Here is a 72089-nt window from a genome sequence, read left to right as displayed (position 1 = left end):
CGAGACGTTCCCAAAGGGACAATAGAGGACGACCCCCGGCCAGGTATGGAGACTGGGTCGCTGACCCCCGTTCTAGGGACTAGAACGGATTGGCGGGGGAGGATGTCACAGGGTGACGATCAAGTGGATCTGCCCCGCCCCATACTTGTTTCCAGGGGGAGCAAGTTCAATGTAACACCGGAACGGTTCCGGGTCTCCCAGTGTAAACAGTCTGACGGAGCTTGCTGATTATGAAAACGAGTGACAGCTGGGCGTTGAGCAGAGATTGAGCCACGAGGGGGATTATAAAAGGATCCAGCTGATGGGCAACAAGCGCGGCAGTTCTTGGAAAAGTTCTTTTGTGCAGTTTGGCAGCGGAGTCCAAGCGCTGGAGCTTTTGGGGGAAAAAGTCTTCTGGGCGGATGCAGACTGAAGGAAACCTGTTCACCCGTCTGCACAGCTTGAATGTACAGTTTGCCTGTAGAGCGGAGAGAGACCACGATAAGAGACCCTATTCACTGTGAGTTGATGTGAGTTGCAGTGCCTACTGTGAAGTGAACACGTGTGATCATTTGAAGTGATTGAATTATGCACTGGTGTGAAAACTGAAGTTTATGTCTGCCTGCTCTCAGTCGTCTGCTTGTGGGTTCTGAAGTTTAAACTGAAACTAACTAACTGTTGTGGCTCTGTGAACTTGAAGGAACTGCTCACTGCCAACGAATACCGCCATTGCTACACTGTGGTAAGAAGATTCAGTTGCTGAATATTAAGTTCTCATTGACCACGATTTTTCCGCGAACATAGAGAAACTGCCCTCTGCTATTGAATGCTGTTGCTGCTGTCCTATGGAGAGAAGGCTCAGCTGTGGATGAATGAAACCTGTCTTCAACGCTGTGGCTCTGTGAACCTAAAGTAACTGCTCATTGCCACCGAGTACTGCCATCGTTGTTCTGCGGTAAGAAGAGTCTGTTGTTGTAAGACAAGTCTTCCATTTGCTATGATTGTTCTGTGAACATAGGGAAATTGTCCCCCGCTATTGAAAACTGCCAGCGCTGCGTTGAGTACTGTCCTGCTGGGAGAAGTGGCCAACTCTGTTCCGTGGAGGGGACGAGAGCTCTTCGGCGGCCATCGGCGATGAAGTGCTGGAGCACGGCGGACGAATTCCTTGCCCGACCCTCCCCGCTATCCCAAAACGAGGTGACACACGAACAGTTGATGTTGTCCATGGAATGAGTAATCCCCTCCTTTGCTGTCTATTTCCTATCAGTACGTGCTCCAGTACTTATCTCTAGCCTAAAGAGGAGTTGCTGCGCAAATCCCCGCCAGTGCCCGCAGCCATTACTTACCTCCAGCCGAAGAGGAGCTACTGCACAAATCCCTGCCAGTGCCCGTACCACTACTTACCTCCAGCCGAAGAGGAGCTACTGCACAAATCCCCGCCAGTGTCCGTACCATTACTTACCTCCAGCTGAAAGAGAGTTACTGCACAAATCCTCGCCAGTGTCCGTACCATTACTTACCTCCAGCCGAAGAGGAGCTACTGCACAAATCCCCGCCAGTGTCCGCACCACTACTTACCTCCAGCCGAAGAGGAGTTGCTGAGCGCACCCCCCACCAGTATCCGCCCTTTGACTACGTCCGGCTGAGGGGGAAAACCACTGTGCAAAACTTTACCATAACTTGCCCCTTTGTTTACCCCCGGTCAAGAGGAGCCGTGGGTGAACCACCCACGCAGTCTGTTGGGCTAAGGAAGATTAGACTTGTTCCTTCTTTTAATTCAATAAAATATACGTTTTGAATAATATCTTGTCTGTCGTCTCTGGGTAACTCCTCGAGGTGGTACGTTGAAAAAGGGGAGGGGAAGTCCACCCCGACCTGTGACAACAGCCCTACTGGTTTAAGCTATATTATCTAAGCTTATCTTTTAAAATGTTTGGTCACTTGATGCTTGGCCCTAACAGAAAGCCATTTTCAAGAAAAAGACAGAAAAAAAAACCTACCGGCAGTTCAACAGGCACTTCTGATGGAAATCTAGCTTCTCGCCCATACATTAAAAGAAATAGTGAGAATTTTGTTGAGGTGTGTATTTTGGATCTCAGCGAAAAAAAAATTGCATCTAGATACTGGTCCCAGTCATCCAGCTGATCATTAACAAGCTTTTTAAGTGCCCTAGACATTTTTTTTTAATTATTTCTAAATGAATGTATTTCAAGACAGAAACTACCAACTTTCAATACAGTCTGGTAATAATGATCAGAAGAGCTACCAATCAAACAAAACCCTGAAAAGAAAACGGAAGAATAATGAATGCTTACCGTTTGATGTTATCATTGGTATTCTCATCAAGCCCATTTGTTTGGGGATGGTAAGCAGCCATAACACTCTTCTCAATAGAGAGCAGCTCACAAAGTGTGCTGTTGATCTAAAATGTAGAGATAAAAAAATTCAGAACGTTATTTTTATTTGGTTTTTAGTACTTCTGTCAAATATTTAAATCAAAAAATCTTTATTTGTTGAGCACCAAATCACAAATGACATCATCAGAACAAAATGCATAAAGTGAAGCTTACTTGATTGACAAACTCCCGTCCTTGGTCTGACAGTATGCGCTTAGGGCAGCCATGTCTATCAATGACTGTACAAAGGATTTTGGCTACTTCCAGTTCAGACTTTGTCTTTAGAGGAAAGGCCTCCACCCACTTGGAAAAATAGTCAGTGACTGTCAATATATACTGATACCCAGTAGATGTTTTTTGGAGTGGACCAGTAAGATTAATGCCAATGAGCTCCCAAACAGCAGATACCTATTAGTGATTTGAATGCATAATAGATTAAATAAAATTGCTAATGCTTAGCATTGTTAAAATCTAGTCGATTACAAAAGATGGTGACTCTTCTGTGACTGCCAAAGAGTAGTTCTCCATCTTTAAGGAATATCGACATTACCAATAATAAATAATACAAAATATGAACATGTGCATATTTCTGTCAGTATTGGTAAATACTGACCGTGAATCCTGAATTTCGAGGAGTATTTCCTTAGGCTTTGCTTCTGCCCTTTATTTAGCTCTGCAGGGTATGAACCCCTTAAAAGGTAATTGAAAATGTCCTCCCACTTATTTTCCATGGGTAAACTACAGTTAGCAGAAAAATAAGTAATAATCATTTGAACGCAATGTGTTTAATCTCGGTCAGATGGCGCCAAATGCAAGAACCTCGAGTTAACACAGGATTTAACGTTTTAACACGACATTACACAACTCCACTTGCTTAAAATAATATATTGAAAACATCTGTCAACATTTCTTGTGATTGTACAAGGCATGCAATTAGGTAATGTGTATATATTATCCTATATAATACACCAACACTTACCTCTTGTAATCTTAGGTATGCTGAAATGATGTTTAAATTTAACGCATGTGCAATTCCATTAATTTCACTGCTGCGCATGTGCATTAACCGAAGGTATCCCATTCTGATGGGTATGATGTTCCGTCAGAACACCGGTTATGTTCACTAAAAACTGCAGACCTTTTCCCGCCTGTGACACATTTACAGAGATATATTATTAATTAATAGTTATGTGGATGTAACATGTCCCTGGGGCATAATATTAATTATTCTGTTTACAGTACTTTTTAAATGCACATACACACTTCTTCATACACACTCTTTCACACATTCACAATCTCTGTCATTCACACACACACACACACACACACACAAACACACACACACACACACAGTATCAATTTCAATCTAAAGGGTTATTTCACTCAAAAATGAAAATTGTCATTCATTACTCACCCTTGTGTCATTCCATCTTCAAGACACAATAGTTTTTTTTAAATGAAAGTCTGTAATGTTCTGTCCCTCCATTGACATCCAACGCAACTAAACTTTTAAGGATGATAGGAAAGACTTTGTTACAGTACTCTGTAATACAGTACTCCAGTGGTTTAACCTCAATTTTATGAAGCAAAACGATTGCTATGTTTGTGCAAAAAAACATAATTTACAAGTGCATTTTTGAAAATGTTTGCAACACCTGTGCCTCGCATGCATGTTGTTCAGATTCGCACGTGAACACAACTCACATAGCACCACAGAACTTGAGTTAATGATTTCAGATGTAATTGCGCGAACATGCGTTGGAGATTATATTTTGTAAACAAAGCACTTGCGTAGCTTCATAAAATTGAGGCTAAACAACTGGAGTCACATGGATTACTTTAATGATGTCTTTCATACCTTTTTGGACCTTGAAAGTGGTAATTGCATTGGATCTCTAGTATGGAGGGACTGAAACCTCATGGGTTTCATAAAAAATATTTTCATTTATGTTCCGAAGATGAATGTAGGTCTTACAGATGTGCAACGACACAAGGGTGAGTAATTAATGACAGAATTTTAAATTTTGGGTGAACTAACCCTTTAGATTGAGATTGATACAGTGTTTGTGAGAGTGTGAATTAAAATTCTGTCAGTAATTACTCACACTCATGTTGTTTCAAACCAGGAATACTTTCGTTCATCTTCGGAACACAAATTAAGATATATTTGATGAAATCTAAGAGCTGTCTCACTCCTACATAGGCTTCTCTGTAATTTAAATTTGCCTGCCCAGAAAGTTAGTAAAAACATTGTTAAAATAGTCCAATTGACTACAGTGGCTCAACCTGAAGTTTATCAAGCAACGAGAATACTTTTCTGTGCGGAAAAAAAAAACAGAAATAACATCTTTATTCAACTATTAATTTTCCTCTTTGTTTCTCTGAGTGAGCTCACGTAATGTAAAAGCGCAGCGCTTTTCACTTTTCCCAAAAGTGAAAATTCTGCACTTCTGTGTTGTACGTCAGAACATAGGCTCACTATTGGCGGACACTGGTCATGTGTGTGATGCTGGTGTCACAGGTCGGAGCGGACCACAGATGTCGTGAGTCACGCCCCTCCCTAGTTTCCACCTCGAGGAGGTCCCAAGAACACCCCAATGACCAGACACACGAGAGACGGTAAGTAAGTATTAAAACAGCATTATTAAATTACTAAAAAAAAGGTATAGGGAAGGGAGGGGGAGGGAGGCTAAAATCCAACTCTCCAATTCGGGGAATATCAGTCTCGAGTCTCTTAGACTCCGTCACGGGAGATCTCCGGTAAGTCCTTCACTCCTCTTTCCTTCTGGCTATGTGACGACAATCAGCTTATTCACAAGTGCCCCTTTGTTCTAGCTTGCAAGACAGCTGCCCAGGGCCCTCTCCTTTTCCTGGACGTATCAGATACAAGTGGTAAGTATTTAGAGTTTGAATGCACGATGGGTACCTGCTGCTTCTTGTGACGAACTCCGAGGCGGCCCAGCGGGTTGGACTCCCGGTCGTCCAGATGCTGGTGGAGCTGCACAATGGCTGTCGGGACCCGACTCAAACCGTACTGGTAAGTGTACGGGAGGTGTTCGCGGTTTCTGTATCCTGAGTAACGGGTCGACGTGCAGGTAGACGCTTCAAAGGGACCCGCTAAATCTGCACAAGAACATACAAGTAAGTATGACAGGACTTGACACGGACGGTGGACAGAGAGGCCGCTGGCTCTTCCCCCGGGGCAAAGGTAAGTCTGTAGAAAAGACAACTGAGGCTTCACTTGGGCATACAGGCGAACGTACAACACAATATGCTGGCTTTAGCTTTGGGCATAAGGTAGGTACATCAAAGGTAGCTGGGACTTCACTCTGGGCATACAGGCGAATGTACAACACAATATGCTGGCTTTAGCTTTGGGCAGAAGGTAAGTACATCAAATGTAACTAGGACTTCACTGGGGCATACAGGCGAGTGTACAACACAATATGCTGGCTTTAGCTTTGGGCATAAGGTAAGTACATCAAAGATAACTGGGACTTCACTCTGGGCATACAGGCGAATGTACAACACAATATGCTGGCTTTAGCTTTGGGCATAAGGTAAGTACATCAAAGGTAACTGAGACTTCACTCTGGGCATACAGGCAAATGTACAACACAATATGCTGGCTTTAGCTTTGGGCAATAGCTTACGGTGAATATACAGGGAAACAGGAAGGGATGTTACTCACACCTTTTGGGGAAATAGACGTCAGGCGTTCCTTTTCTGAGGTTTACCAACTGCTGATAGAGATGCGGGTCGAAAGTTGTTTCACCCAGGGTGTGCTACACTGGGTGGGTCGGACGCTTCCCTCTCCTTTCTGCCGACCAACAGGGTGAGTCTTCTAGAAAGGGGCGAACCTTTGAAGAACTCCACAGCAGGTAATAATACACGCACAGCTGATTTCCTCCTCCAGCAGCCAACTCCTCACCATTAATACTTCCCACTATATCCACACTGTTCTTACTTGAATTTGTTTCCCACCTCTGTTACGTGGGGTAGAAGGGTCAGGATGTCATCGACGGCATCTAATTAGAGATGTTGTTTTCTTCGCCCGCCTCAGTACTCACTTCCTCCACAGGATTTCGTCGGGCATGAAAGGTGGTTTTTGACGACACAAATACAGCACAACACTGCAATTTCCAAGTGTATACACTCACAGCAAAGGACAAAGGCTCACCCACTGCACTCCACACACTCTTGGTGAATTTAGGGTCAAACCCCCCGTCTGACCAAAGACTCGTCCTGGAAATCGTGAGAACACTGATGCAAAGAATATTCAGATTTAAACGTCGCCGTCACGACACCCCAACGTCTTCTCTCACTCACTGGTCCCGGCTCACCCACAATCCTCCTCCACGGTGGGGCCGCTCACTTACTATGCCAAAAACTCACAAAAAGGCTCACAGATAGTTCACTCCAGATAATTATGCTGCTGTACGATGGTTTAGGGTACTCACACTGTTACTAACACGAGGTCCCTTTTCCCTCTTCTTTCCAGCCCCTGGATACTTCTCCTGCTGCCACGTGACCTGTCCAAAAAGGGCCTCCTTCAGCAATATTTCCGGTGAGTCTTCCTGTTCTTAACCACTCGGAATTTGTTACACATGTCCATAGAGCATTTCACAGTTAGATAGACATCCCAATATACTCAGCCCGGTTTCTGTTTCTGCCAAACCCTTGTCTCCGTCTTCGCCCAGCCTACAATATTCCTCCGCCTGCTTTCCGCTGCCCTCACCCAAACACTCCAACTCACACGCCATATCGGCTAGAATAAACAACTTCTTCCTCTGCAGTTTCTGAGGCCCTCTTTATACTCCTCCTTCTCTTCACACTGCCCAATCCACGATCGCCCCGTTCATCTATCCACCTGTGAGCAATGAAACCCTGATTTCCTTCCCCGGAGTTCCCGGAAGTAACCGGTGTTTGAGGATTATGGTCCGGGCGGAACCAATCTCCATCCCTTTAGTTCCGCCCTTACAAAGTCACTCCGTGACATCCTCCCCCGCCAATCCGTTCTAGTCCCTAGAACGTCTCTCTGCCCACTCACCGTAACGTGCAAGGGGGCGTCCTCGGTTCTCTCGGTGGGACCGCCGAGGTGGCGAAGCATGGTCAACTCTGGCAGGAACATCCACAGGGCCCCTTGGGGCCACTCGGGCGGGCACATTCACAGGGCCCCTTGGGACCACAGCCCACCGTCGGGAGTCGGGACAGGGCGTCGGCGTTGGTGTGCTCTCGCCCAGGCCGATACTGGAGCTGGTAATCATAATTCGCTAGCTGGGCCACCCACCGCTGCTCCACAGCCCCCAGCTTCGCTGTCTGTAGGTGCACAAGCGGGTTGTTATCGGTGACCACTGTTACCTGAGCGCCCCAGAGGTAGTCTTTGAATTTTTCGCTGAGTGCCCACTTCAATGCCAACAACTCCAGTTTGAAGGAACTATAATTGGTATCGTTCCTCTCCGCGGGATGAAGACTCCGACTAGCATACGCGATGACCCGTTCCACTCCCTCCTGCCGTTGGGCTAGTACTTGCAGCAGAGTCCGAACCTCGGTATATAAGGTAGGTGGTATCGGCTTCTCCCGTGGGGATCCGATGTTTCACTATGTTCGTACATCCATAATCTTCATCATGGGCAGAGAAGACATGCTGCCACTTCCTTAGAAGTTCCTGTAGCTTACGTGTCTGAGTCTGCTCCAATTCCTCTCCTCGTAGGGATTCGCCCAATAGATGGCCAGGCACTTCTTCCCCAGCCGTCCTGGCGGGCGAGTCTACTTGAGTCAGGCCCACTCCGACCACTGTAGGGCATACCTGGCGGAAACTCACGTCCCTTTCTTCTCGCACTTGATGGGGCTCCACCATCGTTACTCTTGCCAAACGTTGGTGTTTGTGTAGATGTATGGCACAGGGCTTCTCATTTCGTACCTTTACCGGGACTCGTCCTCGGCGGACCACCGCCAGTCCTCGGGCCACTTCCACCTCCTGACAATCCAAATGGGGCTCTACCAGTACCCAGCCTTCTGGCCCGTGTTCTTGTTGGGGGACCCTTACCCATACTATGGCCTCACTTCGGGCCGGTACGTACAGTGCATAGCGGCAAGCTACTCGACCAGTCTCTTCCCGGCCCCTCCGGACCCTGGTCATCTGGACCCGGCGACAATCAGCCACAACACGTTCCCATTCTTGTCGTTCTGCAGGCGGTATTTTCTGAGCAGGCTTAGCCCGAAATAATTCCTCCCAACACTCCGAGAGGACGTTCATACCTAGGAGGGCTCTATGAGTTCCCAAGCAGTGGTCTTGGACGATGATCACTCCTTTCTGGGGCACGACAACTCCGTGAATTTCCAAGTCTGCTAGTCTGTAGCCAATATAGGGGATGTCTAACCCATTTGCTCCCTTCAGGGTGAGCCAGGGGGCCTCTGTTCCTTGCACGTTCTGTTTCCCAAACAGCTCTTGTGACAGGCTCTCAGAAAATAGGGTGACTTGTGATCCAGTGTAAACGAGACAACGTACCTTGATGCCACACACTTGGACCTCCACCACAGGCCTATGCCCAATCATCTTGTCCTTCGAGCCAGCTTCTATAGATGGGTCATCCGAGGGGGTCCCGACCACACGACCCACTGTGGCTGGTCGACCTAAAAACCCCCCTCCGAGCCTTTTCGGGGACCACACTGTCGACTGTAGTGGCCAGGTTCTCCGCAACGGTTACAAATCGGTCGCCCTTGTTCATCCCACTCAAATCGAGGGCGGGTAGGCCGGCTAGGTCGCCTTCCTGGGTCTCGGCCACCATCTGAATACACACGGTCTCGGGGGGCAGGCCTTACCTCTTGCCTCGAAGTGCCGAGTCGCAATTCCTCCAAAAGGGCCTTAGATAACTCCGTCATTTGTTCACGGACATCTTTGAGGAGTTCCAACTTCAGGGCCTGTTTCCAATCTGCTGCTTCTGGAACAGCCGTTGCAGTGCCACTTACGGCCGCACACACAGGGGGGTCTTTTACTTCGGCCTGATCGATCTTCAGAGCCACGGCCTCCTTCTTCAGGTCCTCGAATGTAAGCTCAGGATCTCTTCGGAACTGCACTCGCAGACTCTGTCGTACTGGGCCTTCCCTCAATCCCAGCAGAAATTGGTCTCTCAACAAGGTCTCTCCGTCCCCGAGACCATGATCTTGACGTCCTTGTAGCCTCGTAAACTGCTCTCGCAGTCGCAGTGCAAAAGTTCTGATAGGTTGTCGGGGGCCTTCTTTACAGTTAAAGAACTGTGCTCTAAGGACAGCTACTGGGGTGGTATCGCCATATTGTTCCGTCAAGAACTGTAAGACGGTTTGAGCGTTGGCTCGGACGGTTTCTGGGGCGGCCTGGACTTCCCGCCATGCTTCCCCCTCTAGAGAATTAAGAACAAATTGCAGCTGCTGTGCCGCACTCAACCCTTGAATCCCGGCCAAATATTCGATTTGAGCTTTCCATTCGGCTAATCGTACTTCAGACTCAGTTGCGCCGTACTTCTGGATCCAGGGGTTCCCCATAAACACTGGCATGACTCGGGGTAGGGCCTCTGGTAACTCGTTGTCAGCCATTGGGGAACCTTGGTCACTCAACCCGAGGTGAAATCCTGCCGACTACGCCAAAATCTGTCACAGGTCGGAGCGGACCACAGATGTCGTGAGTCACGCCCCTCCCTAGTTTCCACCTCGAGGAGGTCCTGGCAAATAGTGAGCCTACGTTCTGACGTACAACCCAGAAGTGCAGAATTTTCACTTTTGGGTGAACTAACCCTTTAAGTTGCACCTTTTTAAATGTAAATGAGATAATTTGTTAATGTTTATTCAGTAGATGTCCGATGATCACAGCTCAATTCTTGATATGCCAGTGGGGATTGTGATAGTTGAAGATGGGACGACTCTGAAGCCCCTCAACTCATTAGTCTCCATCTTTGATTGGAATAGTAATCGAAGGAAAATTAGTGATGGACAATCTACATGAACTTCCTGAAGCAATGTGGTGCCTTTGTGAGTTACACAAAGTCACTGAGATACACGTTTGACTTCATTAAGCGCATTCTAGTTTTCTTGGGGCAAAAAGACCTGCAGCCTAAAACACAGTGGTTGGCAAACCTGTTTGGTTAAAATGGAGAAATTGCTTGGCGCACTTTTAATAGCAACACATTTACATTACACATGGTCTTTTGAAATGAGACCGTTAAAAATGAGTTTAGAAATGAGCTTACTGTTTTGTATAAATGTGAGCTTAGTGTTATAAATATGAGCTTACGTTTTTTTTATATATATGAATTTATTGTTTTGTAAAAATGTAAGCTTACTGTTGATTATCTTAATTTTTAATGTGACTTAAAAGCAGCTTACTGTTAACAATATGAGCTTACTGTTTTTTAAATGTGACTGTTAAAAATGCAGCTTCCTGTTAAAAATGAGCTTACTGTTTTTTAAAAATGTGTGATTACTGTTAAAACATGAGCTTAAAGTGCTGTTCAAGTGTCTTAATGTGACATAAAAATGTTTCTTAAATTAATGTTAATGTATAAACCAAATAAAGCACTTTATGGAAAAAACAATATTTGTATTAAATCATTTATAAATCATTAAAACAAGTAAATGACCATATAAAACTTAAACTTTAGTTAAGACAATTAATTAAGTTAATTCAACGAAGAGACCATCATTAGGTCAACTCAATTGAATTGAGTTGTCAATTTTGCCATTACTCAGTTTTACTTACGCAACCACTTTCCTCAAATCATTTGAGTAGTCTCAATTTATTAGGGATTACAGTGTTGGATATGCTGAGGAATTGAGATAAATCAGGAAGATTGCTTATAAAGCAGTAATTTTGTGGTAGAAGTGATGGTTCAACCATACTTGTAATAACGAGTAGAATTTACAGTTTTAGCTATATGGAGTTTACACAAAACTAGATAATGATTTGAGATGTCATCACTTTGCTACAGAATTTCAAAACCGTTAACATGAATGAATGAATGAATGAATGAATGAATGAATGAATGAATGAATGAATGACCACCAGTGTGCAGCATCCACCTGGATGATGCGACGGCAGCCACAGGACAACAGCACCAGTGTGCTCAACACATACCAGCTTCAGGTGGAGGGGAGAGAGAATCACAGAGCCAATCAAGTGGATGTGGATTATTAGGAGGCCATGATTGACAAGGGCCAGTGGTGGCAATTCAGCCAGGACATGGCGGGGTTACACCCCTACTCTTTTACGAGAAGTGTCATGGGATTTTTAATGACCACAGAGAGTCAGGACCTCAGCTTAATGTAACAAAATACATAAATTCCATGTGACTGTATTAAATCTAGAGTATGATTTTGACAATGAGTAAGTAGAACCTGGCACGTGTTGTGTAACCACAGCAGATCTCAGAATGTCTTGAAATTAAAATCACCATCAATTATTTTATTTTATTTTTTATTTTTCTGCATCTGGCACTAACTCAGATAGAAAATCTGCAAATTCTTTAATAAAGTATGCATGGTGCCTTGGTGGCCTGTATACAGTAGCCATTACAAATATCACAGGGGATTTATCATTAACACTTGATTCTCTGGATAATGTTATATGAAGCACCATTACTTCAAACGGGTTATACTTAAAGCCTGCCCCCTGAGATAACCTGAAAACATTGTTATAAATTTAAGCAACAGCTCGCCCTTTTACCTTTTGGATGCAGCTCATGTTTACAACAGCAATCTTGGGGGGTAGACTCAATATATAATATACAATAATATAATCATCTGATTTTAGCAAGGTTTTTTTTTTTTTTTTTTTTTTTTTGTTAGTTCGGGGAACAGACACAGTCACTATAGTGTGATATCTAGGTGAAAGAGTCCACAGACTGCCCCCTGGAGACACAGACATGCATGTCAACAGAGTACTGCCCCAAATACTCGCTCTCTGAATAGAGTAACTCACTCATCTCTCCCACACCCTCACACAGTTGCATGTCACCTCTGCTGTTTCTTATTTTGGTTCTGAATATGTATTCTTGTGCTCTTCTCTGACCTGGGTATGGTCTGTGTGCCATACTGTGTGTCATCTGCTATGCTTCCATTTATTCCAATTGTTACTATCAGTCCTGATGTTGGTCACGGTCTCAAATCTGCATGCTTTAGTAGAGAGCTACTAACCTGTCTGTCTTTGCTTGTGTATAACATTGTGTCAGAGCTCTTGCTCTTCACATTTTTACCTCTATGGGGTCAGTTAAAAGCCATTTAAAACCAGTAATTCAATTTTGGTTCAATGAAGTTTATCAAGTAAAAATTCTTAATATTTAAATGTCAAAAACACACAATCATGCCAAACTAATATCTACTATAAAAAACTTCAATAATTCAAGACACTTTATATATTTTCCAGTGCACCAAGATGAATGTAGAAGTCTGTCTCCTTGATACACATTTTTCTGGCTTCAATTCATTTAGTAACATTTTACAGTATTCAGTTAACGGTAATAAATCGTCCCCTTGGAATTATAAGGTTCTATCCAGTGCTTTAAGTGGCCCAAAAGAGGTGCCGGTACTCTATTATAGCCTCTCTCTCTCTCTCTCTCTCTCTCTCTCTATATATATATATATATAGTGGGGTGTCTGTGGTCTTGGGTGACGGGATGGGGGGCTTATGATATTAGACTAAAATAAAAGATAATGAATTTCAAACCTTAACTAAACACATTTTTATTCAAGGATCAACCGTCTGTCATTACTCTTTAGTCTGCCACAAGAAACAACAACATTAAAATCATGTCATTGTAAAAAAAAAAACAAAAAAAAAAAACAATGACTGTTGTAACAGTGCGTAAATCAGACCCTTCTGTAAAGCTAACGCTAATGAGCTTAAACTTATTTTTTGTCAATCACTCCTGTACGCGTGCATCACTGTCCTCCTCGCAGCTGCAGCAACTTGCGCTCTCTTCATCAAGATTTAAAACAAAAAGGGGACAAAAAGGTTGTATTGTCTTTGTGCATACACTCTCAAAAAGGATGTGTTAATTAATAACACATTTTTTGTGTTATGGCTATTTTAACACATTTTGTGTAATTTTAAGTTGATCATGTGTAAAAAAAAAAGCGAAAGAGAGAGAGAAACAACACAGTGTGTCCAACACAATATGTGTTAACTATCATCCAATCACATTGCTGCAACGTCACTCCGCACCTCAAAAAGCAAGTTCGCGCCTCTTTTTCCATCGATGGTGGATGACTTGGATGCACACATCAGGTATGTTATTTTTTATTAGAAATTGTAAAATATACATTTTTAAAGTATTTTATTATAATTTTTTTAGACGGTCAAATGTGCATTTAGTTAGCGACCTCTACTCTCTGCGGGTATTTTCCGTTGACGGGAGGGGCAGTGTTGAACAAGGCAGCAACCGCGTCTGATATTAACGTTAGTAACGTTAAGTTACTTCAAAAATGATTTTTAATTCTCCTCATACACTTCGGTAAGTTTGTCCCTCATTCTCTGGAGAGAACTTGTTTTAAACGAGTTTTGTTTTTCTTTGTTTGTTTTGTTGCAAATGACATGATGTCTGATAAAACGCTGCAGCTCCTTAACAGGTTTGACACAGTGGAAACGTTACCACTTTCATTGGTATCTGTCGCATCTCTTTCATTAAAAAACATAATGTATGGATGTTTAGTTAAATGCCCTTAAACAATAACATGATTTATCAAGCTAACGTTAACGGTAAAAATTTGATTGACTTCGACATTCGAGTACGTCTCCATTTCAAAAAGGATGTGTTCATTTGAATAATTTAACACAGTTTGTGTAATTTCGTGTACGTAATTGACACAGATTGTGTAATGATAACTCATTGGTGTGTAGAAAATGAGAAGGAATAACAAACTGTTGAGTTAAAAGTAAGACAATACGTGATGTCCTCAACACAGGTTGTGTTGTTTTCAACATCCTTTTAAGAGAAGCGCAGATCCTGGAGTGCTCAGGGTCTTGCGCTCCCCTGGAATTTTGGCACTTCTCTTAAAAGAAAAAAAAAATTCGAGAGTCCATTGTAATACGGAATTCGGATTCGGAATTTGGAACCGCGTACTACCACACTACTTGTAATATGTTTTACAATAATATATGGCAGAAATAGTTAAAGCAATATGAAGTACCATTTTCATTGAAAATGAACATATTTTAACTGCCTTTTTTTTCTCGAAGGTTGCACCAAAGAACACATATGAAGCTGGTCCAAGTAGTCATCAGAAGGTTTGTATATATAACTGAGTGCTGAAACAACAGCACTCTTTTCAATATTTTTATCACTCTGTTTGAATTTGTTTGCACATTCCACAGAAACTAAAAGTCTGTACCCTTGTTTTCAATAAATTAATTCAATAAATATCAGCAAATATATTTCAATAAAATGTAATGTTTAGGGCGCAGAACCTTTTTTTAACACCTTTAAAAAAAGGTGTGAGTGAGTCTTTATGAGTGTGTGAATCATTCATCAGTTCTTTTCAAAACTGGTGATTCATTCTGGAGCAATATAAGTGAGTGACTTTGAGTAACTGAATCACTAACTCATCTAATAAGAACTACTTTGTGCTTTTTATATTTCCAGCATCAACGTAATATAATTGATGTGGACACAATGTGAGCACTAATTGAAAGCAATGGTTCGAGTATATATAAGGATTATGAAGCTTCAGGAATGCTTTCAGAGACATCAAGAAAGCTCCTTGACAAGATAGGAGTCCCTATCACAAAGTCACAAACATGTTATTTTTAGTTAACAAGTGCACAGAAAATATTGTAATTCTTTTTATAATGAGGTGACTTCCTGAAAATTACACTTTATCGCTTTGCTTTGAATGCACATTCGGACATCCTGAATCACTTCAAAATATATCCGTCTTATTGTCCAGTCGGTGGCCTTAATTTTAATGAAAAATGGATGAATACAATTCTGATTATGAACACTTAAAAAAGTACTGAAGCATGTTACAAAGCTTTTACTCATTAATATTAGCCTACTAATTGCATTAGCTGTCAAAAATAGCTGTCATGATTAACAGTATTTTACATCAGTTATTTATTTTGGTTAATGTTAATAAATTATTTCCCTATGAAGGTAAATTAGTGTTTTAAAAATAGAATGTGTAGAGTAAGATTTGTAAAAACCTACTGTAAATGAACTTACCAGCCTGATAGAAAAATCCACAAATAGAAATACATATTTGTGAAGGCGCGAATCAATGTGCACAGAATCTTATGTGTAGATATCTGAGGAAAATATGTCGGACTATGTGCATACGTGTAGTTAATGATATTTTGTGTATTTTATATGACAGACCTACATCTGTAGGCTGCAGTTCTGGTGGATGAAGGGCCCCTCATGAGGTAAAGCCCAGAGGCCCCTTACAGTCTTAATGCAGCCCTGCCTGCTGGTGTCACTGTTGGACAATGTTTCTTTAGAAAAAAAAAAAAGTTATAAGGTGTACTCACACTAGGCGTTTTGAACTGCGCCTGAGCATGTTTGACCCCCAAAGCCCAGTTCGTTTGACTGTGAGCACTCGGCTGCGGTTCGTTTAGCCGGCCCTGACCCGTTTGGAAGAGGTAGGCCAGGGCACGGTTCAGTTGGGCTTGGACACGGTACACATGCAGTGTGAGTGTTAGATACTATTTTGCAATACTGTCATCATTACGACTGCAAACATATTCTATTACTACAACTACACTACACTTTTCAATAAATTTAATTAAATTAAGTACATTTAGGTTTATAACGGTTTGGTACTTGCTTTATTGATGAACAGGAAATGTAGTTTGCAAATAAAGCTCTCGTAAAGTTGCAAATTATTTAATCAACCTCAGCTGTCTCCATAATAATTTTAATAATCGTGCTCGGTTCTAGTGCGAGTATACCCTTATACACTTTTTATTGTTCTATTTTGTAATTTTGGCTTTGTTTTATTTTTGTATTAAAAATGTTTTTTTTTTTCTCATCTATTATTTTGAGGAGACATTCCCTCCCTTGCCTCACATCAAAGAACGGGATTTTTCACCAACTGTGTGTTGTGAAATATTGAACTGTCAGCAGGTGAATAAAAATGGTTAGAGCAATTACAGACAACAAAGAAGGGGGTGGTGGCATGGCATGTAGCCTATTTCTATTCGGGCAAGACCAAGGCCACCATGTTTTTCATGGAGCCCAGAGTGCATAAAAAGTGCATGTGAAAGAACAACAGCAGGGTTTGAGTCAGTGTGTGTGTGGTGGTGAGAGAGAAAACATCTTAGTGTGTGTGACAAAGAGAGTTTCTATGTTTTTTGAGTTTGACAGTAAAAGACCACTTCCACCTAGATTTAGACACATAACTGTGTTAACGGCTGGAAACCGGCAGATCTTTATTGTAATTTGCACTTAATAAAACAGCATTCCTCTTAATACTAGCGTACTGAGGGCAGACCTCATCCCACACACACACACAAAAAAAAAAATAATAATAATAATAATTCCTTCTAAAAAAGAAAAAAGAAAAGAAAAAAAAACTGACCTAGACAGAATGAAAAGAAAGAATGTGCTGGTGGTTCTCTGGGATAGCAATGCAATGGACTGAATAGAAAAGTTATATTTGTCTGTTCAGTGTTCAAAGAGAATACTGTATATAAAATGTAAATACATTGCATCCAAAAGCCATGAAAATCACTGCATTATATTACAAAATATCAGTACAAGTGGAATGAATTTTAAATGTATAAATCCTCCACAAACACACTTGTCAAACATAATTTTTTACAAAAATTATAAGAATTTAAATGACAAGATACAATAATAGATAAACTGAGCACAATGAAAACATGTATTCAACACATTCTGGTTGTCAGATATTGTATTGCACATCTGTATTGTATTGAATTGTGAGAGGAGAGATAACCTGCCTGGGGACTTTTTGACCGGATATTCAGGGGAGTCCAAACCTGTTCATGGAGGGCCACTGTCCAGCAGAGTTAAGCTCCATCCCTGATTAATCACACACCTGAACCAGCTAAATCAATGTGTGCATCTCATGAATCAGTCCATGAGATATATCATGTACACAAATTCAGGCACTGGTAAGAACAGTGGCTCACTACAGATTGGGAGAGTGATCAATCAATTTCATACATACAATGTCACTAGCCACTTTTCCAATGTCAGGCCAGTGCGAGCCAGTTTGTAGGCTACAACATGGTAGAACATCACCGCGATTAGAAAAAAAAAAAAATTAATAAATCAAGCAGCGCAATTGTTATTGGCATTGATAAGAACAAGAAATGTATGCAGCAAATTAGAATATTGGAACAATTTCTGAAGGATCATGTGACAGTGAAGTAATGACCGCTGAAAAATCAGCTTTGTCGTCACAGGAATAAATTACATTGTAAAACATTCAAACAGAAAACAGAATACTTTACTGAATAAAATGTATGAATAAAATATAAGAGATAAAAGTGTTTTTATTAAAGATACATTATCTGCAGACGGATACATTAAAGACTAAACATTTTATCCGCAAATTAAAACCAATTTTGCCATGTACAGGCAGTAGATATCGCTAACAAACAAACCTTCCAAGATTGCTCTCTCTTCTTGTTTTTCATCGGTTTTAAACTGTGATTATGGTTTGACTTATCAAAACCTATTTCTTGTTGTCAAGATCTAAACAAAAGCCTTTGAAAAGCTTTTCTCCTATTAGCCAAGACAGCGGTGATATGAGGAACGATGGTGACTAGACACACAGACAGCTTGTCAGAAGTTCCATTTGTACTGCACATTCCTCTGTGGCTCAAACATTCCTCCCATGAGATATAAACTGTGACTTCATAGACAGACTACTTCCATCATAATTATAGGTGAAGACTGAGATGCACAAAAAAACCACACAGCTCAGGAGAAACATCAGTGTAAACAGACTGATTGAATCAGATCGCCACATACAATACCAGCATTATTACATCCACCTGTCCTGACCTAACCTCTCTTGTTTAAACAGTGTGTTTTGAATACAATATTTAGAATATTTCTGACTTTAAAGCATTATAGGCTATAATTGCCTTAGATACACCCTAGAATGTGATAATAGAGTTGATTGTAATTCCCCTGAGAGAGAGGAGGTCACACAGAAAGGAAAATAGTGTGAGCAAAAGATTCCAGGCGTATTCTTTTTTTTTCACCAAAAGAGAGAGGGAATGTTTCATCTTTCTGGTCTAGAGGTTTAGTTGCCTTGAGGTGGCATACTATTAAGATTAGATAGGTTGAGGACAGACAGACACGCAGCTCTCTGACAGAAGTTGTGCGATGGGTCTCAAGAGAGTTGCCCTATAATGGAGATGTCTGGAGGAAGTGGCTCTCAGAAACACAAGTGTTAAATAGGCCCAGTCTGTCCACACTTCACTGCACTTGTGTAATCAAATCAATGGGAAAATATCAGAGTGGCAGATAGAAAGCAAATGCTCTGAAAATGGAAGAAGTTGGAGGGGAGGGGAAAAAAAACACAGATATAAGTTTTGTGTAACTAGGATTTTCAACAAAGCTTTGAGGTTGAGGTCACTGATACTAAATGTGTAACCGCTTGCAGGCATGAGACTGAATGGGAACAAAATTAAGTGACAGGATAAAAAAAAAAAACACTTACATGGTTTAAAAAAAATAAAAAATTCATATCATATAATTTCACATCACAATTATATATATATATATATATATATATATATATATATATATATATATATATATATATATATATATATATATATATATAAAATAACAGGTTGAAAAGATTCAGTTTTGTTATAAGTAATACATTTAATATTTTTCTTCATGTAACCAAAAATAAAAATAAACAAATGGTAGGATATTCCGGACTATATTCTAAACTTCTGAAAAAAAATTGCAAATTGTGTTTCAATTGCGTTGCCCATGTAGACGCATAAATTGTGACAAAACCTGATTGCAAATGCAAATCTTGCATTATGTGAATGCACAGTACCTGCCAAATTTCAAATTGAAAAGCAAAGTTAATTTGCAACTGTATTTCCCATTTATTAGGAGTTATGTCATATTTAAATAGCAATATTAATTTCAACGTCTGCTTTTGCACTCTCTGTGTCGTGCATGTAATCTGCCAAAACTCAAATGAATCACAATTTCTTTAGTATTTGAAGTTCTGATGCCTTACATCAGCTTGAGTAAACAAGCTACAGGTAGTCCAAAATGCAGCAGCTAGAGTCCTTACGAGGTCAAGAAAATATGATCATATTACCCCAATTTTACAGTCTCTGCACTGGCTACCTATTAAGTTCCGTATCAGTTACAAATTATCATTACTTACCTATAAGGCCCTAAATGGTTTAGCTCCTGCGTACCTAACTAGCCTTCTACCACGCTACAACCCATCACGCACCCTAAGGTCACAAAACGCTGGACTTTTGGTAGTTCCTAGGATAGCAAAGTCCACTAAAGGAGGTAGAGCTTTTTCACATTTGGCTCCCAAACTCTGGAATAGCCTTCCTGATAATGTTCGGGGTTCAGACACACTCTCTCTGTTTAAATCTAGATTAAAAACGCATCTCTTTCGCCAAGCATTCGAATAATGTATCTCTTAAATTGTGTGTAGAGTTGCATCTGCATTTTTATTCTTTAGCTTGCGTTAAACTAATTTTATTTTGTTGGATCAGCAGCTATGCTAATGATGTCTCTATTTTGTTTCTATGTTTTGCCACGGTATTTACATCCCGTGGTAACTAGGATTTACACAAGCTCCAGTCTGGATCCAGAACACCTGAGAAGAGATGATGCTGACCCTCAGAGGACCCCAGATGATCCTAACCTTGAATCAACAAACAGAACTAACAATTATTGAAACATTTGTGACTGCATCATATAATAACTATTAATTAATAATATTGATAGTTCATCGTCTAGCTGACTACGTCTTGTATTATTATTATTTTTTATTTTTTATAAAATCCTGTCAAACGTGCACAAACTACTAGCTACTACTAAATATTGTAGAAACATAATTTTCTGTAAAGTTGCTTTGTAACGATTTGTATTGTAAAAAGCGCTATACAAATAAACTTGAATTGAATTACACAGAAACCTGTCAATCAGTTTCAAGGGTGGTATCATCAAAAAGTTGATTTCAATAATTCCATTCAAAAGGTGAAACTTGTATATAAAAGGTGAATAACTTGTATTCATTCATTACACACTGATAATTGTGATAATGACTGATAATGTGACTGATAATTCAAATGTTTATTTCTTTTAATTTTGATGATTATAACTGACAACTAAGGAAAATCCAAACCCAAATTCAGTATCTCAGAAAATTAGAATATAACTTAAGACCAATACAAAGAAAGGATTTTAGAAATCTTACTAAAAAGTGTTCATAGTATAAATTAAATATATGGGTTAATTTTTGTTAAAGCTGTGTAAAAGTACTTTTAATAAAAATTAAAAGTATGAGCATGTACAGCACTCAATACTTAGTTGAGGCTCCTTTTGACTGAATTACTCCAGCAATGTTGTGTGGCATGGAGTTGATCAGTCTGTGGCACTGCTCAGTTGTTATGAGAGCCCAGGTTTCTCTGACAGTGGCCTTCAGCTCTTCTTCTTCACAATACCACATAGAAGGTCAGGCGAGTTTGCTGGCCAATTAACAACAGGGATACCATGGTCCTTAAACCAGGTACTGGAAGCTTTGGCACTGTGTGCAGGGGCCAAGTCCTGTTGGAAAATGAAATCTACATCTTCATAAAGTTGGTCAGCAGCAGGAAGCATGAAGTGCTCTAAAACTTCCTGGTATATGGCCATATTGACCTTTAGACCTCAGAAAACACAGTGGACCAACACTAACAGATGACATGACACCCCAAACCATCACTGACTTTGGAAACTTTACACTGGACCCCAAGCAACGTGGACTGTGTGCCTTTCCTATCTTCCTCCAGACTCTGGGACCCTGATATCCAAAGGAAATGCAAAATTTACTTTCATCAGAGAACATAACTGTGGACCACTCAGCAGCACTTCAGTCCTTTTAGAAGCAAGATGCTTCTGACGCTGTCTGTTGTTCAAGAGTGGCTTGACACAAGTAATGCGACAGCTGAAACCCACGTCTTTGTGAGTCTCCCCCACATTTTTGAATGGGTTTTGTTTCACAATCCTCTCCAGGGTGCGGTTATCCCTATTGCTTGTACACTTTTTTTCTACCACATCTTTTCCTTCCCTTCGCCTCTCTATTAATGTGCTTGGACACAGAGCTCTGTGAACAGTCGGAATCTTTTGCAATGACCTTTTGTGTCTTGCCCTCCTTGTGCAGGTGTCCATGGTCATATTTTAGACAACTGTCAAGTCAGCAGTCTTCCCCATGATTGTGTAGCCTACAGAACTAGACTGAGAGACCTTTTAAAGGCTTTGCAGGTGTTTTGAGTTAGTTAGCTAATTAGAGTGTGGCACCAGGTGTCTTCAATATTGAACCTTTTCACAATATTCTAATTTTCTGAGATACTGAATTTGGGATTTTCCTTAGTTGTCAGTTATAAACATCAAAGAAATAAGCATTTTAAATAAATCAGTCTGTGTGTAATGAATGAATATAATATACAAATTTCACTTTTTGAATGGAATTAGTGAAATAAATCAACTTTTTGATGATATTCTAATTATATGACCAGCACCTGTATAGGGCATGTTTACACTGGTAAATGATCTCAGTCACAGACGATTGTGAGGATGCTTTGAGCAGTGGAGTTAATTGGCAAAGGCATTGCTAAAGGAAGCTCCCAATCCAGTTTGCTTGACAATCTTCATAAGGCTGCAGTTCTCAGTTGTGCATGTTTTTCTTCCACACTTTTTCGTTCCACATCAATGCATGAAAATAATTTTACAATCCTAAACGCGTTAAAATAATTTAATGCAAAATTACCGAAGCGCTTGCGATCAGATCATTTTAAGCCACTAAACTCTGGATATATTTTATAATTCTTTTTTATAATTACTAACATGTTTAGGATTATTATTTTATTTAAATAAATTGTGATTTAAAATTTAAATAGTGGAAGCAAAGTTACAGTTTAATTTTTTTTTTGTTATTTAATTATATATATGAAATTATGTTATCATATTATGACTTAGACATTTTACATATATTAACAATATTGTTATTTAATTTAATGGTAATTGGCGGCCCACCTGCAATACCACCGCGACCCATTTTTTGTTAAAAAATATCAATATCGAGGTAAAAATTAGCCCGTGATGTTTATGTAGTATTTTGAAATAGCCTTTTTAGGACAACAATGAGTTAACTGCTTAGTTAATTTTACTATAACATATATATATATATATATATATATATATATATATATATATATATGTATACCTCACTCCCCTGATTTCAAAGAACACACAAGTGATTCTAGCCTTCTTGTTCATGTGTTTGCCTCCCACACCAGAGCCCCGAGTTCAAGACCCACTCAGAATCCCATTACACAGAGTTGTAGGAATAGCTCATATCTGGTCTCTTCAATAGGCTATTTTATCAAATTCACTCATAAAATACCTAAAAAGATGCTTAAACATCTCCATTTATTTATTAGCACAATTTATTTACTACTTATTTATGTTAATACTTATCAGTATTTCTGTTATATTATAGCAAAGATTAGAACAATCTCGCCTAGGACACTAAAAGAGCCTGGACCGGCCCTAGCAGCAGTTTTTTGTTGGGCAGGCATAGAGAGTTTGGGGACAAAATATCCTTTTTAGTGCAAAAGGGGTCAGAATGTTTCCTGCTTTACCCGAGAGAAACGCACAAGCCAGGACTGTCATAACTGGCAAAGCATGGTAACAGGAAGCATGATGACAGGACCTTATTATTGAAGTTATTATTGAATTGTGAGAATACAGTGCTCTTGCCTTTTAATGTGTTTGCTCAGCATTTGTTCATCTGAACTAAAACAGCAGGCTCAGGTCAATGTTAGGGTTAACATTACATCTTTCATTTAATGTTAACCTTAACATTTCTATACTATTACACATTATTGAAACATATCACATTAAAGTTTTATCAAGTTGTATATTTTTATATTTTACATAAAAAACATATTGCTTCAAAAATAATAACATAAACAATAATAAAAGCATGATATGTCATTGCTCTCTGTTGTTTGCTTATTATTATTATTTATTATGATGAAAATTGACATTCACTTTTTTGCTAACTAGCCAATGTGGCTAGTGGTTTTCCAAAGTTACTAGCCACACAGCATTTTTACTAGCCACATTTTTGTTGTTGTGAAATTGCCTGATAAAAGTTGACTATGGTGTGCAAATATTTACTTGAACTAGATTTACAACCCTTTTAAATGTAAAACCACTGTACACAGCCAAATTAAGACTACATAAATGTATAACAATACAGGTCATTATCATTAGCTCTGATAAGGTTGTGTGTAAAGCTCCTTTTTTAAATAAAACCATGTATTAAGATAAAGACATAAAAAGTAGCTTCTTATTTCATAAAAAAGTGGTGCATGGATGTAGAAGATTCATAGAAAAGAAAAAACTAAAAAAAAAAAAAAAAAAAAAAACCTTTAGCATTAGAAACACTGTCTGTTTAAAAACCAGAATCAGACTCAGAATTATTTTATTATTATTATTATTATTATTACTTTATTGAACCACACTGGGAAATTCTTTGTTACAAGTTGCAATGGAAAGTAGGTCAGTCTCGAAACCTCACGAAAAATGCATGCCATGGTTTGGACAAAGTTGCTTTTATCTTCATTAAAATTTGAGGGGAACTTTCCTCTCATCATAAAGAACACATTTCAGTTTGTGTAATTTTTTGCCCAGGCCCTAATAATGACTACTGGTTAGTTTGACAAGAAATGGATAGCTGTCTCTTTGTTTCCGTCACTAGCACGCAAGTGCAAGGCAACACTGTGTGCATGTAATACTCAATGGGAGTTGTAGTGTCACACTGCAATATGGCTTATTGCAGATGCCTTTTAAAAACACTACAATTATTCAACCTGCCAAAGTGACTAGTTGGAGTCACTGTGTTACCCGCCACGAGCAAAATCCACCCGCATTTGGCGGGTGTTAATGTCAAGCCCTGATCACTTGTATGTGTTTTTAAATCTTAACATTCAATCAGTTTTAAACCATTCAAGTTCAAGAAGAAGCGAAAGAGAAATCAGATATGTTTCACTATATTAGATCCGTGCATTGCTATAAATCTGTGCATAACACAACTTTAACAAAAATTAACCCATATATTTAATTTATACTATGAACACTATGCAGTGCTATTTTACACTTATATTACTGTTCACCTTATTTAATTTGTAACTTTAATCTATTTATCTATGCTTGTTATTTGTGTTTGTTCATATTTGATCACTGATGCTTTTGAACCCTCAGCATCATCCTCATGTAGCAGTCCAGAGCATATAGATATGGAGCATATAGATATTTGTAACACCCTACAGTAGTTTTTAAGTAGGGTGCTACAAATTTCTATTTGCATACAGTATTTCAGTATAATATTTTTCCCCACATTTTTGAGGCTGCACTGCCTCTCAATACCTTGGATAAAACTGCTTAGAATCAATGGCAAACATAATACAGAAACAGCTCAGTTTATCTACAATCAAAATTAAAGCTATAATGATTATGCATCACCAAGAACATCCAATAAATTCTCTAAAACTCTCTAACAACCATTTAGAACACCCTAACAATGCCCTAGGAACTACTTAGCAATACACTAGCAACCACACAGAATCACCTAGCAATCCTCAATTCAGGTTTTTATTTATTTATTTTTAGCAAGGGCCAAATTGTTTTAACAGTACATAGCATGGGGGAAAAGAATTAATTATGAACTGTGCCTGGTCTAGTTGCAAACTCTAGTTGTTAATTGTTAATGTGTACTAACTGTTCCTGTGGCTCAGTGGTAGAGCATTGCATTAGCAGTGCTAAAGGTTGTGGGTTCAATTCCCAGGAAAAAAAAAAAACAATTAGTCTGAATGCACTGTAAGTTGCTTTGGATAAAAGCATCTGCTAAATGCATAAATGTAATACATGTGCCTAAGAAGAGGGGATTTAGAGACACCTACAGGTGATGAGAGTTCTAGTTGTGAGTTATGTCAGCCATTCTCTCGTCAGCTGTCAAATGGCTGTAACATGTTGATAGATATAATTTAATTTTCCTTTAAAGTCAAATATATAAATGGATTAAAACTCTTTTATTTCATATTGAAGTAATAGGACAATCACAATTGATTAATAATTGGGTTTAATATGTCCTACACATGGCTGAGCACACAACGTGTATGTGAAATCTGCTGCATTTGTTTGGTTTCTGGTGTATGATTTTTGTTAATGGATGAGCAACAATTCATGTCTGTTTGGGGTTTTCTCATATATCTTCAGTCTGGTGTATTATTGCTTGTATAACTGTATGTTCTTTGTGTTCACAAAAAGACTGAGTGAGTTCATAATAATAATTAGTAGTATCAGTGTTATGAACAGTATTATGAACTTTTATGAATTTTATTACTATACAGGAACACAACACTACCCAGCCCTGCCTGTTGAATAATAAATAATAATAAAACTAATGCACAAAAAAAAAAAAAAAAACCTTCTGTGAAAAAAGTTGCTATTCAGTGCATTTATATGTTCAGTCCAGTCTTTTTACACTGGACACGCCAAAGCTAAAGTATCACAAATGCATGAGGTGTGTCAGAAACAGAACGGAACATCAATTTACTGTCTGAGACTCATCATTGTGTGTCACGCCACATCCAGTGTAGACATCCTCACTGATTATAATTTGTTCTATTTGCTTTTGCCATTTGTGTCCGGTGTAGACACAGTGCACGTTTGCAGTGATGCTGCTTTGGTTACAATGGTGTAACACTGACATTAAACATTTTACTTCAGTGCAGGGCTGTGGGCCAAACATTTGACTCTCGTGAGCCTAATGTGGCATATGGGCCATCTATTACTAGCAATACCATAGCAACCTCCCAAAACTCCATAGTAATTAGCATCTTAGCAACAATCTAACAGTATCATAGCAACCACTCAAAACACTTTACAAATGCCCTTGGAATGCCACAACAACCACCACAAACTTCCTAGCAAATCACCCAGATTAATCTTTATTTATTTATTTTTTTGCACAATCAAGCACCATTCACATTTAGTTAACAGATAATTATAAGGGATTGACAATGTATTCAGACTGGAAATACACAGGCTTATAAAAAGGAAGAGGGACTTTTTTGATCAAACAAGCTTGGACTTGAGAATTCAGTGAGATGGCAGCAAGGTAAGCAACAAGACCATTAGCCCATGCAACAGCTGAGGTGTAAACAGTTAAAAGTGAAAGTAACACTGAAAGGAAAAAAGCTGTTGGTTGCTAAAAGAGAGGTAGACCTTCGGGACAGAGGCTTATATACAAACAACATAAGACATCCAAACATTCAAACAGCTGGGACATAACAAAAGCCCACTGAAATGGAGAAAAACACATAAACTAAAGACACAGATGGCCATTGATGTAATTAGGCACTAATAAATAAGACTACAAACATGAATTGGGTTGCAAATACCATAGGTGTGATTGACAAAGGACAAAAAAGCAGGAAACTATACGGTGCACTTACCCCCCACCCCACCTCACCACATGCACACAGTGACATAATTTATATAGTATAATAATAAATGAATAAAAAATATTGTAATTTATAAATTAAATAATTAAAAAGGGGAAGAACATTTTAAAGACACATCAAAATTAAATGACTGAACAAAAAAAAATTATAAAAGGAGTAATGTGGGAAATATGCTTCAAAGACTGGCCAAAATAGGGATGAAATCCAAAAAATCTGTCAAAAACTTGCTGCTGACGTGCACGAAAACTACCCATTTATTTGGCATTTCTTGTCCTCCCAGATGTTTTGTTTTCCTTATTTCTATGGTGTCCTTTACATCTATTAAAATAACATCTTTATTTGCCTCTATATTTTTGAAAGGTATCTTTTCTTGTGTTTTTGTTCAGCCATTTTGTCAGTGCTTTATTATAGACTTCTATGATTGCTAATTCACAACAGAAGACGATTATTAGGTTGAACGTTCAGAATACGATTCCACAGGTTATATTTCAGCACGAATTTCGCGAATGGACAGCGACTCTTAAGTAGCACGTAGAACGCGTTCATGTCAAGTAAAGTTTTTGGGAAAAGCGCGTGGAATTGCGGCGAGCGTTTATAACCTTGCACGTTGAGAGCGCTCTTCAGAGCTAAGATACATTGTTATCGGGAAACTCGACCCAGATCAGATTTAAGCATTCATTAAAGTGAATCGGTTCAAATGAGTCATTAGTTCGCAAATCAGACGAGTCATTAGTGGACAGATATGCTCATATGCTCCCCGCATATAACGTTACTCCCAAATATATTTTTAGGTCGCACGGATTAAATTTCAGGAGCATATGCGACAAAAATGTTGGCAATTTCGAGCCTTGTAGAAGCTGCTAAACTTTCTAGCTACAAGTAAGCAATAACCAACATGGCGTTACTTTGCTAAGTTAGCCCAGAATCGTTTAACATTAATGTTATGGAATCATGACCAAAGTGATCAATTGATTGGTCAAATTTTACTAGACCTGCATTAGGGATGTGCAAAAAATCAAATGCGATTTGCACATCTCATCGGTAAAGACGCTCCTGTAATTAGTAGTATATCTCCAGCATGTGCGTTCGGATCAGGGTTGCCAGGTTTCACAACAAATCCTTCCCAGTTGCTTCTCAAAACTAGTCCAAAACTGGCCCAAAACTAGCCCAAAACTAGCCCAATCGCGTTTCCAGGTGGTTCCCCGATAAAAATTGCTTCCCGGGGTTAAAATGTACGTTTTTTAGCAGGGTTGCCTTGGTAAAATTTGCATTTTAGGGGCTAAATATCACGTTATTTGTATTGGGGTCGCTTCGACCCGCGGACATGAAAAACAACCACAGACTTGGCAACACTGGTTGGCATTTACTACACCGAGCCGTAATTCACTGACAATCTACACAAAATCGATGTTAAAATCGCAGGCGATTCTTTGTTGATTTTGAAAAAAAGATTTTGTGTTAGTTGTCGGTAGACTACGGCTCTGTGTAGTAACTGCCACTCCACCTGAACCAGTGTTGCCAAGTCTGCGATTGTTTTTCCATGACCGCGGTTTGAAGCAACCCCAATACCAATAATTTGATATTTAGCCCCTAAAATGCGAATTATACCAAGGCAACCCTTCCAAAAAATGTATATTTTAACCCCGAGAAGCAATTTTTATCGGGGAACCTCCTGGAAGCGCGATTGGACTAGTTTTGGACTAGTTTTAAGAAGCAACTGGGCAGGATTTGTTGTGAAAACCTGGCAACCCTGATCCGAACGCACGTGCTGGAGATATACTTCTAATCACAGGAGCATCTTTACTGATGAGATGCGCATTAAAATCGCATTCGATTTTTTGCACAGCCCTAACCTGCATATAAAAATTAAAGACAATATATAGGATTTGCTTACATGAATCACCCGTGTTCACGGTGGTCGTCGTCAGTCAACTGAAGCTGTTCACATGAGTAGATGGTTGGGTGTGTGCGCATTCAGAACGGTGCGCGTACACTTTGAACTTCAATCGTGACAAATTATTGGACTACTTGCGGAGTGACATGACGACATGATTCAAAGGCACAAAAAACATTGACAATGGTGAGCGATCATTATGTTTACCAATACCCGACCCATCGCTACCGCCTACACCCCAACCCCCCTTTTTTTTTTTTTGCTTTATTTATGAGAGCATCATTTTCAGGTCGGAAAAGCCGGATTTCCGGATTTTTCCGGAAGAATCACACCCCTGAAATACTGATGAACAGGTAAAAAAACAAAAAAAAAAAAACAAACAAAAAAAAAACAATAGAGGATGAAATGGAAAACAGTTTTGTGAAGAAGAGGGTTTTAGAGACCTAAACCCCTCTAAGCAGCCATTCACACAGAATGTAAGATGGAGTGGAATGAAAAAAAAGGAAAAAATAAAAAAGATAAGAAGAAAAAGAACAAAGAAAAATGCAATATCTGCATATGTTTTTTTTTTTTAAATACTGAAATACTTTAAACTTGAGTGTTGTGTTTTTTGAATGTAATGCAAAGTGCTTGTCGCTGCAAAAGCACAATGGTAAAAAACATCAGTCTAGCGCAGGTTAACACAAAAAAAAAAATCATTGCACTGAAAATCAGTGCAATGGAATGAAAAACACTTTTACACTTTTTTCAGTGTAAAAAAACAAGAGATGCAGGGCACTGGTATGAAAAAAATGCATGGTTTAACCCTCTGGGCTTCTTCGTAAATGGGTCACACTTAGCTTCCTCCCGCCCGAAAACGGGCGAAGCCTTAAAATTGTACTTTACTTTTTCCCAGGATAACCAATCAAATATATTTTTGTTCTATAATGTTTTCTGATTATTATTTAGAATTTTTAGATTTTTTTATGATACTTTGCATTAATTATATAATTTTTATGAGCTATTTTTTCCATTAGAATTAATATATCATTTTTTATTTTATATTTATTTAAAAAAAAAAAAATCAATAAATGCAGCATTTCACATCAAAATAGAGTGCCAGCCTAAAAAAAAATGTTCCAGGAGAAGAACTTCATCTAGTGGCTTTAAAAAATAGCCACTTTTGTGTAATGTCCTGTACCAGCCTGTAGGCTGTCTATAGCTTCCTATATATCCTATATAGAAAGGCTTTTTGATTCCTTTTGTTGTTTTAGACATGATTTCTCTATCTTATTCGTTTTTTTTATTTAGATATACATTTAGATATTCTAAAAGATGATTACTTTATTTTCTTAACAAAAATGTTTAGATAAGTATCAGGTTTTGCATTATGATTACAATCAAACTATAGCATTTGGTTAGAAAGGGAACACAATGTGTGTGTGTGTGTGTGTGTATGTGTGAGTGAATGTGTGTGTGTGTGTGTGTGTGTTGCATTTGAGCGAGAGTCTCTTTTTGTATTTTTTATTTATTTATTTTTGCATATTCTCAAAATTTGCTGTTGCAGTCTTACCAGTCTCTCTCTCTCTCTCTCTCTCTCTCTCTGTGTGTGTGTGTGTGTGTGCATTTGAGCAAGTTTTTTTTTTTCATTTATTGATTTTATGTGGAATATTCTACAAATTTGCTGTTGCAGTCGCCAGTTTATCTGTGTATGTGTGTGTGTGTTTGTGTGCGTGGGTGTGTGTGTGTGTGGGGGGGGGTCTTATTTGCACTCTTGATGTTCTAGAGTGTCACCCCTTCATTGCTGTACACTTTTTTTCAGCACAGTTGCTGATCTGTAGCTTGTACCACCAAAAGTTTCCCTGAGTTTTCCTATTTTTTCGTATTTCCCATTCATTTCCTATGTCGCCCGTTTTCGGGCGGGAGGAAGCTAAGTGTGACTTTTTTTTTACGACCCTTTAACATATCAGAATCATCTCCTTGATTTTTTTGTGTGTTCATATAGGTAATACAACAAAAGTCACCAAGTTTCATCCCCATCCGATGAAGCAAAAAAATTTAACATTTCAAAACGTTCAAGTTTTCGCCCGTTTTCGGGCGAAGAAGCCCAGATGTGTTTAAAAAAAGTCCTGGAAAAATCAGCACAGTTAAAAGTTTTCTTTTACATTTGACAACTTGAGGTGCAGAGCAGAGGAATGAAAAGCAATGCAATTTCAAAAGACATTAAAAAAAATGCATTAAAATAATGCAACCTAATGCTTTATTAGAATGACGTGTACTGTACTTGCACGTCTATTGTAGCATCTCACACATGAGACTGTTCTAAAAATGTAGTGCTCTAATTAAGGCCCTGTTTGCACTAGACCATTTTCTATCCTCAAACTATCCTCATCTTCACAGGCATTTTCTCTGCATTTCAGAAACAATTTTTGTCCACACTACACAACTGAAAAAGCATCTCATATGACCACTCATGCACACTAGCAGGGCCGTGCAGAGACCTTTGGAGGGGCAGGTGCTCAAAGTATAAAAGGGGCACATGGAACAAGGCTTTAAATGGCACTGTTCAAAATATCAATACAGCAATATATTGTGATGCATTCCTTGCTGATTCGCGTATCGATAAGGATGATTATGTATTGATATGGCAGCAAATGCTCTGATGCAGTTTTGAAAAATAAAAAATAGAAAAGACAATTTTAAGTTTAAAAGTTAAAAAAAATATTTTCTTTCCACCTAATAATAGCTCTGGGATCAGAAACTGAAATGTCTTAAGTTGTCCCAACCTGATGGCTTTTTCTTCTCTGTTTTACAGAATAATTAAGAACAGCTGTTATAGTAAAAACTATAGAAAACGCTTGTGCCTCTACATTTTCCTCTTTCTTACCAGCCTCTGTCTCCTGGCTTGCTGTTCCCTGCTCCCTTTCTGTCACTTGTGCCTCTACATTTCCCTCTTTTTCTTCCTCTGTCTCCATCTCCTCATCTGGGGCCCGTTTCACAAAGGCGGTTAAGTGAAAACTCTGAGTATGTTTACCCTGAAATGAGGGAAACTCTAGGTTTTCTGTTTCAGAATGGGAGATTTGTCAAACCTGAGAAAGCAGGGTAAGTCAAGCCCGTTTCTGAAAGAGAGGTAACTTACACTCAGAGTCAGTTACCATGGTAACTTACACTATGAACCTAACCTGGTTGGGAGCAGGTTTTCTTCGATAAACCCAGAGTTTATTTCGGTCTCCTCCCCCTTTTTAAACACTTCATTAATGCACGCTGGAAAAATGCTCTTCTTACTAAGTGTTTTTTTTCTTCTTTTTTTGCCCAAGTACAAATATAAAAAAAAATATAAAATAAAGATTGATTTTCTATATAAGAAAATGATTGAAATGTTGTCTTGTTTCCTGGGGGGGATCTAAATTAAGTGCATTTTACTTAAGCAAAATTATATGCCAGTGTGGTTATAAAAATAATCTTAATGCAAATGGTAAACCTTATTCTGAGTAGGGATGGGTATCGTTAATGTTTTAACGGTATTACTACTCTTACCGATACTGCTTAACGGTCCGTTACTTTAATGGTATTCTTATTGGTACTTTGTGTTGTGTTACTTTGTGTTGTGTTAGGCAGTCGAAAACATTTCTCTGTCTGCACATAATGCACTTTTGAAAGATGCTTTGACAGATTGCTTGTGTTTCCGCCCTTACATGAAAAATTGTGTTGCACTTATGACAACCAGCATTGTCTGCATCAACTCTAGTGAAGTATAACCACACTTTGGAACGTTTTGCTGTCTCCCCCGTCATCACTCTTTGTATTAAGCAGGAGTTTTCGTACTGTAAGAGGCCGTTCACATATCGCGTCTAAAAACGCGTGGAAAACGCTAGGCACGACGCTTTCTGATTTTTTTTCCCCAAAGCCTTCGGGCACTTGCGCTCCTGAGAAGTCTGCCGTTGCAAAGCAACCATGACCTGCTCTCTCCATGCAGACGCGGAAATTTCAGCAATGGATAAATGGATTTGCAGCACTAAAAACTAAATTAGTTAGCACTGCTACTAAATTAATTTAAAAATCCACATACAGCTATCAGCTGTTCCTACATCTTGGCTGAGCTTTCAACGTTGTTACGGAAAAGGTGAGGAAGTTACATGGCCTGCGGTGTGCTTGCGGCATTCTGAAAAGTTGAGATGTTTTTAACTTGATGCGGTGTGGACACACCTGGAAAAAACAAGCTCGTCGCACCGCGTGCGCATCCATAATGAGTGCGCATATCGCGCGCCTACATTTGAAATAACGAACTTGAGCGCGCAAAAGACGCGATATGTGAACAGCCCCTTATGCGTGTGTGTGTGCCGCGCTCGTTCTTGTTGTGTGTGTGTGTGTGACTGACAGACAGCCTCCGCGGCGCGCATGAGAGATCTCGCAGATTTCACAGACAAACATCTTAATAATATCGCACATTAGAAATGTTTGGTAAGATAAAATGTGCACGATAACATTATTAAGCAAATTTTTTCGCCATCGTCACTGTTTATTATTAAACGGGAGTTTTCATACTGTTATGTAGCCTATGTGTGTGCGCCGCGCTCGTTGTGGTGTGTGTGACTGACAGACAGCCTCCGCGGCGCGCATTTGAGATCTCGCTGATCTCACAGACAAACGTCTTAATATGATGGCACATTAGAAATGTTTGGTGAGATAAAATGTGCACAATAACATTATTAAGCAAAAATACATAGTACATTAATTTTTTTTCCCTCCAGTACTGAAAGCAGAACCGATACCGTCAGATCTTACTGATACTACGGTCTTTCATAGTTTAGCCCCGGGGCCATTTTAATACCGGGTTTCGGTACCCATCCCTAATTCTGAGTGTCTATTACTAAGTGCAAATCTACTGTAGTTCCGCCCTCCATCGACACATAAGTGAAAGTGAAAGTGAAGTGACATTCAGCCAAGTATGGTGACCCATACTCAGAATTTGTGCTCTGCATTTAACCCATCCGAAATGCACACACACAGAGCAGTGAACACACACACACTGTGAGCACACACCCGGAGCAGTGGGCAGCCATTTATGCTGCGGCGCCCGGGGAGCAGTTGGGGGTTCGATGCCTTGCTCAAGGGCATCTAAGTCGTGGTATTGAAGGTGGAGAGAGAACTGTACATGCACTCCCGCCACCCACAATTCCTGCCGGCCCGGGACTCGAACTCACAACCTTTTGATTGGGAGTCCGACGATCTAACCATTAGGCCATGACTTCCCTAGACATAAGGTTAAATATGACACATGTGAATAACGACTTCAGTGGTGTAGGCACTAGGCAGTAATGTTTTTGGCACGGAAACTAGCTTATAACACGATTGATTGGGTTAGAGTCCGGCTTTTGCCGAGCTCATTCTTCTCACTTTTCCCATCACATGTCACATTAGAATTTATTTTCAATAAAAATGAACAAAATGTTCTAAAAGTGGAAGTAAACTGCCTAACGAGTGTTTAATAATGATACAACTATTTATAATTGTAATAAATATAATAATTTACAATGTTATTATTGCATCCTGTTAATGTATAACAATATTGAGGTGCAAATGTATCTGCAAGTATAAAGTACAACTAGCATCTAATTATTATTTACACTTAGCCTGTTGCAAAGAACTGCTACTTTTACATGGTAAATAGAATATATCACGATTTTCACTGTACATTTCTTTCAGTAAATAGCATCTAGAGCTACTTGCACTTAGCCTACTGTATATAGGACATAAAATGTCTTCACATTCAGTGTTTTCAATTCATATAAAGAACATACTTTACAACAATTAAAAACTGTGTGTGTGTGTGGGGGGGGGGGGGCTCATTCAGTCCGTTTACCCCTCAAGTGTGGAGTCCGGTGTGACCGCATCAGTTGCACCCCCTAAGGATGGCCCTGGCTGAATGTATGTTACTGATCACTGAACAAAGTCTGTGACAATGGCGTTTGGACCGCCTTGGAGAAAGTAGTCTCTTTCTTTTTTTCAGGACAACAGGATGTGGTTCTCTGCAGTTTCCATCTAAGAAAGAAATCCACTCCCACTTGCAGCATCACAAAAGTGCTTCTGTAAATTTGTTGAGAAAAAAACAATCATTTTACATCCATTTATCAAAAATATTATTAACAGGTGAAATATCAGACAAGTAGCCTATCAATTACAATACAATAATGGTTCACTCAAAGCATTTACCCAAAAATTCTGTCATAATTTTTTTTCATCCTCATGTGGTTCCAAACCTGTATGACATACATGTCTTACATGGTGTCTGTAGAAGGCAATAATATATCAAGATTTTCACTGTACATTTCTTTCTGTAAATAGCATCTAGAGCTACTTGCACTTAGCCTACTGTATATAGGATCTATCCCTAAGAAAGTATGTTAATTCCACTAAGTGTAAATAGCCACTGCCGTATTTTTCTTACTCTATTGGCAGATCATTTGTAAAATAAGAAAAATACACTTAAAATATTATTATTAATATGATTATCTTATATATATTTTTTGCCCATGGGATACCATAAAATGATTAGCTATTAATTCATTAATCTAATGTTCTGCCAGTTTTCACCTGTGATATTATAACACTGATAAGAATTACATTTGTATCGAGTCTGAAGTATGCAGATGGATTTTTGGCGGGAGCTGTTGCCATGGTGAATCTTAATATCGGCGCTCCATTGATACTGGCTTTTTATAGTAGTGGTGCACGCGCTTAAAGGGTTAGTTCACCTAGATAGCAAATTTATGTAATTAATAACTTACCCTGATTTTGTTTCAAACCCGTAAAACCTCCGTTTATCTTTGGAACACAGTTTAAGATATTTTAGATTTAGTCCGAGAGCTCTCAGTCCCTCCATTGAAACAGGTCTACTGTCCATGTCCAGAAAGGTAAGAAAAACATCATCAAAGTAGTCCATGTGACATCAGAGGGTCAGTTAGAATTTTTTGAAGCATCGAAAATACATTTTGGTCCAAAAATAGCAAAAACTACGACTTTATTCAGCATTGTCTTCTCTTCCGTGTCTGTTGTAAGACAGTTCAAAACAAAGCAGTTTGTCATATCCGGCTCACGAACGAATCATTCGATGTTACCGGATCTTTTTGACACAGTTTACCAAATCGAACTGAATCGTTTTAAACGGTTCGCATCTCCAATACGCATTAATCCACAAATGACTTAAGATGTTAACTTGTTTAATGTGGCTGACACTCCCTCTGAGTAAAAATAAACCAATATCCAGGAGAAATTCATGTACTCAAACAGTACACTGACTGAACTGCTGTGAAGAGATCGATGAACACCGAGCCGAGCCAGATATGACTCGTTCATGAGTCAAGAACCTGCATCGGTTTTCGGGTCAGTAGTTCTTTCTGACTGTTCGATTAAATTCACCGGTTCTTTTGCGCTCGACGTAATGGCGTCAGTGGCGATGACTGCAAGCCTTCGGTTTACCTGGGCTCATAACATTAGCACAGAATCAGTTCAGAATCAATCACCAAAAGAATCAGTTCGGTTCAGACGGTCTGTGTGTCGGTTTGCTTCACGCTGAATCACGCATGCGCCGTATCATCAGCTCCTCGGTTCTCGAATCGGACACGTATGACAGAAACGGTTCTTGACTCGTGAATGAGTCATTATCTGGCTCGGCTCGGTGTTCATCTTCAGTTCTCTCTTCACAGCAGTTCAGTCAGTGTACTTTTTGAGTAAATGAATTACTCCATGATATTGGTTTGTTTGAACTAAGAGAAAGTGTCAGCCACATTAAAAAAGTTAACATCTTAAGTCATTTGTGGATTAATGCGTATTGGAGACTCGAACCGTTTAAAACGATTCAGTTCGATTTGGTGAACTGTTTAAAAAAGATCCGGTTACATCGAATGATTCGTTCGCGAACCGGATATGACAAACTGCTTTGTTTTGAACTGTCTTACAACAGACACGGAAGAGAAGATAATGCTGAATAAAGTCGTAGTTTTTGCTATTTTTGGACCAAAATGTATTTTCGATGCTTCAAGAAATTCTAACTGACCCTCTGATGTCACATGGATTACTTTGATGATGTTTTTCTTACCTTTCTGGACATGGACAGTTTACTGTTCACACAGCTTCAATGAAGGGACTAAGAGCTCTCGGACTAAATCTAAAATTTCTTAAACTGTGTTCCAAAAATAAACGGAGGTCTTACGGGTTTGGAACAACATGAGGGTAAGTTATTAATGACATAATTTAGCATATTGGGCGAACTAACCCTTTAAATAACAACACTGCAATAAGTAGTTGATATTGCCAACACTATTATGGTGTTAAAAAGTAACACTATTAAGAGTTAAATAACAACACTGTAATAAGTGTTTTAAACACAACAACAACAAAAAAACATTGTGTGTGTATATATATATATATCATATATAAGAGAGAGAGATACATTAATTCACAAAACAATGCATGTTTACACTTATTTATTTATTTTAACTGAAATATTGTAATTATTTTTTCTTGCACCAAAATGTCTTCACATTCAGTGTTTTCAATTCATATAAAGAACATACTTTACAACAATTAAAAACTGGGTGAGGGGGGGGGGGGCTCATTCAGTCCGTTTACCCCTCAAGTGTGGAGTCCGGTGCGACCGCATCAGTTGCACCCCCTAAGGATGGCCCTGGCTGAATGTATGTTACTGATCACTGAACAAAGTCTGTGACAATGGCGTTTGGACCGCCTTGGAGAAAGTAGCCTCTTTCTTTTTTTCAGGACAACAGGATGTGGTTCTCTGCAGTTTCCATCTAAGAAAGAAATCCACTCCCAATTGCAGCATCACAAAAGTGCTTCTGTAAATTTGTTGAGAAAAAAACAATCATTTTACATCCATTTATCAAAAATATTATTAACAGGTGAAATATCAGACAAGTAGCCTATCAATTACTATACAATAATAGTTCACTCAAAGCAGATCTATCCCTAAGAAAGTATGTTAATTCCACTAAGTGTAAATAGCCACTGCCGTATTTTTCTTACTCTATTGGCAGATCATTTGTAAAATAAGAAAAATACACTTAAAATATTATTAATATGATTATCTTATATATATTTTTTGCCCATGGGATACCATAAAATGATTAGCTATTCATTCATTAATCTAATGTTCTGCCAGTTTTCACCTGTGATATTATAACACTGATAAGAATTACATTTGTATCGAGTCTGAAGTATGCAGATGGATTTTTGGCGGGAGCTGTTGCCATGGTGAATCGTAATATCGGCGCTCCATTGATACTGGCTTTTTATACATTTACATTTACATTTAATCATTTAGCAGACGCTTTTATCCAAAGCGACTTACAAATGAGAACAATAGAAGCAGTCAGGTCAACAAGAGAACAACAACAGTATACAAGTGCCATGACAAGTCTCAGTTAGTCTAGTATAGAACGCATAGGTAGGTTTTTTTTTTTTTTTTTTAATTAAAAGACAAGAAAAGGAAAAGTGCTAGTGTTAGTTGGTTAAGTGCAGGTGAAAAAGATGAGTCTTTAGCTGTTTCTTGAAAATGAGTAAAGACATACAAAAGCTGTACGAATTGAGATTGGGAGGTCATTCCACCAGCTGGGGACAGTCCAGGAAAAGGTCCTTGAGAGTGATTTTGAACTTCTTTGGGATGGTACCACAAGGCGTCGATCACTTGCAGAGCGCAAACTTCTGGAGGGCACATAAGATTTAACCAATGAGTTTAGGTAAGTTGGTGCCGTGCCAGTGGTCGTCTTGTAGGCTAGCATCAGTACCTTGAATTTGACGCGAGCAGCTACTGGTAGCCAGTGTAACCTGATGAGGAGAGGAGTAACGTGAGCTTTCTTTGGCTCATTGAAGACAACCCTCGCTGCTGCATTCTGGATCAATTGCAGAGGCTTGACAGTACATGCAGGAAGGCCCGCCAGGAGAGCATTACAATAGTCAAGTCTGGAGAGAACAAGAGCTTGGAAAAGAAGTTGGGTTGCTTGCTCTGACAGGAAGGGTCTAATCTTCCTAATGTTGTATAAGGCAAACCTGCAGGACCGGGTAGTGTAGCAATGTGGTCTGTGAAGCTTAACTGATGATCCATCACAACTCCTAGGTTTCTAGCTGTCCTCGAAGGAGTAATGGTTGATGAGCCCAGCTGTATAGAGAAGTTGTGATGAAGCAATGGGTTAGCTGGAATCACCAGGAGTTCTGTCTTCGTAAGGTTAAGCTGAAGGTGATGGTCATTCATCCAGCTAGAGATGTCACTCAGACAGGCTGAAATGCGAGCAGCTACCGTCGGGTCATCTGGTTGGAATGAGAGGTAGAGTTGGGTGTCATCAGCGTAGCAGTGATAAGAAAAGCCATGCTTCTGAATGACAGATCCTAATGATGTCATGTAGATTGAGAAGAGAAGTGGTCCAAGTACTGAGCCTTGAGGAACCCCAGTAGCAAGGTGGTGTGACTTTGAAACATCACCCCTCCAAGACACACTGAAGGATCTGTCAGAGAGGTAGGACTTAACCCACAGGAGTGCTGTTCCAGAGATGCCCATCTTTCTGAGGGTGGACAGGAGAATCTGGTGATTAACAGTGTCAAAAGCAGCAGAAAGGTCCAGTAAGATGAGTACCGAGGATTTTGAAGCTGCTCTTGCTAGTCGCAGGGCTTCAGTAACCGAGAGCAGAGCAGTGCTTTATAGTAGTGGTGCACGCGCTTAAAGGGTTAGTTCACCCAGATAGCAAATTTATGTAATTAATAACTTACCCTGATTTTGTTTCAAACCCGTAAAACCTCCGTTTAAATGTCTTAAATGTTCCTCTCATTCTGTTAAACTTATACACAAAATTCTGCCTTTCTCTGCCTTTTTCACTTCATCTTTATCCTGTACTCCCTCACTCACACATTCTTTTATGCTCTGTTTTAAAGTAGAAACTGAGAGTTTGCATGATGGCATTTTCTCAGAAGCTGAATCTGATGTGTACAGATGAACTCAGGAGTCTGCTAGAGTTGCCAGGGAACTTGATATATCAAGTATATAATTATAACTGCTTAATTTATATTTTTAAACAACAATAATAATTAAACATGGGGTCACTAAATACTTTCTTGTTTTACAGCTGAAGACCAGAAACGAAAAGAAAATCGGTCAAAGCAGTCCTAAAGAAATGAGGAATGAACATGGACCTCTTGTGCCCCAAAAGAAAAGACAGAAAGGTGAAAAGTCTCACATTTCCATTTGTATGTCTGAATTCAATGCAGTTATGTGTGGTACAACATTGATGTTGATTTCTCAAAAGACATTTCAAGTCAGCAGTTATAGTTTTTCACATATACATCTTTTTATAGCTTCTAGAATGAGCAAATCAGCTGTGCATCATCTCTGTGGTTTGGGAAGGAAATGACTGAATATGGTGAGTACTGACACCTGCACCTGTATTCACCAACACTATTTCTCTAGAATAGTTATTGCTGACTTATTGTTTTGTCTGTTTGTTTGAATTAAGATGAAGCCAGTTGATGAAGATATCAATTAAATGGCCACCGAGTGCAGCACTGCTACCTGAACCCATCAGTTATCTGCTGTGAAGACTGCATTCACAAACCGCTCTACTGCGACAGCTCAGATGTTACGGCCCGTAAAAGTAAACATCACAACTAAACAACGAGAGCTAGTTGTGGGCAGAGGTGGGTAGAGTACCCAAAAACTGTACTCAAGTAAAATAAAAGTACTTCTAGAAATATTTACTCAAGTAAAAGTAAAAGTACTAGTCTTGAATAGTTACTTGAGTAAGAGTAAAAGAGTATCGGATAAAAAATCTACTCAAGTAGTTAGTTACTAGTTACTTTGGGTCATATATACTGAGCCTATTTTTATTTAGATATATAGATAAAATGTATGTAATGTATGTGTGTGTGTATAAATGTATATATTTCATCATCCTTTACTCCAATTTATGTAATTTATTATAAAAGCTTGTCTGTTTACTTAAGTAACAGATATAAGTGTCATGCCATAACATATTTTTAATACGACTGACTTTATATTAAATGTGAATTTAACATTGAAAGTTAATGTGATTTAAATATTGCTACTAATCTTTCATTGTTCAGAAAGAGAGCAAATAACAATAACATTATTAAAGATAATTTTCACTGACAGTCTAGATTTCAATCACTCTCAGAAACTCCCATTAAAATCACTGAAACTGTTAACACTGTGAAATCAATATCTTAATTAAAGATTCGTACACACATCTGCACTTTGTTGTTCCTGCGAGAGAATTCGCCAGAAAGAGGTATTCAAGTCAGTGAGCGAGTGAAGGAAGCACCGGCATTTTAGCGATGACTCATCTGAACGCCTCTGATTTGGCCAATGCTTTAATAAGCTCAAAAGAATCATGTGTGATTTGTTATAATGCGCAGCGCGGTATAAACGCATCTATCTCTGGCTCAGCGCCAGCAAGCGATCACAGATCTGAATTTAGCAGCTGACTTGCACCAGTGTGATTGTATTAAAATTAATAAAATCTTAATCGGCTATTTTTTGTCTTTTGGAAGCTTCATTCAACTTGACTCCCCTCTGTTATAAGCCACACACGTACAACAAACTAATGTCACAGTGGTATCGTGTACTGTAATCGAATGTAGCCCAAGTTATTCCTTAACCCTCTGGGCTTCTTCGCCCGAAAACGGGCGAAAACTTGAATGTTTTGAAATGTTTAATTTTTTTGCTTCATCGGATGGGGATGAAACTTGGTGACTTTTGTTGTATTACCTATATGAACACACAAAAAATCAAGGAGATGATTCTGATATGTTAAAGGGTCGTAAAAAAAAAGTCACACTTAGCTTCCTCCCGCCCGAAAACGGGCGACATAGGAAATGAATGGGAAATACGAAAAAATAGGAAAACTCAGGGAAACTTTTGGTGGTACAAGCTACAGATCAGCAACTGTGCTGAAAAAAAGTGTACAGCAATGAAGGGGTGACACTCTAGAACATCAAGAGTGCAAATAAGACCCCCCCCCCCCACACACACACACCCACGCACACAAACACACACACACACACACACACACACAGATAAACTGGTGACTGCAACAGCAAATTTGTAGAATATTCCACATAAAATCAATAAATGAAAAAAAAAAACTTGCTCAAATGCACGCACACACACACACACACACACAGAGAGAGAGAGAGAGAGAGAGAGAGAGAGAGAGACTGGTAAGACTGCGACAGCAAATTTTGAGAATATGCAAAAATAAATAAATAAAAAATACAAAAGAGACTCTCGCTCAAATGCAACACACACACACATTCACTCACACATACACACACACAGAGAGAGAGAGAGAGAGAGAGAGAGAGATTAACTGGCAAGACTGCAACAGCAAATTTTGAGAATATGCTAGAAAAAATACAAAAGAGACTCTCTCTCTCAAATGCAACACACACACACACACACACACATTCACTCACACACACACACACACACACACACACACACACACAGAGAGAGAGAGAGAGATAGAGAGATTAACTGACTGCAACAGCAAATTTTTTGAATATGCAAAATAAAATCAATGAATGAAAAAAAACATCTTGCTCAAATGCAAATACACACACACACACACACACACACAGAGACTACAACTCCTTTGTTCTATGGAGGGAGATTAATCCAACCTGGGGGCAGCAGAAAAGCTACAAGACGTGGATTTTTCTCCAGGAGCTGGGGAAAGCGCTGGTCTACCCATTCATGAAAAGGCGTCCTCATCGGCCGGTCCACCTACAGCTGCCTCATCTTCCTCATCTGCCGGTCCACCTACAGCTGCCTCATCTTCTTCATTGGCTGGTCCACCTACAGCTGCCTCATCGGCCGGTCCACCTACTGCTGCCTCATCTGCCTCATCTTCCTCATCGGCCGGTCCACCTACAGCTGCCTTGTCTGCCTCATCTTCCTCATCTGCCGGTCCACCTACAGCTGCCTCATCTTCTTCATTGGCTGGTCCACCTACAGCTGCCTCATCTGCCGGTCCACCTACTGCTGCCTCATCTTCCTCATCGGCCGGTCCACCTACAGCTGCCTCGTCTGCCTCATCTTCCTCATCTGCCGGTCCACCTACAGCTACCTCATCTTCTTCATCGGCCGGTCCACCTACAGCTGCCTCGTCTGCCGGTCCACCTACAGCTGCCTCATCTTCCTCATCGGCCGGTCCACCTACAGCTGCCTCGTCTGCCGGTCCACCTACAGCTGCCTCATCTTCCTCATCGGCCGGTCCACCTACAGCTGCCTCGTCTGCCTCATCTTCCTCATCTGCTGGTCCACCTACAGCTACCTCATCTTCTTCATCGGCCGGTCCACCTACAGCTGCCTCGTCTGCCTCATCTGCCGGTCCACCTACAGCTACCTCATCTTCTTCATCGGCCGGTCCACCTACAGCTGCCTCGTCTTCCTCATCGGCCGGTCCACCTACAGCTGCCTCGTCTGCCGGTGCGTGCAGACTGGTACGTCGACAAGTGGACAAAAGAAAAAGGTGCCAAATGTGCTGGCCGGAAGATGTTAAAACCAGCACTATTTGCAAAAAATGCAAACTTCCATTCTGCAAGAAGCACTTTGTCACTATCTGTGACTTCTGCAGTAATTAGTAAAACAATTAGGCTACAATTTGTATGTATATATTTCAAATAATATGTAGCATTATTATTATTACCATATTTATTTTTTTATTAAATTTACGGTTTGATAATTATTGTTTGTTTTTATTTTGGCATATGAGTTCCTGATATATATTCCATATTCAACAATAAATAAAATAATTACAGTTTGTATGTATAAATTTAAAATGTTTGTAATGTTTATTAATATAATCATTATTATTAACATGTCATTTTTTAACCTAGAGTTTGATAATGATTGTTTGCTGTTGTTATTTTATGTTTATTTCTGTTCGATCATAATTGCTGTTCCCTTCTGAAGTTATTACTTATTGAATTAAAATTAATAAAAAATACCAATTTATTGCTAAATGTCTGTATAACGTGTTTTGAATTATCACTAACCATCCCTTATTTTGTTCAATTATTTGAATAATCAAATACTGAGTAACAAAAATGTTTGCATTGTGTTCCCTTTCTAACCAAATGCTATAGTTTGATTGTAATCATTGTAATCAAGCAAAACCTGATACTTATCTAAACATTTTTGTTAAAAAAATATAGTAATCATCTTTTAGAATATCTAAATGTATATCTAAATTTAAAAAAACGAATAAGATAGAGAAATCATGTCTAAAACAACAAAAGGAATCAAAAAGCCTTTCTATATAGGATATATAGGAAGCTATAGGCAGCCTACAGTCTGGTACAGGACATTACACAAAAGTGGCTATTTTTTAAAGCCACTAGATGAAGTTCTTCTCCTGGAACATTTTTTTTTTCTAGGCTGGCACTCTATTTTGATGTGAAATGCTGCATTTATCGAATTTTTTTTTAAATAAATATAAAATAAAAAATGATATATTAATTCTAATGGAAAAAATAGCTCATAAAAAAATTATATAATTAATGCAAAGTATCATAAAAATTCTAAATAATAATCAGAAAACATTATAGAATAAAAAATATTTGATTGGTTATCCTGGGAAAAAGTAAAGTACAATTTTAAGTCTTCGCCCGTTTTCGGGCGGGAGGAAGCTAAGTGTGACCCATTTACGAAGAAGCCCAGAGGGTTAAACAGTAGACAGCACACGCGGTGTTCATATAATAAGGATCTCCATCGCTAGCAAATAATAACCTTTGCAAATTTCAATTCAGTGCAGTTCCAGCCACGTTTTCAACGCTCTTTCTGTTCTTAAACGTTACAACTCCGAGTGAACCACTTCAGATGCTCAGCGCGTGCGGCAGGGAACTGAACGACTCATTCAAACTGATTCATGAACCAATTCACTCGTTTGCCAATTGGTTTGATCAAGCCTTTGAACAGTATTGACTCAAAAGAATGAATCATTCGCGAATGGGCATCGCTCATTGCCCAGAGAAAAGTAGACGGCACGTTTGGAATAAACTGAAGCATTTATAACATGTATTGCATTAAGATAAAGTAACGAGAGGAGCGTCGCCCACAGTAACGAAGTAAAAGTACAGATTTTCCCCCCAAAATTTACTCAAGTAAGAGTATAAAGTACCCATCTTTAAATATACTCCGAAAAGTATTCCCCAGCAAACACAGAACGTTGTGAGGACGTCGCCAGTTATTCGTCATTTGGTCAGCGCGACATTACTTTATGGCGACGTTGTGAGGACGTCGTGGTAAAGTTCCATTTTTTGGAATCTCGGCTAACTTCCCAGAAACGTCGTGGGCACGTCCTCAAAAGACGTCGCTAGTTAGTTCCTTTGGGGACGTTGCAGCGACGTGGTCAGTTGGTCTTCAGATAACTTTTAATATTATTGCACTACATGTATTATTATTATTAAGATACCATTTGAACAGCCTATTTTTTGGGAAATAAGTTATACAAAAAATTCATCAAGCATGTTAAAAGATGGCATGAATTATATATATATATATATATATATATATATATATATATATATATATATATATATATATATATATATATATATATATATGCCATTAGTTTAAGAACAAAAAAAATGGTGATAATGTTTGTTAATGAAAGAGTACAGGACAAATGAACATTTAAACCTTAAACTAGCAGCGCACGTCACTTTCTAAATGAAGTGCGCGACGTGCGCGTGCCCGTCATTTTGTAACGGTCAACTTCCAGCGGACGGACACGGAGGAAAGGTAAGCGCTATAAATCTACTTTTATTCATAGATTTTAACTGATATAACGTTAAATGCCATCAAAGAGGAGTAGTGTTTTTTATTTTTGTAGGTTTTCTTATTCAATTTAATAAATAAATGCTCTGTTTCGTTAATTAGCTCAAAATCAGTCTCAGAGGTGGTCTAAGGTAACGTTAACTGTTAAAATCTAATATAACCTTTCCTGTTTTAAATTATTTGAAATTTCAAAACGATAAACTATACAGTATTCACTTTCTAATTATATATATATATATTTTTAACGTAGTAACTTAACGTTAATTAGTTTGTTTGAATGTCTGCTGCTCGCTCTTGATGATGCTCATGCTAGCCATGCTGTGAACTTGAATATAAACCGCTGTATGAAGTTTAACGTTAATTAGACCGAGGCTGCCGAAATCATGTTCAGTGTATGTGGGATTAATAATTTCCCCTTTTCTCCCTCGAGTGGCTGGCTTGTAAATTCTGTCATCTGTTCATTATTGGTGTTGATGGTGTTTTTCACATGCACGCTTTTTAATGCTAGTTTAATTCTCAAATAGATCTGATACTTTCGTTTCACAAAAAGTAAACAAATTGTTCACTTTTTTAGGGCCTGGCTGCCACCAGTTGAGTCAATGATTCAGTGAGTTCCTTATGGGGAAATATATTTGTTACCACCTAGTAATTTAAATGTATTACTTTTTGCTTTAAAATGAACACATATATTTATCATCAGGTGAAGAGACAGTTTGGGCAGCAGCAACAAGACAACTATTACAAGTAGAGATGGGTTTCAAGAACTGGTACTAATTTGGTTCCTGACTTGTTCGGTACTGAAAACATTTATATAAGCTACAGGATCAATAGTGCTGCTATCAGTATTCTTGTAACATTGATTCATTACCCTTTAGACACAACCACATATCATGTAAATCATCTCAGAGTGGATGGCAGCAAGGATCCAGGATCAAGAGATCATTCATCATGGAGACTGTTCCACAGGAAGCAGTTTATCCTGGGTGAAAAACTAAACCTGGTTGTTTCAGCATCATTCAGGCAAGACTAAATCATTTAAATTGATTTCAGTTGGTTATGTGTTTCAGGTCATCCTGACCATTCTGCTGTTCTGGATGTAAGGCCGTGCTGGATATACATTTCTCATGGGTGAAAGATTTGTGCAGCGGTATCCAGACATATAACGCCCCATTCACACGGGGAGTCAACGCCTCTCGTTTACTTTTAAATGGAGTGACGTCAAGCATGGTGAAATTAGTTCTGGGTCCGTTGGTCGTGGCAGAAGTTGAAAACTTTTCAAGCGCCAATGCAGCCGTCCTCCAGTCAGAACGTCTTATGCAAATACCCTAGCGCAGACGCAAGCCAATCGAGTGCATGCAATACCAGAAAACTAATGTGATTGGCTGTCACTATGAGAAGAGACAGTAATTCCGATCCGATATCAGTGTCTTTTTTTGCATTTTTTTTAAAATCAATGTAGAATTTCTATACTTCATTGTAGGGATGTCAATTTTCATCGTTTAAATTAACGATCAATTAATCGATTAATCGTTAACCTTAATGCTGCAAAATGAGTCTATTGCAGCAACATCCAGTCACTGGTATGACAGGATGTGCAAAAGTGTGTGTGTGTTTATTTATGTATATATATATATATGTATGTGTGTGTGTGTAAAATACATTTCTTTTAAATGTATAGCACAGTAATGAAGGCAGCAACGTGTGGTAGATGGGACAGAACAAGAAAGACTTAATAATCTTTCATTGTGCTAATGTATTATAATACGAAAGGGTATGGCTCTTATACAGTGCGCAGTGCTTATACACAACCAGTGCGCAGAATGATGCACTTGAAGCAACACAGAGTCACAGCGTGTAGCATTACTCAAAGAAATGTTCAAAATGCCAAGGGAAGAGATATTGATGTTGTATTATATGTGTGCAATATTTTGAGCATTTTCTTTTAACAGTTTTAAATCTTAGTTATTGTGCGCTCTTGAAGAGAGTTTCATTGTTTTGACTATAGTAACTAGAGCTGGAATGATATGCTAATCTGCCAATTCAATACTATCCCGATACTTGTGTGCCGATTTAATATATATTTATAATTATATATATATAATTGAGTATTGTGATTATAGTTATATAACTATTGCAATTCGTGACATCCAAATTGTCTATAAAATTATTTGTTTGTTTCTGTAGATTTGAGGGAAAGATTAAAAACAAGGAGGTCTGGGAATGACTGAAGGGAACTGACAGCAGTGAGGGAAGGAAGTAATCACCAGAATGTAAGTTCTTTGAGAATGTGTGCATTGTTTATTACAAGTTGAGTTTTAATTTAAATGTAGCAATGTACACAATGGTCAAACGTTTTAAAAGTATAGTTTATTTCTATAATGCACAGCTATATTTTCAGCATTAATTACTCCAGTCTTCAGTGTCACATGATCTTCAGAAATCATTCTAATATGATGATTTACTGCTCAATAAATTTTTCTGATTATTATCAGTGTTGAAAACAGTTATGCTGCCCAAAATTTTTGTCTAAACTACAGTTACATTTATTTATTTATTTTTTTTTTTTGGGGGGGGGGGGGGGGGGAGCAATAAAAAAAATTGAATACCAGTGGTAAAGAAGACTTTTGTAATTTTACAAAAGATTACCTTTTTTTTTCCAATGTTTTGAACTTTGTCATGTAATCATGAAGAAAAAATTTGACTCTCCAGAAGTTTTCTTCCCCATCATTTCTATTATGGGGAGCGTTTCCCAAAACAAAATATTGGTCACAAGTTCCATCGTTACCAATAGAGTTCAGTGGACCTAATGACCGTAGTAAGCTAACTGCAGATGTGATTCACATCATGTACGTCATGAGCAGATGTACACTTTGATCAAAATGTTTTTACCCTTTTGAGTAAAGTTACTGAAAAATTCAGCTTTGCCTCATAATTATTTCGATAAATAAATTTGAAAGTATATTTCGAAAAAGAGTATGAAAACTGTTATTTCTTTTTACAATTTTTTTTTTTTTTTTGTAATTTTGATTAAATTAATTTTTAATAGCCTTGGTGAGCAGAAGAGACTTGTCTTGAAAACCATAAAGAAAAGATTCCAGATTTTGACTGGTTGTGAACATACATGAGCAACATTAACAAGATGATTCTTCCTTTCAGCTGCCAGAGAAGGATATTGACCGTGCAGGCCCAGGATGAAGAAGAGGAGGAAGAACACATTTAACAATTTTCTCATAAACTTTCCATGTGTTATAATAAAAACAATGAACATGACTACAATAATATGCTAAATGTTATTAAAAGATTCCAGTTTGCAAGAAATCTGAGTGTCTGACTCTACACTAGAGGAACTCTTTTCTGAAGAACATCAGGTGCTGAGAAGAAGCATTGTTATTACAGCAAAACACTGCATCAAGCCTCCTGTCCTTCCCTCAGAAGAGCCTGTCTTCTGCTGCTGGGGTAAGACACTCTTCCTCGTCTCTATCGGCTGTCCAACACCTAACTCTGCCTCCTCAGCTCTGTCTGAAAGAGTCTCCTCCACAGTCAGTAATCAGAGATCACAGATTCTTCTGAGAAAGTCAATACGCTCATTCTCTTAAAAAACTTTGTTTTTTTGGGTGGGACAAATAATACAGGAGAGATGCTAGAAATCTCTATATTGTTCATTTTTCATATCTTTATGCTTTATGAATGTTTTTCTTCTGAGAAGCTCAAAAATTATGGTTCTTTGGTAATTGCTATATTGTTTAGGTTTATCCTCTGATAGTGAGCACAGAGCCCTGATCATGACATGCAAGAAAAAGAAAAAAAATAATGTCCATGATTTACTAAATCGTTCCCTCGATGTACTAAAACGTGCATGATTACTTTTACATTTCATTGATTTGCTTAATCGTATGCACAATTTACTAATTCGTTCTCTTGATGTATAAATAGTGTACATGATTTAGCAAATCGAGGGAATGAAATAGAAAATCGTGCGCATGAATTAGCCTATATTTTTTCCTGCATGCCGTGTAATTAAAGCACATCACCACCAGACATTTATACCAGGGGCCTCATATACGACGCTCACTGCAGTATCTGCTGAATTGTTTCATATCTATTTATCATGTATTTTTTTGTTGCACCAAATTATGTAGAGTTGTATCAATAAGTGTACTGATAATTATATATCATTTTCACTGATAACGTCATTAACTATCCCCATCCTTAATAAGACAAACATTTTCTATTGTTTATATTGTGTAATCTGTGAATTGATGTGTTTTCTGTGCTCATGACTTAGAAACACTTTGCATGGTTAAAGAACAGGTGCAATGTTCAAAATGTTTTGGCTTAGTATTTGTAGAACGTAGTGCTGAATAAATGTTGATTTGTGAATGAATGCAGTGTGTTTTTTTATATTAGAATGTAATGTTTTTGTATTGGTTTGCATTTCATGTATGTAATTGATGTATTTACTATGAATCCCCTATAATTAGATTACGAATCGATTTCATAAGGTTTATTTTTTGCACCAGAGATGGATTGAGTTTATTAGTTTTTTATGTATTTCAAGGTAATGGTGAGGTGAAAATACGTTGCTGCGACCAATATGATCCGGTAATGTCACGTTCTCATAACGTGCCAGTTTGGTCGTTAGGACATACTCATAACGTCCCAGCGACGTTCCACTATAACGTCCCCACGACGGATATGGGAATCACAAAGTTACGTCACTGGAACGTTATTTGGTATGTCGCTGCGACCAATATGGTACTTTATAGTAACGTTCTCATAACGTGCCAGTTTGGTCGTTAGGACGTACTCATCACGTTCCAGCGACGTTCCACTATAACGTCGCCACGACGGATATGGGAATCACAAAGTTACGTCGCTGGAATGTTATTTGGGACGTCTCTGTGACGAATATGGTCTGGTCCAGTTACGTCGTCACGACGTAACTGTGTTAGCTGGGTCGTTACCCCAAAAAATTACTCAAGGAAATGTAACGAAGTAAATGTAACTCGTTACTACCCACCTCTGGTTGTGGGGGGATTATTTTGGCCCATGTCCCAAGCAAGAATCAATGTTAAGTCCAGTGCAACAATTATAAATAAAAATACTATATATTGTTTATTGATTTACCATACCCTAAATACATGTTTTGTCCCTCCAGGACATCTACTGTACACCAGGTGGAGTGTGAGGAGGACTGTCAGAGACTCCAGCGACCCGAGCCATGGATTGCTCTCACCCTTACCATCAGGCAGACGTTATCACAGAACCTACACCAGCAGACAGTGAGACAAGTTCCTTTCACAGGCAATCAGACTCAACTGCACTCATACCAGTAAAACCATACACACCCGACACCCCACCAACCTCATATGCCCCGCACTCTTATCAGTTACGCTGACTGGACTCAATATTATTATGCACCCTGACATTCTGTTTGCACTAATTCATACCGTGCTGCACTGCAGAGATGTATGTGTACTGTGCTTATTATTGTTTTCAATTCATGCTCTCTGTATAGCATAATTTTTTTACATATATTGTTCTCTACCTGTATTGAGTCCCTTACATATGTGTGTTGCATATATATTCAGAATTTGTATTTCATATATATTCATTAATTAATTCATTTGTCATCCATACTGTCATGCTGCAGATGTGTTCAGTAAAATCACCATAGAAAGAAAGGCAGACTATGAGGTGTGGATAGATATCATGCACTGTTGAAACAGGAAGAGACGGCACCAATTTGTAAAGAATAATAAAGAATACAATGGACTTAATATAAACTTCATCATATAAACACTCTTATAATGGGCACAATCTAATGGGAGTTATGGTAATGGCCAATAACAGCAGTAGGAGTAAAAGTTGTAGAATTTTGTACAAGTACGCTTGTACAATATAATATGATTATTATATGAATTATTACTACTACAACATGCTCTTTGTTGACTGTTCTTCCTGATGGGCTATGTGAACCAAAGTTTAAGAAACATCAAATGCTGAGAAAAATTTATCTGCAGTAAGGTTCAGTCAAGGTGCCCAGACGCACAGACATACCATTGGAAGTGTTTGCCTTTGCAGCTTTTGGTCTTCTTCATAAATGCAAAAGATGGTCAAATTCAAATCTCATGACAGGCATTCCTGAAATATAAACATGTTGAGACAGTGTGTTAAAATTATCTGTGACCAAAATATTTGATTAACACATAATATAAGGATGCGTTGTCACGCTGTCTAGTCGCTGTGTCCCTGGGTGTCCACTAGTGGGCTCACTTCCCCTTAGGCACTTCACCGTAGGCACTAGAATTCCTCTAGTCTTGTCCTGTCATCACAGTAATTGCACTCCTGTTAATTGCACCAGGTGCAGTCACTTCATTGCCATTAGCCTCCCTATAAATACCAGTCTTTTCCTGTTGTTTGTATGGAGTCCTTACCCTTCATGTATCCAGCCTTCTCGTCCTCGAGATTCTTCCCAGTCCGCTCGTCTTCCGAGTCCTCTCATTTTTCCGAGTTCCCTTTCCTGTCCCTTTTCCTTTGTTTGTTTATTTTGGACTGTCTTTTTGGTTTTGACCTTGGCTTGTTCGACCACGATTTGGATTATCCCAATAAAGACATCTGCATTTGGATCTCTCTATCTCCCTGTGTCTCTCTGGTGCACGATCGTCACATGCGTTCATTAAAGCAAATCAGTTATAACTAAAAGTCTTCAACATTACCTGTGAAGGGTTGAACCTTTGAAGGACTTGTTCAGCCCCCTTGACAGCTTCTTCAAAATCAGCATTGGGAGCGTGGAGTTGAAGTCCTATTAATTCTAGCAGAGCGAGAGAGAGCAAGAGAGAGATTTTACAAGAGATGGCTTCTTTAAAAAGCTGCTGGATTAAAGGTTGTTGTGGAGTATGTAATCCGACGTAACTGCAAGACAGAAAAAACACTGAATTACAATTACTTCACAAAAAGGTATTAAAGGTGTGGCAAACTTAGTGGTTACTGTGTTTTACAAATAGTGTAGAGTAAAAACACAGTTACTGTGGTAAAATCCTGGTAAGTGTTGTGGTTATTGTACGTTAGTAACCACAAATACCACAGTAAAACTACGGTTAACATGGTAAACCCATAGTAAATGTTGTGGTTATTGTGCATTAGTTACTACAAATACCAGAGTAAAACTATGGTTAACGTGGTAAACACATAGTAAATGTAGTGGGTATTGTGCATTAGTTACTACAAATACCAGAGTAAAACTATGGTTACTATGGTAAACCCATAGTAAATGTTGTGGTTATTGTGCGTTAGTTACTACAAATACCAGAGTAAAACTACGGTTACAGTAGGAGAAGCATGGTAAATATGTTGTAGTTACTGTGTATTGACTACGTATGACGTGGTCGAGCAACAGTTTGGCTACTATTGTAAAAATATGCTACATGTGTGGACTTTTTACACGATCACGATTATCACGCGTTATTGGGTTGGTTGATTTGTTGTGCTTGCATCAGTCATGTCTAAAAGCTGAAGACCCATGTCACATCATTATTTATTTAAAACTGCAACAGGTCTATATACAGTAGAGGTTAGCTTAGGCTAATGATAATGGTAGGCTAGCTGAGCAGCCACTGTACCATAATTTGAGCATACACTGCCCAAACACACGACCCCATCTAACGTGATGCTGAAATACTGAAATAATTAAAACAATACGATTAACCACGTGATATCATGACAAAAAGAAGAAGAAAAAAAGATTGTTACCTTTGCTTACCTGTTTGAAGGTGCACGCGCATCAGGTGAACTGGAAGAGCCTCGCTGGTGATGTCACTGCCGCTGAAAATGATGCGTGGTATTTGGACGCATTTGCTCTCCACCTAAATTATTGTGAAGGATTGGCGTATCATATGCACGCAAAATAGTCATTTGGCATATGCATTACACGCAACTAGAAAGTGTAAAGTCGTGTTATTTATACGCAGATTGATGAGAACGGGTCAGGATGTTTGTTAAATAATATCCAACATTTCAGTATGTTTCTGATTCGTTCTACGATTCCTGAATTCCACGCTGATCTCACTGCGCTGAGGGCTCTGTCTATCAAAATGTATGCGCATAAATGGGACAGCACATAAATAAATGACAGTACCAAAAAAATCATATCTAATCTGTAGTTCATGCTACCCATGTGTCATACTCCAAGTATTGTGAGGGCACAAATTCACTTTGAAGGGTGAACAATTTAACTCATGCATTATAGAGGATTTGAGTATATTGAAAAGTTATTTTCAAATATATGCAAATGAATATATATACATATATATTAAAAAAAATATGAAATATGAAACATATACATACAGTTGTACTGATACATCTTCTGATGCACCAGGGCACATCATCAATGATGTATCCTGAGGTCATCGGGTGTTTCGGGTCTCTCGAACATCAGACACCCTCACTCAGGCGACCCAGCTGAGGTTGATCAAGCCTCAGCTTGTGCCCTGGCAGCTCAACCACGGTTCCGCTCTCTTAATCCAGAGCCACCTAGAGGCTTTCTCCGCTGGCTCTGTGCTGTTAGAGATGGCTCTTCTCCTCCTTTCGCCTGTGATGCCGAGTGCAGTATATGCCCTGCAAAGGGACTGTCCAGCAAAGCCTCTGCACCCTACCTCTACAGGCAAGCACCTTACCTTCCAGCCTTGTTTGTGGCAGTCGCTGACTAAGTTCTGATATTTCCCCTTTTTCCGCTTAAAGGCCTCCTCCATTCGCTCCTCCCATGGCACGGTGAGATCCAGCATGACAACATTTTTTGTTGCCTCAGATACCAGGATGATGTCAGGTCTGAGTGAGGTCTTGACTACATGCTGGGGGAACTTGAGCTGCTTGTCCAGGTCTCCTGATAGCTGCCAGTCCTGTGCAGTTTGGAGAAGCCCTGGTGTTCCTTTCTTTGTACCTGGCTTTTCTCCGGCTCTAATGAAGCTGATGGTTTGCTTCCTAGGTCTGGACTTTTGGACAGATGGAAACAGCACTAGAGATGCTCTCTGCGATAGTCTTGAGCATGACGCCAGCGGTATCGGCCTTCCCCCAGAGCTTTTGGGCAACTACTCAATACGTGCTCAAGGGTCCCATTGTTCTTCTAGCAGAGGGGGCATGCTGGTGATTCGGCCAAGCCCCAGCAATGCAGGTTAGACGGGCTGGGAAGAACATCAAAGACTGCCTGGACCAGGAACTTGATGCGGTGTGGTTCTGCCCTCCACAGGTCAGTCCAAGAGATCTTCCTCTCCACAACTTGCTCCCATCTAGTCCATGCACCTTGCTGTCTCATCCCCACCGCTCTGCTGGTCCTCTCCTCCTCCACAGCTGCTCTGACTTCCTTCTGAACCAGTTGCCGCTGCTCCTTCCCCCGCGCTTTGTCATAACGTGGGGCTGCAACAGCTCCTAGTCCAGCCCTTCCTCTGGCCACAGTTCCCACTAGGACTACATTGCGAAAACGGGACTCTGCCTGCTCCACTGCCACCTCTGCTCTCCACTTCTTGCCAGTCTTAACTACCACCCTTGCCCCAGAGACTTTTGGGTCTGCTGATTCCCGGAACTGCAGCACCTCTCTTGCACGCAAAATCTTAAACTCCTCCTCGATAGATTTCAGAGGTAGTGTCAGTTTGCAGCTGTTTCCATAGAGTGCGATGTTGCTTAAGCTCCAGGGTAGACCCAACCATCTCCTCAGATAGTGGCTGACTCTCCTCTCCAGGTCTGTAATGGTGGAAATCGGGAATTCATATAGAAGCAGTGGCCACAGTATCCTCGGCAGTATCCCGTGCTGGTAGATCCACGCCTTGAATTTGCCGGGTAGGCCTGTTTTGTCGATGCTCTTCAGCCATTTCTCCAACTCTTCACAGGTGTTCTTTATTGAAGCTGTGTCCCTGAGGCTGCTGTCAAAGTACCTCCCTAGGCTTTTCACAGGCTTCTCGGAGATGGTAGGCATCTGTGTTCCTGAGATCAAAACCCGGAACTTGTCGACCACTTTGCCCTTCTTCAGGACCAAGGATCTTGACTTGAGCTGGCTTAAAAGACATCCTGGCCCATCCCAACAGCCTCTCTAGTCCTCTCAAGATTCATCTGGCTCCAGGCACTGGCTTGGTGGTTACTGTCAGGTCGTCCATGAACTCACAGATTGGTGGTTGGCAGATCCCGTACCTGGACTTGGGGCCTCTACACTCTGGTTCAGCAGATTTTACCAACATGTTCATTGCTAGTGCGAACAGGATCACGGAGATGGTGCAGCCTGTGATAATTCCAACCTGTAGCTGGAACATGGTGCCTCTCCAGTGTTTCCCACACCAACTTGTGGGGCATAGAGCCATAGGCATTAGCCAGATCTAACCAGAGGACCACCAGATCTCCCTTGCTTCTCTAAGGAGCTGCGTGACCACCCACGCCTGTGTGTTCTAAACACCCCGGAACACCAGAAACTCCGCCTTTCTGCACGGAGGTGTCGATGTACCCGTTCTTAAGGAAGAAGTCAGCCAGCCTCCGAGCCACAATGGTGAAGAAGATCTTCCCCTCAACACTGAGTAGTGAGATGATTCTGAACTGGCTGATCTCTTTGGCATCCTCCTCTTTAGGGATCCACACACCCTCAGCAAACCGCCACTGCTGCGCTGCTTTCCCTCTTCAGATTACCTTCAGGATCCTCCAAAGCCGGTGTAGCAACTTGGGACAGTGCTTGTATACCATGTAAGTGGTTCCACTTGGTCTTGGTGCTGACCCGGTTCTTGCCCTCTTTACCACATCTTGAACTTCTTTCAGGAGAGGTTCCCTCTGATTGAATGCCACCATTGGCTCTGGTGGTCTTAACACGGTATCACACTGTCCTAGGCTTGGTCTCTGGTGGGGTCTCTGAAAGTGTTTTGAAGGTGTTGCTCGACATCCTCCTTTGCACAGGCTAAGCGTCCGCTGCGTCTCTGTCCCAGGAGCTGTTTGGTGAACCCAAATGGGTTGCTGATGAAGGCAGTGCGTTTCTGAGCTCTTTCTCTGTGCCGCCTCCTGTGGTATTCCGCCCTGCGCAGGGTAAGGTGTGTCTTCCTGAGCACAGTACGAAGCTCTACCAATGGCGCCCACTCCTCTTGTCTTGCCACCGTGTGCTGTTTGGTCAAGGCTTTTAGCTCTGTCCTGATGTTGTGGATTCTAACCGCCCGCTGGTTCATGCTATAGGGCTGCCTAGCCCCACTTTCTTCCTCAACTCCAAACATTTCCGCAGCCATACTCACTATAATAGTGGTCATAGCCTGCAATCTCCTCTCCACATCCCCTTTGGCCATTTTTTTCTAGCACTGCATCCACATCCTCGTCGAACTTCTGCCACTCTGATGTTTTAGAGGCTTGAGGCCACTTGATCCTTCTCTTCTCCGATGGCCTGCTTGTAGGGACTGACGGCACCACTTGGAGGCTCTGGGCTCTGTGGGGTGCTTCCGGGCCCTGCTCCTCCTCTGTCTCACCAGGCACTAGTCCTGAGCATTGTGATGGTTGTAGTCTCTCCTTACATTTCATCTTTGTTAGATGGATCTTTAGGCCTCTCTCATTTATGCAGATCTTTCCACAAAAACACTCTCTTCTCGTCAACGTTTGTCCATTGCTGTTGTTCGTTAAACTTGTGTCTGTCCGGCTGGGGTGCTCATTCTCCCCCCCTCTCGGGCTCCCCTGGGGGTATATCTCATATGTTTGTTCCGTAGCTTCTTTGGGTCCTCCTTCACAGGAGGTGCAGTTAGGGTTGGCTGACCCACGCCACCCCGGTTGCCGTCTTTCCGAGCTGTCGTCTGTCTCTCCAGCTGCCACCAGCCTGTTTCTGGTTGTCAACCAGACTGTTCCTGGCCGTCACCGGTCTTTCCAGTCTAACAGTTGTACTGATACATCTTCTGATGCACCAGGGCACATCATCAGTGATGTATCATACATATATATGGAAAAAATAACTAAAATACAATATACTGAAACTCAACATTATGAAAACTCATTAAATTAATGCTTAGTATAATGACAAAAATGACAACATTTGGTCAGGAGACATGCAAGAAACAATTAACATTACTGATATTGCTATTTTGACATCAAATTTAATCTGTGAAAAATGTTTCAGATCGTCTAGGCACGCACAGCATACAAATAACATTAACATTACTAAATAATATTATTTTATGAAATAACGTACATATAGTAAATGAAGTAAAACACTTACTTTCCGTGTTTTCCTTGTTAAAACTTAAACTTTCCCGTCTGCTTCCGCTTTGTGAGTGAAAGAAAATATCTCTCTGATAGTGTAGGAGCGCACAACATATTAATGTCACAATAAATCAATATGCTGTTATAAAATAGATATTTTAAATGAGGTAAAACGCTTACTTCTGGTCTTTTCCGCGTCTGCACCATCATGGTCTGCCTGCACAGCAGTTCAAATCTGTGAGGAACCGTTAGGCTCGTTTTGGGCGCGCAGAGCATTTAAATATCACCATAAAGTAATATCATCTTATAAAATACATGTAAACGAGGTAAATCACTTACTTATGGTGTTTTCCTTTGATAAAAAACTAATTCCCCGTCTTCTCCCCATCGCGAGTGGAAGAAAATATCTCTCTTGAGAAAATATTTTGGAGTAAAGCACATAAATATCGCTAAAAACCAATATGATGTTATTAAACACATTTTAAATGAGATAAAAACACGTACTTTTTAGATTTCCCATATAGAAATTAAAAGACGTCCTCGTCTGTTCCGCATCGTGAGTGAAAGGAAATGTCCTTGAGAAAAGTTTATGCGCACACAGCAAATAAATGTCATTATAAAACGATATGATATTACAAACCCCATTTTATGAGTAAGTTTATACACTTTATTTCGCCGTATTCTGTCCTCATACGAGCCGCGTCGTGAGCAAAGAAAATGGCGTGCACGCGAGCAAATGTCCCGGATGTGACTATTAACACTCAAAGGTAACTCTGAGTATTTACACCGGCCAGAGGGGGCTGTTTACAATAGCTAAAATTCAACACCACAACTTTAACACTTTACTCTAAAGGTCCCCAACACTAGGATTTCAACACTGGATAATTTGCTGTGATGAAAAATATATCTTCAACTTTACCTCCAATCATTACAATATTGTACAGCACCTCTTCAAGTTTTCATAAATTTTACGTTAACATCAGGGACACAACAATAAAATCCGGAAATCACAAATTTACCCGTGACTCCATGGAAAATAATTCACGATTTCATATTTTGTTTTTGACCCTATGAACCGTTGGACACGCCTCGGCATGACACGGGAAGCACCAGGCTGCAGCCAGTCTAATTAGTAAAAGGGCAAAACTTGATGATATTGAGTTGTTTGAGCTCAAACACATAATTACAATAAGATAGGCCATTAAAAAGTACAGTTTACTCAGAATTCTTAAGTAATGTAAAGAAAGACACGTTTAAGTAATACAAACTCAATTTGTTTGAGTAAAAACTACTGATTGGACTTAAAAACACAAGTACAATAAGAAAGGACATGAAAAAGTTCAGCTTACTCAGAATTAACAAGTAATGCCAATAAATTAGAAACATTTAAGTAATATGAACTCAATTTCTTGAGTTGAATTAAAATCTGGGTTTACAGTGAGTGTGGGCAGCCATACCATCTTCAAAAGTCTCCATTTTGTTCCTTTTACACTGAAACACAATTCTGGAGTTTTTAAACTCAAACGGGGTTTGCAGCATTTTTAAAAGTCTCCATTTTCAAGGGTCAAAAATCCCTGAAAAGTGTAAATGACAGGCGTAACCATTGAAAAACTTATGCATTTTAAAATGGAAACGCACTAGTGTAAACGTAGCGTAAACCTAGATTCACAAATCTGTATCCAGATCAGAGGGTCACTGCAGTCACCCGGATCCAGTACGTATCCAGACCAGATGGTGGATCAGCACCTAGAAAGGACCTCTATTGCCGTGAAAGACAGCGGAGACCAGGGCAACTAGAGCCCCAGATACAGATCCCCTGTAAAGACCTTGTCTCATCGGACCACCAGGACAAGACCACAGGAAACAGATGATTCTTCTGCACAATCTGACTTTGCTGCAGCCTGGAATTGAACTACTGGTTTCGTCTGGTCAGAGGAGAACTGGCCCCCCAACTGAGCCTGGTTTCTCCCAAGGTTTTTTTCTCCATTCTGTCACAGATGGAGTTTCGGTTCCTTGCCACTGTCGCCTCTGGCTTGCTTAGTTGGGGTCACTTCATCTACAGCGATATCGTTGACTTGAGTGCAAATAAATGCACAGACACTATTTAACTGAACAGAGATGACATCACTCAATTCAATGATGAACTGCCTTTAACTATCATTTTGCATTATTGTCACACTGTTTTTCTAATGAATGTTGTTCAGTTGCTTTGACGCAATGTATTTTGTTTAAAGCACTATATAAATAAAGGTGACTTGACTTGACTTGACAAATGAACTTTGAAGTTGGTTTGAAAAAGCCTTTACTGAAAGTGTGAAGCAGTTGTAAAAGCTTGAAGTTTGAAAGATTAGATAGTTTCTTGTTAAGATGACATTTCTAGCAAGATTAGTATGTTTCTAGCATGATTAGTATGTTGCTAACATGTTTCTAGCATTATTAGCATGTTGCTAACATCTTTCTAGCATGATTTACGTGTTGCTAGAATGTTTCTAGCATTTTAGCATGTTTTGCAAGCATGTGTCTAGTATGATTAATGTTCTGTTGGTATGTTGCTAGCATGCTTCTAGCATAGGGATGCACCGATACCGATACTGGTGTGACAACTGATAAAGCACGCTGAGTGGATTGAGTGCACAGCGGCGGAGATGCGCGAGCTTGTCGAGTGGATATACATTTCATCACTGGAAAGTTTGTAGTTCGGTGGGATATGTCAAAAACAAGTAAGTAAAACAATGCACACGTTACTTAATGGAAGGGAGGGAGGGAGAGAGAGAGAGAAAGAGAGATCATGCTCGTGCACTTCTGTTGTGTGATCTTTGATGTTCACTCACTTAGCACATGCATTTGGATTAAAACTAAATCTTCAAAAAAAGACAATTTATAGGGGCATTCACCATAAACATCATTTATTTTCAACCTTAGGCATACATGACTTTCTGGCGAAATCAGCCTGTGTGTAATGCGCTAGGCAGTACGTTACTATTGTCCCTCTCGTCCTGCAACATACAAATACTGTACATGCACGCGTTAAACGTGTTTTGCTTGCTTGAGAGTTTCTGCATTATATGACTGGATCTTGGAATATAAATTGCAGCATGTTTCAGATAAAAAAAATTTAAAAAAGCAATTTCCATTTGTGAAAAATATCACAGGAAATTTATAAGGTGTCTGAATAAATTTTGGTTTGACTATATCTGTTTAATAAATTAAATTAACCAGCTAACATTATACATACTCTTATAATTTCTGTACCCAATATTTTAAAAAATGTACAAATGCAATAAACATATCGGTATTGGTACTCTGTATTGGAAAGTACCAAAAATAAAATTATCGTATCGGGCGAGGACTGCAAAATGTGGTATCGGTGCATACCTGTTTTAGCATGATGATGTTGTTTGCATGTTGAAGAAGAATAACAAGAACAAGAAGAAGAAGAAGAATAAGGAAAAAAAGCAGCAGCATATATACAATATTAGTAAATTGTCTTATTCAAGCCAAAAATTCAATTAAAAAAATGGTGGTCTCCAGACCATAACCCCGACATGAGGGTGAGTCATTAATGACATAATTTTCATTTTTGGGTGAACTAACCCTTTAATCCAGGTAATAGCCCAAAAAACGCACAGCTTTAGTTTTGGGTAACAGCTTTTGGTGGTTTGTTTAACCATTGCAATTGAAGACAGATAGAGAGGAAGCAAGTTCACAAACAGTGAGTCATATCCTACAGTTCCCGACATGCTTACAGACTATTTAGAGGAGCTGGTGTGACTGAGGAATGCAATAGAAAAAGAAAAATTAAAGGAAAAAAAAGGTTAACAGCTGTAGTGTGGCTGCACACATGTATTTGTGTTAAGCAAGCAACACTATTTATTCTCTCCTGCTGTGGAGTGTGACTAATGAGTGTGTTTGTCTAACAGACCTCTCCTGCATTAAAGTGAACCGGGCCACTCTCAGGTCCTTCATCTCGCCTTCTGCCCATTCTAGTCTCCAGGTCACCACATCCTGTTTCTGCTGGCACGACAACAGCTGCTCCTGCATGGACTTGCATCGTTGTTGACATGACAACCAGCTCTCCTCCTTCTCCTTCAGGTCTCTGGGATAGCCTTCAGGGAAAAGTGTGAACACATTGACTCACGACACATGCAACAATTTACACCCACATGAAATCTAGATATCTGCACAATGCATACTGCCTACATACACCCTACCCTACTGAAAAGATCAATGTAGTGTTTTGGATGATGCTATGCAAAAACAAATCATGAGCACAAACAAATATTGGGTTAAAAGTTGTGCTGCTTCATATTTCTGTGGAAACCAATACATTTTTTTTCAGGATTCATTATAGAAAAATTAAAAGAACATTATAAAAAAATACAAATAAATAAAAAACTTTTGAACAGCAGTATAATGATGATGAAACAGAAGTCACTTTGATGCTTATAAATGTTCATGTAATAAAAAAAATATGTCCATTGTCTATAGTCAGTAATGTATGAAGCACAGTTCACACATTAGTCATTTTCAAACCCAGCAGGTTTCTGTTGGTAAATGCGATGACCAACTGGAACCTGGGGCAAAACAGGCATGGAGAATCTTTCACTGTCAAATCAATTTCAGATTGCATGTATTCCTATTGAAACAGCTATATTTTGTCGAGCAAACATTCACTGAACAATGGCAAATGTGACCGTACCTTCATTCTAACCTCTTAGCAACCAAGATGAATTTCAAAAAAGTAATTATTTGGGTGGAATATGATGTTAAAACTATAAGTTGTTAGTATTTGATATACTGCCTTGGTTATACTGTCACAAAACAACTAGGGTCCTAGAAGTGTAGATTGTGGTGGCCCTAAAACTGGTACTAAAGGATTAAACTATTGTCAAAAGGCACATGGACAATAAGATGAGGTGGAGGTGAAAAGTTCTTCTTCACACTTAACAAACTGAAAATTAATAAAAATAAAATAAATCAAACTAAATAAAACGTTCTTTACCTGAACAAGGACTTCCTGGAGAAACCATTACATTTCCATTCCTCTCCCTTTATCACTCTCTGACTATCTTTTCCCTGCAGGACAAAAGTAGGAAATTCCCAAACATAGCAGATCTTATCTGTTAGCCTCCAGCCTCCTCTCCACCAACTGAAGAAGACACTTTAGAAAAGGTGTGATAATGGCACACTTCCCATGAGGAACAGTTAACAGATCAGTCTCCTCCATAAGAATTACAGCAGAAGATCTCTTCAGGCTCCAGGCACAGAAAAACAAAAGAGGGTGGTATGGCCTTAGATCTGAGCTAATTTCCTTAAGTCTGACAAAGATAAGCACCATCCCACAGGCACGCTCACATCTGTGGATTTTTTGTATGCTTGAATGTGGATAAAACATTTTCCCAAAGTACACACTGGCTGCTTTGGAATGCCTAAACAATAAATGAAATGCTGAAGATTAACATATGTTCACTAAAGTCAAATACAAAATGAAAGCAATGTGGGGAGCACATGGGTTTCTATGAAGGCGTTACGGAGTCGGGGAGTCACCCTTTTTTATACTTTTTAAGTATGGAAAAGTGAGAACCATGGTTAAAGATGACAGAGGTCAGATTTAATATAGATTCAGTCTGATATCTGTAATCAGAATAAATCATTAGCACCTGTGACATATGAGTATACTTTGCAGATATCATGGCTCCTTAGGGATGGTTAAAAATTAAAGGAGCTTTGAAAACCGAAATGTGAAGTGTGTGTGTGTATGTGAGACTCTGAAACCCGAAGTCCCGTGAGTGGGAAGTGCTTCCATCTGCCATCATAGAGCTTCAAATGTAGCTTAAGCCTGCTGACACATTACAGAATTTAATATCTATACAATATCACTCCGTCTGAAACAGAGCAGTGATACATGAACAGAAGGGAGAGGGCATAAGACCTCAAAGTTCAGAACATCACTCAAACATGCTTCTTTCTAAGCTCAAAGGCATCGGATCCTCTTTCAACTTTCTCCCATCTCTGTCTTCTCCTTTATCATCCTTTTGTAGTACTTGATTAATTCCACATGTAAGGTACAAAGCAGAGCCTGAAACTGGCTGCAAATTGCAAAATTTTCTTTCCTGTTCAGTTTACTTCCAGGTTAAAATTTTTGCAGCCTTATTACAAAACTTACATTATTATTATTATTATTATTATTTAGTAAAGGCATTTATAATGTGTAACGACTGGGTGAAGGAGTGGCAGGAAGCAAGTGTGAGATTAATGTAATTAAATGAAGACAATGATACAAGACAATACTGAGACACAAATAACGCTGGGAGGAATGCACAGTCCAAGATGGTGGTGATGAGTGACGAATCCGGAAAGCGGAGGTGAGTTGGCAGCAGGAGAGGGTGACACAGGAACTGCGGGGAAGTGAGCCGAAGGTGAGTGGTGTTGCTTGGTGGTGGATTGCGTAGAGTGGACGGGGTTCCGGGGAGACACGGACATCCAACGCAGAAACACACAAGAAAGCAAAGCATAGGACACAAACATGAAACAGCGCTCTCACGAACACAAGACGCTAGACAAGCCAATATATAGGGATGAGTAATGAGTGACAGCTGTTGCTGATGACAATTAACGGAGACGCCCACAAACTAATCAGTGCTGACGCGTAACACACAGACCCACAAAGTGCAAAACTCAAGAGATCAATCATCAATAAGGGAGTGATCCAGTATGTCCCTAGCAGGTACCCAACTCCTCTCCTCCGGACCGTAAACTTCCCAGTCCACCAAGTACTGGAATCCTCGTCCCCTCCGTCTCGAGTCCAGAATACGATTAACTGAATAAGTCGGTTCCCCATCTACGAGACGCGGCGGAGGGGTAACCGGGGTAGGCGGATTAATACTTGAATAAAACACGGGTTTAATTTTGGACACATGGAAGGCGGGATGTATTCTCCTGTACGCTGGAAGTAGTTTGCAGTGGACTGTCACCGGACTAATGATCTTGGTGACAGTAAACGGGCCAATGAATTTTGGAGCTAATTTATTAGAAACGGAACGGAGAGGAATATTGTTAGTAGAAAGCCACACTTTTTGACCCAAGACATAAACGTGAGGCTTTGACCGGTGGCGATCCACCCTGGCCTTAGTGCGCTCTCTCATCCGGAGCAGAGTCTCGCGGGCTCTGGTCCAGGTGCGGTGGCACCTCTGGACAAAGGCGTGAGCGGAGGGGACCGTGACTTCAGATTCCAGACTAGGAAAAACTGGTGGCTGGTAACCTAAGCTGCACTGAAACGGAGAGAGGCCCGTGGCTGACACTGGTAATGAATTGTGAGCGTACTCCACCATAGAGAGTTGTTGGCTCCAGGAAGAAGGATTCTTCCTGGAAGAACGTTCTCTCTAAATCTTGGTTGGCTCGCTCAGACTGCCCGTAACTCTGGATGATAACCCCGAAGACAGACTAATCGTCGCTCCTAGCAATTTACAAAATTCCTTCCAAAATTTGGATATGAATTGGGATCCCCTGTCAGAAACCACGTCTACCGGGAGGCCATGTAACCGAAAGACGTGATCTAGGACAGTGACCGCTGTCTCCTTGGCTGTAGGTAATTTGGGCAAGGGAATGAAATGTGCCGCCTTCGAGAACCGGTCCACTACGGTCAAAACGACCGTCATGCCATTAGAGGGCGGGTGGGCGGTAACAAAATCTAGCACGATATGTGACCAGGGTCTCGAAGGGAAAGACAGCGGTTGAAGAAGCCCATCAGGAGGCTGGTTAGACGACTTACCACTGGCACAAACTGAGCAAGCCAAAACAAAATGGTGGACGTCACGAGCCATAAGTGGCCACCAGAGTCGTTGTTTAACTAACCCCTTGGTTCGGCTTATCCCCAGATGACAAGCAACGTTAGAGCAGTGACCCCACTGAATAACTTCGGACTGTAACTCCTCCAGCACAAATAAACGAGTCGGTGGGCAACCGGGCGGAGGCGTTAACCTTCGATTCGACCTCCCATACGAGTGCTGAGACGACTATTTTCTCAGTTAAAGTACACTCTGGAGTCACAGGGCGGGCAGAAGGATCAAAAAGATGTGACAAAGAATCGGGTTTGACATTTTTGGAACCCGGGTGGTACGACAGAGTAAAATCAAAACGACCGAAAAAAAGAGCCCACCGAGCCTGCCTGGAATTAAGTCTTTTGGCAGTTCTAATGTACTCTAAATTCTTGTGATTGGTCCAAACAATGAAAGGTACCCCTGACCCTTCCAACCAGTGACGCCACTCCTCTAAAGCTAATTTGACGGCCAACAATTCCCTGTTACCAATGTCATAATTGCGTTCAGCAGGAGATAACCGATGAGAGAAAAACACGCAGGGATGCATCTTATCATCCGAGGCAGCACGTTGGGAAAGAACTGCTCCTACCCCCACCTCTGATGCGTCGACCTCCACCACGAACTGCCGTGTGGGATCAGGGGCTACAAGGATGGGAGCCGAAACGAAGCGGCTCTTGAGTTTAGTAAATGCAGTCTCGGCTGCATCCGACCACCTGAACGGAGTACTGGGGGAGGTCAAGGCCATCAGAGGTGAGACTAGTTGGCTGAAATTACGAATGAAACGTCGATAAAAATTGGCGAACCCCAGAAACCGCTGTAGGGCCTTACGGGAATCTGGAGATGGCCAATCTGTCACAGCCTTAACTTTGTCAGGATCCATACGTATTCCCTCGGATGAGACGATATACCCTAGGAAGGGGACAGACTGTGCATGGAATACGCATTTCTCCGCCTTGACAAAAAGCCCATTCTCGAGTAATCTCTGGAGCACTCGTCTGACGTGTTGAACATGTTCCTGGAGAGATGAAAAAAAATCAGTATGTCATCCAGGTAAACATAAATAAACTGATCTACCATGTCTCTCAACACGTCCTTAACGAGTGCTTGGAAAACCCCTGGCGAGTTGGAGAGCCCGAACGGCATCACCAAATATTCAAAGTGCCCTCTAGGGGTGTTAAAGGCAGTTTTCCATTCATCCCCCTTCCTGATGCAGACCAAATGATAAGCGTTACGTAAATCCAATTTTGTGAATACGGATGCTCCCTGTAACCTCTCGAAAGCTGAAGACATCAACAGTAACGGATAGGTGTTCTTTATCGTGATGTTGTTCAGCTCTCGGTAGTCAATACAAGGTCGCCGAGAACCATCCTTCTTACCCACAAAAAAGAATCCCGCCCCCGCTGGAGAAGAGGAGGGGTGGATGAACCTCGATGCCAAGGAATCAGAAATGTATTTCTCCATGGCCTCCCTCTCCAGAATAGAAAGAGAGTAAAGCTTGCCCTTAGGCGGAGACTTACCTGGCACTAAATCTATAGCACAGTCGTAGGGACGATGCGGAGGAAGAGAAGCAGGACAGGACTTACTGAACACCTCCTTCAGGTCCAAGTACTCTGCGGGCACGTTTGATAACACCATGGTCTCTTTCTGAAAGACAGAAACAGGCACAACAGGACAAGCAGAAACCAGACAAGACTCATGACAACTTTCACTACACAAGGTGACTGTGTTGGAACCCCAATCCACTCGTGGATTATGTTTGATTAACCAGGGGTGACCTAAAACAATGGGAGCTACAGGGGAGTCCATGAGGTAAAAGGATATGGTTTCACTGTGGTTGCCTGAGGTGAGCAGAGTTATGGGTTCGGTGTAGTGGGTGATGTGTGGCAGTTCCTGGCCATTTAGTGCGGTGACATGGATGGGATGAGACACAGGAAGGACATGAAGGTTCAGGTGACGTGCAAGGAGAGATTCAATGAAATTACCTTCAGCCCTAGAGTCCAGAAGGGTGTGACAGTCGTGAGTGTGGTTCTCCCAACGCAGTTTCACCGGAAGGAGAGTCGATGATGTGGTTGAGGACTTCCCGGCGAAGATCCCACCCGATAGTAGCCTCAAACTTACTACCGGGCTGGCTCTCTTACCGGGCATGAATGGATGGAATGCTCCGAGCCACCGCAATATAAGCATAGTCCTTGGGACCTCCACCGCTCTCTCTCCCTCCGGGAAAGCCGAGCTCTACCCACCTGCATGGGTTCATGATCGTAGACGGGACCGACCATGTTCTCTCGACTCGAGCGGCCCCTTTCTGGAGAGACATAATGGCGTGTAGGACTGACTTGTCTACCCCGGCGGTTAATCCGAGCGTCCACCCGGAGTGCCAGGTCGATTAGGCCGTTAAACGTTGGGGGCAGCTCGAGGAGGTAGATCTCCTTCTGAACACAGTCGGCCAGCCCATGCAGGAATCGATCCCACTGTGCCGCCTCGTTCCACTGACACACGGCCGCCAGGGTGCAGAACTGAATGGAATAGTCCGCCATCGATGATTTTCCTTGTTTGAGGTCCGAGAGCTGGTGAGCGGCCTCCCTGCCGGCAGCAGCTCGATCGAAAACACCCGTTTCATCTCTTCGGAGAGGGCGTGGAACGAGGCGCAACACGGATGTTGATTCTCCCACACCGCCGTCCCCCATAAGGCGGCCCTGCCAGAGAGTAGGGTAAGAGCAAACGCAACCTTGGACTCCTCTGTCGCGAAGGTGCGGGGCTGCAATGCAAAATGCATGGAACATTTGTTAAGGAAAGTCTTGCAAAAGTTTGGCTCACCAGAGTAACTCTCTGGCGCAGGAAGTCGCGGCTCTGGCCGTAAGTGGTCCTGGGAGGTCTCCTGGGGGACGGGCGGTGCAGGCGGTGCGGTGGGCGCAGTGGGAGAGGTGAGTTGATGAATCTGCTGGGTGAGCTCGGACACCTGTGTCACCAGCGATTGGATTGCGCGTCCGGTGTTCACGATGCTCTCCTGCTGCTGATCCATGCGGTTGACGCTGTGATGAATGAATTCAGACAGTGAAGTGGTGCTCACTGCTTCCATGTTGGGTGAGAGCGTTCTGTAATGACTGGGTGAAGGAGTGGCAGGAAGCAAGTGCGAGATTAATGTAATTTAATGAAGACAATGATACAAGACAATACTGAGACACAAATAAAGCTGGGAGGAATGCACAGTCCAAGATGGTGGTGATGAGTGACGAATCCGGAAGGCGGAGGTGAGTTGGCAGCAGGAGAGGGTGACAGGAACTGCGGGGAAGTCAGCCGAAGGTAAGTGGTGTTGCTTGGTGGTGGATTGTGTAGAGTGGACGGGGTTCCGGGGAGACACGGACATCCAACGCAGAAACACACAAGAAAGCAAAGCATAGGTCACAAACATGAAACAGCGCTCTCACGAACACAAGACGCTAGACAAGCCAATATATAGGGATGAGTAATGAGTGACAGTTGTTGCTGATGACAATTAACGGAGACGCCCACAAACTAATCAGTGCTGACGCGTAACACACAGACTTCACCCACAAAGTGCAAAACCCAGAGATCACGGTTTACCAACCATGACATAATGTTATAAAAGATTTTAAAGTGATTTTGAAGTGAACGCTGTTCTTTTGAACTTTCAATAAAATGTCTTTATATTCTGTGTGTGTGTGTGTGTGTATAGCCTATATATATATATATATATATATATGCTATAGTCACAATATTTTTTCAAAATTTATAATAAGAAATGTTTCTTGAGTACCACATTAGCCTATTAGAATGATTTCTAAAGATAATTTCTGAAGGAATGATTTGTCATCATAAATGACATTTTAAAATAAATTAAAGCACAATTGTTTAAAAACAATTTTCAATATTTATAATAAGAAATGTTTCATGAGCACCACATTAGCGTATTAGAATAATTTCTAAAGATAATTTCTGAAGGAATGATTTGTCATCATAAATGACATTTTAAAATAAATTAAAGCACTTTATTTAAAATGTAATATTAAATAAATAATCAAATAAATGTAATCTTTGAGAACATAAGAGACCATTTTAAAAACATAAATAAATAAAACAGGGCCCGGTTCCCCGATAACGTTCACTCGTAGCGTGCTAAGAAGACATCGAAAGATATATCTTACCAACGTTGTTGATGTTTCTAAGTGTGTTCCCTGAAGTGTCCCTTAGGAAGCTTCTTAGCACGCTGCCTCTTACGTCCGACGTTACAAGAGCGCTGTCCAAAGTCAGGGTGCTGAATTAGTTGGCATCGATTGCTCATGAATCGATTTTCCACTTCTCATGAAGGTGCATTTCAGCGTTAAGAAAGATAACACGTTCTATGCAAATTAAACATTCCTCAAATTATTACAGTAACATTTATTTTAACATAGTTTAAGTTATCAGTAGAATATAGACTATAAATTAAATTATCAAATGGTCAGTAATATGTTCACACAATAGGCTATGTTGTGACTGTTAGACGAACCGGGTATCCCTCGCTAATCATCCACCCTCCTTATCCCGTTGTGCCGCTTTTTGACATGGGTTTAACGACTTATGAAAATTATATGATACACTTTTATATTAATGGTAAGGTACTTTACAACCAGAATTGATTGGCAAGCAGCTGCAGTTACTTCTGTTTAATGTGGTATTGATTGCAATTGGTTTATGTTTTTAATAAAAACAACCTATCTACAATGAACAGAGAGAGAGAGAATTAGATACAAAATATGCTGGGGAAGCACCGTAAACAAGGGCACCAAGCTTCTCGTCAGGGAACTTGAAGTTTTGCTGGACCTTGCCACCAAGTCGAAGATCACACTCCTATGGTCCACTATAACCTGCATGTTTATGGTCGCGTATCCCTTTCGCGATATTTCCTCCCGATCAATCACTGATGGATTGGCGATAGGGATGAGTGTGCCATCCACCAGGATGTAATCCCCGGCATGGCGCAGAAGGGCGTTGGTGACTGTGTGGACGCACCTGGGCTTCAGGGCTTAAAGCAGAATTCCGCCGCGTTAGCCTGGCCAGCGCAGGTCTGGGAAGGTCCAGCTGCTCCACAATGAGTTGTCTTGGGAGGGGATTTTTTTTTAATATAGCCACGTCAGGCAAAATGTCAAAAGGGCTTAAGTTTTGCCGAATAAAAAAACTGACATGGACTAAACGGCTCCGAGTCCGGCTCCGTCTTTGATTCAATACAAGGACATGTTGGATCGCTGCCATAGTTGGTCGCTTACTGGACACCACCATGCTTACCCATTTAAAGATCTTAGCCATTTAGAACCAAATTGTTTGCCAGATTTTAATTATCAAAAAAATGATTGCCAATTCGCTTTAATTACATTACGAAAAAGCCTAGGCTAATTATCACCTTATTAGTTCTGTAACCACATAAAGTCAACTTCATAAATAGGCCTGTATCCATTGCGAACATAATTTATTATGAGTCTTAAAAAATAACAGAAAATCATTGTTGAGACACAAAATTGTCAACATACCATAGTTTGACTTGTACTTCACTGCGCTGGTTTCTAAAGACTGCTGTACTGTAGCGTCATGAGCTCAAATAATGCTAAGAGAGAGCTATGAATGGTCCAGACCAACCTTACGAAAGTGTGACTTACAGAGAAGATATACTTAGCGTACGAACGTGTCAGGAACCGTGCCATAAGGTTAAGAGAGAGGTTAAGGAATAGGTTAAGAACTACTTAGCAATAAGAACGTCTTGGGGAACCGGGCCCAGATTTTTAGCTTTATGTGTATCAAATGAGATTTAACTTCTATCCATGCTGTAGAAACCAGTCCAAATAATGATATTTTTAAAAACATGCTAAATGCCTGTAACGCGAAAATATAATTTGTGGATTTTGCCAGTTTTTTTTTTCTTTGTGTCTGAGGTCTCTTCAGAGACTGCTTTCAGGTCTTTTTAGCCTTTCTTTATCAGCCTAACAGCACCCAGCTGTCCAAAGTTCAGTATTTGTGCAAATCTGAGAAACTAATGTTTTTCTCTTCTCAGAGGAAAATTATATTTTGTCGTATCTTTATTTACTTCAAATTTGTCTCTGATGTTTTACATTAAAAAAATAAATAATATTAGAATGATAATAATTAGAATTAGCTGCCAACATATAAAACTGGGAACATGACTATTATAGCTAACATTACTTTTTTGAAGTTAATAAATAATTAATAATTAATT

At 40.0% G+C, this 72089-nt stretch overlaps 4 long non-coding RNA genes across 4 annotated transcripts; 2 read left to right on the top strand and 2 right to left on the bottom strand.

Moving 5' to 3' along the window:
• Window positions 1-34818: 34818 nt before the first annotated feature.
• Window positions 34819-58080, bottom strand: LOC132156016 (uncharacterized). Its single transcript, XR_009437379.1, has 3 exons — window positions 58060-58080; window positions 35192-35267; window positions 34819-35020 (listed from the first exon to the last, which is right to left on the bottom strand). It is a non-coding gene; the product is annotated as an uncharacterized LOC132156016 (long non-coding RNA).
• Window positions 40099-51489, top strand: LOC132156013 (uncharacterized). Its single transcript, XR_009437374.1, has 4 exons — window positions 40099-40207; window positions 40340-40404; window positions 40498-40668; window positions 51026-51489. It is a non-coding gene; the product is annotated as an uncharacterized LOC132156013 (long non-coding RNA).
• On the top strand, window positions 45657-49888 carry LOC132156014 (uncharacterized). The gene is made up of 7 exons (XR_009437375.1): window positions 45657-45806; window positions 46417-46449; window positions 46543-46636; window positions 46718-46825; window positions 46910-46938; window positions 48027-48112; window positions 49006-49888. It is a non-coding gene; the product is annotated as an uncharacterized LOC132156014 (long non-coding RNA).
• LOC132155637 (uncharacterized) lies at window positions 51902-53822 on the bottom strand. Its single transcript, XR_009437314.1, has 3 exons — window positions 53595-53822; window positions 52562-52647; window positions 51902-51986 (listed from the first exon to the last, which is right to left on the bottom strand). It is a non-coding gene; the product is annotated as an uncharacterized LOC132155637 (long non-coding RNA).
• Window positions 58081-72089: the final 14009 nt, after the last annotated feature.

The sequence above is a fragment of the Carassius carassius genome, chromosome 13, assembly GCF_963082965.1.
Source record: "Carassius carassius chromosome 13, fCarCar2.1, whole genome shotgun sequence".
In the NCBI taxonomy this organism is placed as follows: Eukaryota; Metazoa; Chordata; class Actinopteri; order Cypriniformes; family Cyprinidae; genus Carassius; species Carassius carassius.
Note: the sequence above shows the minus strand (reverse complement) of the source record. Positions and strands in the feature narration are given on the sequence as shown.